The sequence below is a fragment of the Salvia splendens genome, chromosome 15 (genome assembly GCF_004379255.2).
Source record: "Salvia splendens isolate huo1 chromosome 15, SspV2, whole genome shotgun sequence".
NCBI lineage: Eukaryota > Viridiplantae > Streptophyta > Magnoliopsida > Lamiales > Lamiaceae > Salvia > Salvia splendens.
Genome location: NC_056046.1, coordinates 10,486,769 through 10,558,857, shown reverse-complemented (window position 1 = coordinate 10,558,857; position 72,089 = coordinate 10,486,769). Strand labels below are relative to the sequence as shown.

The window sequence follows — 72,089 nt, the reverse complement described above, 5'->3', positions numbered from 1 at the left end:
TTATTATTATTATTATTATTATTATTATTATTATTATTATTATTATTATTATTATTATTATTATTATTATTATTATTATATTTTTCTAGTAAAATGTGTCCAAATGTTACGCTCTTTACGAGGAGGTGTTTTCGGCTATTGAATTAAATTACACTGCAGCAACTTCTTAATACTTTTACTTTCATTTAGGCGTGTTAACTGAATTTTAATTTAATAACTTAGTTTTCCATTAATAAATTCAACAGATTCTAAAATTTATTCTCCACCGTATTTTTTTCCTTTTTCTTTGCAAATAATCCAAGCAAACTCAAAATTCGTTTTCATAGTGACTTTAAACAATAAGTTAATTTTTCTCCTTTTGTTTTTTCTTTTCAATTTAATTATGCAAAAACATTTTTTCTGTATTTTATTATATATTTTTATCACAAAAATTCTCTACCCATTTACAAAAATTTTCTATTTTTTTTGGTATGTCCACTGTCATTTGTATTTATGGAAAAATTTTCATCATTTTTTATCCTTTTCTCTTTTACTTTTCCTATTATTTCTCTTTATCTTTATATCGTTACTAATATGTATTAAAATTTGCTCCGTTCACATATAAGACTATTTCTCGTTGACAGTGCTAATATATATAGTAAAGCCCCTATCAACAAAAAATTCTGCGTCCGCCCCTGGCTGGACACACATGTATATGCGCGTGTCTCCATGTGAAACGGGACCATTTGAAAATATTTCTACGTCAGTGAGGGTGGAGACGAATTTAAAAAATACTTTAGTACTAGTAATTCTTTTGATCCATATAATATAGTTTTAAATATAATGTCAGAGGACCTTAACTTGACTTAAGCAAAGATAGAATAGTAAAATTTTACGTGAAGACAAAACAAAGCAATTAAGTGATTAAAAAATAGAAAAATTAATAGAAAATAAAATAGAACATAGAATCAAATAAAAGGGATTGAATGTGATAATTTTTCTAAAAACACAAAAAAAATTGACTTAACTATAATGGCAAAGTCAAAAGATAAATACAACTCAAGGTAATTACATCCCATATACAAAATGTTTAATTAGTACAAATTTTTTTATTAATATCTTAATCAAACTAATACATTCCGTCCAAATTTCTTACTTCTCATCTGGTCTTTTTTATATTTACTTAAATGACCAAATGGTATATGACAAAGTAGAATGGCTCCAAATTTCAGGATTTAATTGGCAGTTAATTTCGTTCATTTCATTGTCCGAGTTAAAATATTGGCTGATGTAAATATAACGTCTTCCTTTCTTCGTTTCTGCATCAAGATTATTAACACCATCAATTATTTGTGATGTTATTATATTAATTTAAATGCCAAATAATCTTTCACAGCAACGTAAATCAACATTAGTTGGTCAATATTTTAGTTTGGGCTATAAAATAAAGAATGGAGATAAGTGAACGGTACATTTGTAGTTATTATAATTTTGAGTTAAAAAAAGTCAATAAGATTCGAAATTGAAGCTATTTTTAAAGAATAGCACAATTTCTTTTAAAGAATAGCATAATTATAAATTATTGACACTCTCCTAAATTAACTATTGGAATAAGAGTCCAGTGATAGAATTACAACAAATCATGTAGTAGATAATTTACAATTTTTTTATTAATTTGTTAAAAAAAAGAAGATGTTAGTATTAAATATAATAACCACCTTTGTGGAACGACGATTTTTAATCATAATCACGACAGGTTAGAGGATTATCCGGAAAGCTAGAATTGATAAAAAGTATGATCGTGGTGCATTATCTTAGAACAAGTGTTTAAAAAAATTGCATCCTTATATATAGTTCAACAGTTGGAATGTTCATATGAAAATTTGTTAAACGTTATCATTAGGCATGCACACGGGTCGAAACCGCCGGTTGCGGTTCATGAACCAGCGGTTCACGGTTCATCATTCCCATGAACCGGAACCGGCCCGCCAAGGGTCCCGGCAGTTCCGGTTCAAAAAACCACCGGTTTTTGGCCTGAACCGCCAATTCCCGGTTCGGCGGTTTGTAAATTTTTTTTTTTGCATTTCTTCTCGTTTTAGTGTTTATTCCAATGAGACTACAAGTCACAAGTCACAACTTATAAGTTACAATTTACACTTAATGTTGGACTTGAGCTTTTGGGTTGAAAGTGAGTGTATTGGATGATTCTCTTTTATAGCTACATGTTCTTGGATGTGTTGTTCTTTCTTTCAATGTGGGATAAAACTCCTTATTTATAACTACATGATACATCTCTATCATCTTTGTTTATATTAGTTTTTATCTTAATTATCTTATATTATTATAACTTAACAACAAATATAATTACATAAAGTATTATTTTTTAATTCTTTATGATTATCGATTTGTTTGTGTATAAGTTTATGTGTATATTAACTAATAAATACCATTATAATTTATACACATTAAGAGAATAATTATTATACAAATTGTATTAATATAGTGATAACTATAATATGAATAATTATTTATCTATATACAAATCATATTACTCAATAATTGTTTATTCTTATCTATCAAGAATATATTCACAAATAATAATTTTATTATATAAATTATACTACATCTATTAGAATAACAACTATTATACAAAATCATACTATTAGTCTACTACTAATATATAAACTATATTATATCGCTAAACAAATCATTCTTTAGTTATCTATTTTTATCATTATTATACCAATTATATTAATTGTTATTTTTTCACATTTTAATCAATATATTGAGAAAAATTAACAACATACTTACATTTAAATCCAATTATTTGAACACGTCCACATTCTATAAATATACAAATTATTAGCAACATGCAATATTCAAATTTAATTAAACTATTCTATTTGATGCTATTATTATCTATAAATTTGTCTTAGAAAAAGAATCATAACAAAAATAAAGATAAAGTTAGTGAATAATAAAATGTAGTAAAAAATAAAGAAAAGTAGAAAACAATAAAAGTTTTGTATCCCACATTGGAAAAAGATGAATGAATGATCTAAACATGTAGTTATAAAAGAAAACACTTCAACATATTTTGTCCCACATTGAAAGTGAAACAAAAAATATTCAAGGATGTCTCTATAAAAGAGAAACAACCAAGAATGGTTTCTTAGAATTCTTAAAAGTGAGCACATTTAAATCCAATTATTATTATTATTTGAACACATCCACATTCTATAAATATAAAAATTATGAGCAACATGCAACATTCAAATTTAATTGAACTATTCTATTTGATTCTATTATTATCTATAAATCTGTCTTAGAAAATGAATCATAACAAAAATAAAGATAAAGTTAGTGAATAATAAAATGTAGTAAAAAATAAAGAAAAGTAGAAAACAAATGAAAGTTTTGTATCCCACATTGGAAAAAGATGAATGAATGATCTAAACATGTACTTATAAGAGAAAATAATTCAACATAATTTGTCCCACATCGAAAGTGAAACACAAAATATTCAAGGATGTCTCTATAAAAGAGAAACAACCAAGAATGGTTTCTTAGAATCATATGCCCAACAAATAAATATGAGCTATTATGAAATTATTGTATTTATTTATTTGTGAAAATTGATTTTTATATATAAAAATTGATTTTATAAATAATAATTTTTATATTATTTTATCGAACCGGCGGTTCGAATCGGTGAACGCCCGCTTGAACCACCGAACCACCGCCGCCAGTTTCGGTTCCGATTCATGATCCGGCGGTCTGGTTCGATTTGTGCATGCCTAGTTATCATCACACCATTAATATGGATACCGTGTATATATAGCTATAGTATGGATAAAGATCAAGATGAAATTACTCATGATTTACTGCATTATATCTCAATCAATTAAAAAATCAACGAAATTCAAGGTGTGACATTACCATCATAAAAATCCAACCACGCACATGCATAAAATATCGATCATCACTCTTTGCGATAACTACGATCGATCTATATATACATATCCCCATTTATGTTTAATATATATTATTACTATGGTCCTTTTCTTTATTGCCACAAAAAATTATTGGTCCAAATTTCAGTACTTGCTTTGGTGCATGCTATCTTCATACTTCGATTAACAATTAATTATCTTCATGTGGTATGCAATTTTGCGAGGAAGCATTAATGGAATGATTAAAATCCCAAGTCAATGTTTATCCAGGTTAATTTTGGAGAGCTACGTAAATTCAATTATCTTAATAATTAATGAATTGATGTGACTGCATGGACTATGGATAAATGTCTGTACACTATTGTTACACGTCAATTTAATTAATTATGTATGCCTCAGAAAAAACTAAATCATTTCAATGTTGAAAATATGGGTCGGAACTGAAGTGGCGAATTTCGCTTAATTTTCAGACGTTTTGTCACGATACACACACAGCTGTGCCTCTCATCACTTTCCACAATGTATAAATCGCATTTACGACATTACACAAATTAATTCAAGGCCCAATGATTACATGTCGTCGACTTCTCCAAATGTTTGATATCAACAGGAACAAATTTTAGTTCTTAATATGTTTATAGAAATTTAAAATTAATACAATAAGTGTATCAAATTTCAAATCATATGGATTTTGGAAATACGATCACCATTCCGAATGTTATCAACTCGAGTCAATCATTCATTCAATAAAACATCATTGTTACAAAAATCAACATCAAAATTTATCCTAAAATAGAAATATAAAAAGGCTTATTTAGTCTATAAGCTTTATAGCTAATATGGGACATTAAAATCGATCGGTTGTCATGTGTTAATAAGCACCCTATAGGGATACATGGATAGGAGATAGATTTATTGGAAATACCTAATACAAAACGAATGCTAATATTGTGTTTTCAATATTAATTGTTTTTGTTGAAAAGTATGGTTCAAGTAGTTGATAATAATAGAAACATTTAAAATACAAAGTGTACACGAGGTAACATCATGTCACTTCCCATAAATGTGAGGTTATATTATACTAGTATATACTATAAAATATTTCCTGGCTACTCATTTAGACCATCCACAATAGACGCCCAGCGACCGCCCAGCCGAGCGCCGGCGCTGGGCGGTCTATTGCAGCCGCCCAGCGGCTGAGTAGAGAGAGAAACCGCACAGCGCTGGGCGGTTATGTGGCGCTGGGCGGTCGGCTGGGCGGTCCGTTCGGCGCTATTGCAGCGCCCGGATCGCCCAGCGCACCGCCTAGCGCGAAAATTAATTTTTTTTTCCGAAACACTATATATACGCGCTTTGCTCGTCATTTTCATTCGCACCACTTGTTTTAACGAGTACTCTCTCTATCTTAATTTCTGTTCAAGATCAACAACGGGAAATGGATCTCAACAACGAGCCTAGTTCCGGGAGTAGCGGGTCACAAACTCCGACGATCCCTGTGGGAAGTGGATGGGGTCAGGTGCCCGGGTACTACAACATGTACCCGTGGCAGCAGATGATGCCCGGGGCCCCAATGGGGGGGAGTCCGCCGGAGGGGTTTCCCCCAATACCGGGGTGGGTACCCGGGATGCAGATGATGCCCGGGGGAGCACCGGCGACACAGTGGACTCCGGGGGTCGTACCGGCTACACAGGGGACTCCGGGGGTCGTACTGGCTACACAGGGGACTCCTGGGGGGTCCCCGGCGACGGCGGGGGATGTCTATCGCCCCAGTTTTGATTTTTCGACTGGGTCTTCGCACACATCGACCCAAACACCCTTGGGGTTTGATAGTTTCTCCTTAGATGAGTTGGGGTTTGATATTCTCGGAGCTCCGGAGACTCTAGTTCAAGGGGGGGCAGTGCCGGGGCGTGGCGCCCCAAAGAAGAAGGGCAAGAAGAAGGTCGGCGAGTCGTCGCAGCCGGGTGAGGAGGAGGTACGGAGGAGGTGGACGGACGACGAGAACGTCGCGCTCAGCAAGGCGTGGGTGAGTGTTTGCGACGATCCTCTCGTTTCGAACGAGCAAAGGATCGTCAACATGTGGGGCAAGATAGCAGCAGCCTACCAGAGATTTTGCCCGGAGGGGAGGCCCCGCAACGGGGAGGATTGCCGGAAGGGCTGGAACCGAATCAGGGCGGCGGTCTCCCGATTTCGGGTTTGTACACCAACGCACTCCGCATGATGAGCAGTGGCCAAACGGAGGATGACTGCAGGAGAATAGCGGAGAAAGCCTTCCCACTGAAGGGTTTATACAAGGACTTCACCTACTGGAACTGCTATCTTGTACTGAGCGAGTCCGAGAAGTTCCGAGTAGGTGTCGACTCTGGCTGGCCGAAGAAGCAACGACTGAACTACACCGGCGATTACAGCGGCAGCAGCGGAGGTTCCCACGACCTCCCCGAGACGACGCAGGAGTTCCCCACGCCGCGTTCGGTCGGTGGCCAACCTCGCCCGATTGGGCGCAAGCGCGCTCAGCAGGCGGCGAGAGGGAATGCCGGGGCTTCCCAGGAGGTCCAGTCGGCATCCTCCCTTGGCCAATCCACCCAGGAGCTCAAATTCTTCGCTCGCGCCCAAACGCGCGCTCAGTTGATCAAGACGATGTCCGAATGGCGGGTGGCGACGGATCCCGTGGAGAAGAGCGTGCTTCAAACCTTGCTCATGAGCCTGCAAGACGAGTTGGAGGCTATACGGAGGGAGACCGGTGGCGGCGGCAGCGGCGTAGGCGGCGGAGGCGACGGCGATGGTGGCGACGGAGGCGACAGCGTCGGAGGCGACGACGACGGAGACGAGGAGTGAACTGTCACTCTTTTTTATTAATGTATTTTTTAAAAAAATTAATGTACTTTTTTTAAATTATTGTACTTTTTTAAATTTTAATAGTATTATTAAACTTTTCCCGTATATGTCTCGTAAATTAAATTCTGTATATTGTGTGATTGTTAATTATGTCATTTTATATAATTGTTATTAGTGATGTGGCTATTGATGTGGCTGGGCTATTTATGATGTGGCTAGGCTATGGCTGGGCTATTTATGATGTGGCAGGAGGATTTTTAGTGCTGATGATGTGGCAGTGGCTAGGCTATGGCTGGGCTATTGCTGGGCTATTCCTATTGTGGATGGCCTTATACTTCCTCCATCCCTTAAAAATATTTTTCTTTATTGGGATGAGTCTCATTCTCCACTCACAATAGTCCAATCATTTTTTCTTTCTACATCTCTTTACTTTATTAATTGTGCATTAAAATTAATATCATTTTAAATATTGTCTATTTTTCAGGGACGGAGAGATAATATTGTGATAGGTGAAACTGAGATCATCTTATAGCACTCTCTCTCTTCTGCAATATTCTTTTTCCTATTCTATTTTCTTTATTTTAATTATTAAATACTATTATGTTTTATAAAACGAATGTTTAAAGCGAGCATCTCGCTTAAACTGATAGTCTAATACGAAGGGAGTAGTATTAAATACCAGTAGATTTAATTAGGAATTGAACTAGGATTGCTATCCAAGCTGAGCAGCGGTATGAATAATCGTGGGTTTGTAGCTGTAAAAAGGATTATAGATTTATAGTAGTATTAATTAGTGTTTCACATGTCGTAAAGCTCGATCATGCAATCCGAACATTTCGTTCCTCATTTCTATCATATAACATATGATTGATTTTCATAAATAAGTTGATTGTGATGGAAGTTTAATTATTTAAAGTTGAACAATATTTTCAAACTATTATTAATGTTGAAGTGTACCTCAAGATAATGCTAAACCAACATAATGTCTATTCTTTAAAATTTCTTAAGCTTGTGACATCTTTTACTATAATCGGCATCACTCTAATGAGCTCGAGTTTATGTGGTAGAACTAACATATTAAAATATGATTGTAAGATTAAGTTCAGTAAATAAATATAACATTATTTTGCATGCTCTGTAATTAATAAATATTGTAATTTGTACGTTTGGTTATAAAAAAATGTTTATGCAACATCGAAACGAATACCACCATTTCTAAATTGGTGACTAGACTGTCATTTAAACTACTAGTATTAACACCCGTGCTATGCACGGGACATATGATTTTCACTTAATGAATCCTTCTATAAATTATAAATAATTCAACAGAAATAAAAACTTATATCTTATGTACACTTTAAAAAAATGTACTTCTCCCTTCTCACTCTAAGTGAAACATTTCCAATTCGGCATAGTATTTTATATTTTTATTTTGTTAGTTGAGTAGATAAGGAATAAAATAAAACATACTATAAATGTAGAAATAATTATGTTTTCATTTTAGTAAATATGTTAATTAGAATAAGACATATCTCATTTATATACTAACACTTTATTAAAATCCATATTTATTTATTTTTAAATATTAGTTATTTCTGATATACATAAGTGTAATGGTTTAATAATATTTACAATAAAAATTGCAATAAGTAAACATTTTAGCATATGTTTATTATCTGTAGCTTTCAGTTTATACATAAAATTACAACTAATAAAATAATTACTTTTGTTATAAAAAAAGTAAAAAATATCATTGAAATATTCAAGTATGATATACATTAATGTATTAAAAACTAATTGCAAATTGTACATTCTATACTTGTGAGCCATAAAATGATATAAAAATAAAAAATCAAAAAATATTTTCCCAAATGATTTTTTCTATTTTATTACTGCAAATAAAATATTTTTATAGATGAAATAAATTTGATATTTAAATTGAGATAGTTAATCGTGTAAAAGTAATACTTTGTGTGGACTAAAATGTATTTTTGTAGACTTAATTTTAATTAATAGTACTCGTATTGTTTAATCAAAATTTAGTGTAGATTAGTTAGAAATGATAAGTACTTCATGAAATCAAGTAATTTCATTCAAGTAGTGTGGATATATATATTCATATTAAATTTATTGAAAAATAAAGAAATAAAAGAAGTCCACTACCTTCATTTTTCTTCACTAAAATGTCAATATAAAAGATAAAGTACAATTTTTTTTCCTGTACATAAGTAAATTGTCTTTCGTTATTTGGGGTAATTACATGTTTCATACAAATTGTTTTACCTTTGTTTCAATTTAGTATAAAAAGCTATTATGTTTACATATTTCATATAAAAAGTTACATTAGTGTTTTAAATTAATACATTCCGTTAAATATTTTAAACACCATTTGTTAGTTTATAATTTATCCAATTTATCATCATAATAAAAGAATAATTAAAGATTTAATACAATTAATCACTCTAAAAATAATATTCAATATTAATTCTTCCAGCAATTGATCGTGGTTTAAAAAAATCATGTCCCTCAATGTACTCTATTTTTTTTATTTTATTCTTTATAGAACATAGTATAAAATAAGTCTATATTTCATCTTTACAAAATGGCTAATTTGAGCTTCAAACAGTCAATATTTAATTTTTACAAAAAAGATTCAATATCTTTTTAGTTGTATTCTCCATTGTTACATGAGAAAGCTTCGACAATAAAATGCAATTCGCTAATTTGATGGTGAAGAGTGGTGATTTTTTTCTATGTGTTTTTCATTTTTGTGAGTAATAAAAATAACTGTGTTTGAAATAATTAATGGAAAGTTTTAATTTAAAATTTTTTGTACAAATTTGAAACATTGATGAAACTTTTTGTATGTATAATGTAATTGGAAGTAACGGTATTAATAGGGACTTAACGAAATGTATTAATTTAAAACACTAATGTAACTTTTTGTATGAAATATGTAAACTTAATACTTTTTATACTAAATTGAAACAAAGGTATAACATTTTGTATGAAACATGTAATTACCCCTCGTTATTTACTCTTATTTGGGCTTTGTTAGAAACACCAACCAGCCCATGACCGTGGCAAGTATATATACCAAGTTTATTTCTTTCTAGGGTTATGAGGAAAAAGCGCCTCCCAAATCCTCTCCAAAGCTGTATACACACACTCATCGTCATACAATTTGTATATTCAATCGTTCCATTCTATTTCAGTTTTATATATTAAGTTCTTATCAATTTTTACACATTTTTGGTTAAATTTTGCATTCATCTTTTGTAAAACGAATTTGTAACCCTTCAAACTCTACGCCCAAAGTATATAATTTGGCGTATTACAATGCCCAGAAACATAGATCTAAAAATAAATTACTTACTTTTTATATATTGAATTGTTTTTCGTTTAATTAGGATATTATTTTTCATTTCATTGTATTTCATCTATTTGGTATTATACTGTATTTATATATTTGGAATCAATATCTACAAAAGAAAGTGCATTTTTATGGAACTTGGCAACTAATGCAGATTAAAAGTAGATCTATGGAGCCATCTCGATCATAAAATTAATTTTTAAATATACAATTTGAAATGTATATCTATTGATTTTGTTTCATTCAACTCAAATCTTTTATTATTTGGAGTTTCGATCCCTGCACAATAAATTGTGCTGTAATTTGCAGGAATTAGATCCGATTCTTTTTTCATATTTCTCTTAATTTTCATAGTCTTTTTGATAATTTTTATGTTTCTACGGTTTTTTTATCAACAATTTATTTGTATATGTCACTAACTGTATATACCAAGATTTACACTTCATTCGCAGTGGACAAACAAATCTTGTCATTCTCAATAGCTCTGCCCTTTGTTCAAAGTTAAGTTTTTTATTTTATATTGTCATTTAATTTCCATTCAGATATACAGTAGTATAGTTTTTCAATTTGAAAAATTCTTGTTTCATCCTTGTTGAAAAAGTCTTGTTTCATCCTTGTTCTCTTCCAAATAATCTTTTATTCTTGTGGGGTTATTGGTTTTTGAACTTACTTGCATGATGGATGATTTTATTCTAAAACCTGTCATGGTGGTAACTGTTTTAGCCATTCTTCCAGTTGGTAATGAATTTCTTTTCATAGAATTGTAGTGGAAATAAGATTATTATAAATATATAATTTCAATTCTATTTCTTTTAAAATGATCTTTCTTTACCCTTTCAGACTTTATAATGTTTAGTGTATTTTTCTTTGAGATTCTTCTCAACTTTTTGACCTCTTCCGCAAAGATGTTTTACAGTTACCTCTTCCACATCTGAAAATTTTCATCTCGTCTGATCTCCTTTTGATCACTTCTTCATCTTCCTCTTCTTCTTGTTCTCCTTAAATCTGTAAATCTTCTTCTAATTATTTACCTCATTTACATTTACATTAGTGCAAATAAACATCATTGAAAGAAAAAATAACTAAAACAGGTTTATGATTTTCTAAAATATGAACCATTAAATTTTTACAGCAAATTGAGAGAAAAGAAGTTGATTTCTTGTTTCGAAAATATGCACACCCTCGTTTATGAGAGCTGGTATTTATAGGCAAAGTTTTAGTAAGCCTTCAATAAATTTTAGTAATAAATTCATTTCAGCCTTCAATAAATTTCTGATAGGCTTATTTCATATGCAAGCCCCTGAAGTGAAATTGTTCAGGTTGATTGACAGTATATTGATTCAAAGCACATGGCTGATGATTGAAACTAAATATTTCTGTAATACTTATGTAAAATTGGCAGCTTTGTAATAAATGTATTATTATCCAATGTGTTTAGTAGTGTATGGACAATTACTTTGTATCGATTTGACATATATCTTAAATGATAACTCCAAAAGAATGTATTATAATATTTTAGGTATGCTTAAAATTCTAAAATAAGATTTGGGTACCATTTTATTAAGTTTGGCGGCAAAAAGTGAATAGCCAAAACTGTGGCTCTATATATTTATAGATAGATTATAGATTGGGCCTTGTTAAAAGCGAAGAGTTGGGCATATTGAGATTCCTGGTGCCCGGCCCATTAATAATTTACTTGGCGGTCATATAGTATTGGGCCTGGTTGAAAGCTACAAGTTGGGCATATTGGAATTCCTGCCACCCGGCCCATTCAATAATAATATTATATTGAAAAAATAACTAAAACAGGTTTATGATTCTTGGAATTGGAATTGAATTAAATTTGGAATTATCTCATTTCTATAATTAGAATATCCAAAGTGGAGTAGATAATTTCAGAATTTTAGATATTAATAAAATTAAGCACATTCACACTTTATATACATACCACGAAACTGCATATACATAAATATTGCGCGCACACTCACAAAATACCTGCATTTAATTTAATTGCATTTGCTTATAAATGTTGCTTGTATATTCTTTAGGTAAAAAATGTTGATACATCTAACTATTAATTTTCGGAGGACGAGAAATTGGATCCAAGAATCAAAGCTGCAATCATAATGGGATAAGGCGAAAAGAGATAGTACTACAATACAACATCAAAATCAACCAACAAAAGGGGATCTCCTCATCTTCTCAATTTTGTGAGCAAACATAATGGCAATATCTTGTTTCCCATCTTTAACAAGAAACTGCTTCAGCTGCTTAAACATGCGCTCTGGAGGCCGCATGCCCATTTCCAGCATCTCATGAAAATATCTGCAAGCATAATCTATCCTCCTTTCACTACATAAACTATCAATCAATGTTGAAAACATGTGCATCCCCGGGAGCACGCCCCTCGCCTTCATCTGTCCCCACACTTGCATTGCCATATCCGTGCGCCTATCGTTGCAGAACATCCTCACCATTATCTCATACGTGCTCACACCCCACCTCCCCTTTCATCTGGAGTTCTATAAGATGATGAAGGATTATATCATATGTTCGCGTGTTAGGCCCGACTCCACATCTACGCATCTCTTCCACTACCCTATAAGCATCAGGCATCCTACATGACTTGCAATAAGCACCCACCAAAGCATTGTAAGTAGGAGCCTCGACATCATAGCTGCTGCTCTTGCATAGCTCGTAGAAATGGACAGCCTCGTTTAGCCTCTTTACGGACCCCAAACCGTTTATCAAGGTACAATATAGATGAGGCGTTGCCTTGATCTCTTCCCCTCCATTTCATTGTATAATCTAACAGCATCATCATACTTTCCACCTTTGCAGTAGGCATTGATCAGAATCCCGTAAGTCACAACATCAGGCTCAAATCCGTCCTCCTTCATCTCACGAAAAACCTCATCAAGCCGTAGAAAGTTGCGTTCTTGACCCCACCCCTCCAAAATGATTGTGTATGATTTGATGTCGGGCATAAACCTCATGTTTTTCCATTGGTCGAACACCATTTGGGCCCTCTCCACTTGCCTAGATTTGCTTAATGTGTCGACCAATCTGTTGTAATCCTGCAGCTCAGGCTTCAGTCCATACTTGCTCTGCATCTTCTCAAACGCCTCTACCGCCTCTCTTGCCTCTTCGCCCTCACCAGCCTGCGCGAAATGAGGGCAAATGTGTCTGCGCACAGCAGGCCTCTCGGTTTCATATCATCCACCAATAACCACACCATCTTGAACTGTTTAATTTTCCCCAATGACTCGATTAGACAGTTGTAGCACTCCGAACTGTGCTGAAAACCTCTTCTCTTCTCTGCCCACCGGAAAAAGACAGCGCCATGATTCCACCATTGTTTAATTTCTTTAACACTTCAAGAACCACATTTGGAGACAGACAATCAGTCGAAGTAGCGGAATTCATGGCAGCCTCTACATCACGAGAATTTCCAATCGCGGATACTAGCTTGCATATCACTTCTGCTTGTTGGGAGGTTTCAACATCTGCCTGGAGCTTCTCTTGGGCATTTTCACAAACAGTTACCGCCCTCTCTGAAACATTGACGAATTGCACCTTTGCATCCCTCTCTGGAACATTGACGAAATTGCATCTTTGTAATGATGCAAAGATTGGGGATTTTGGCGGGAAATGTACATGGAGTGAATGATTTGAGGGAAATAGGATATTATTTCGGCGATATAGAGGTGATGTGTAGCTTTTTGTGGATTTTAAGGCTGTGTGACATGGTTTTAGGGATTTCGCTGTATTTCTCCGGAAATTTGTGAGGTACATTGAAAATTGAAGTGATTGAGAGATGAAACTAGTTGAATCAAATTTACGATTTGCAGAGTTTAAACAGGAATCTCGATTTTGCTCATCTCAAACCCTAATTTATGGGATAATTTCTTGACAAAATTCCAAGAAGAGACGTTATGGCAAAATGTATCCGCCATTTGGACCCTGAAAAAACAAGATTCTAGCCATGGTATAGACGCGAGAAGCTCTCGCGTGTTTTAATTAAACACGCTTGAAGCTCTCGCGTGGTTTAAAAGTATAGACGCATCACCCTAATGCGTGTTTAAAGTGAAACACGCATATTCCTCTCGCGTGTATTAAAAGAGAGACGCGTCTTCCTCTCGCGTGTTTAAAGTAAACACGCGACACGCTCTCGCGTGTCTCCCTTGCTTCACAAATTCACTCCAGACGGCAGAACATACGCATTACGCGAAGAGGAGACGAAAACCGACGAAAATTCTGCCCAACCAGCGAAATTCGAAGCCTAATCCGATAGTTAGCTCTCCCATTCCAATTTGAAGTGTTGTTAGGTAACTTTCAACCCCTATTTTCATTTTTATTGGTATAATTTAGGTGGGTATAATAGTTAGGGTTCATGGGGTAGAAAGTATTTTGTTGAATTTGGTGTTGAATTATTCAATTTGGTTGATTTTATCTTGAATTTGGTTGTATTTGATGTTGAATTATTCAATTTGGTTGATGTTTTGTTGAATTTGGTGTTATTTTGGTGAATGTGATAGATATTTTGTTGAATTATTGAATATGGTTGAATATGGTGTTAATTTGTTGAATTTGATGTTAATTTGTTGAATTTAGTTGAATTTGGTGTTGAATTATTCAATTTGGTTGATTTTATCTTGAATTTGGTTGTATTTGATGTTGAATTATTCAATTTGGTTGATGTTTTGTTGAATTTGGTGTTATTTTGTTGCATTTGGTGTTAATTTGGTTGAATTTATTAAGTGATTTTTTTTTATAAAATTTGGTTTATAATTAAACATGTTAAATTTTGATTATATTAGGATGTCGCGATATGGACCAGAAGATCCTTCTGTTTTGCATTATCAGCACAATCATATATCACGCAAGGCATGGGCATGCCAGGAAACAACCTCGTTCAATATTCGGCGTTTTGATGGACATTTCTGGCTCCTATATGATAAACAGAGCCCCTAAACATTCTGTTCGACATTATCGTGAACAGTTGTCATTACTCCAAAATAGCCAGGTAAAATGAATAATGTTTAATGTTTAATATATATTTGGGTAATTTTAATGTAAACTTGTTATTGTAGTTTATTTGGATGCCCTACGTGGACCGTCAATTACCAGACTCCTGCCTCGATATGAACAACAGTTGGAGATCTGTGACATACATGGTTTGTACATAATTCTCAACCATCATATCAAGTGTCTCATCGTCTGTAGAATCTTCACATGATTCTGCACTATAATCAAGATCACTTGGTTGAGAACCATCGGAACCATCACAATCAGAGCCATCTGCACCATCAACATTATCTGCTCCATCACAATTATCAGAACCATCTGAACCATCACAATTATCAGAACCATCTGAACCATCATAACCATCACATGTCACATTTGGTACATCTAGTGGTTCATCAACCTCCCTCCCAGATGTGTTGAATTCAAAGCTATGATATTCATCATCCCTCCTAGATGTCCCGACATCAAAACTAGGATAACCATCTCTCCTAGACGTTCCAACATCATGATGAGTGATAGGTGGTTCAAATTGCAACGCAGTGGTAACAAGGGTATATTCAATAAAAAGTTCAATTTGACTTGGATTTTCAGCAAACATATACTCCAACAAATTAGCATCCACTGGTGTAGCTATATAATTCACCACTCCACTAAAAACCACAGGATGCCTTCATGTTAAATCAATCGTAGGTGCATCCAACTCAATTCCAATTTTTTCACATATCATTGAAACAAGTTGATAATAAGATATCTTTTCATTCAATATAATAAATGATTTTGCACGAGGGGGATCATAAGCAACACCCAAACCTGGGAGCTGAATAATTTTCCCATCCCAATATAAACTCACAAACACCATTAAACCTGCAAAATAAGTACGACATAACATCATATACTATAAATTCAGCATACTTAAATAAATATTGAACAAAATTAAAACCGAAAATTCAATACCAAGTTCAATGCCATAAACCCTAAATCTATACCTAACTAACATATAGCAATGATAATTGAAATTAATAGTCAAAAATTACCTAACACCACTTCAAATAGGAATTAGAGCATCAAAATATTGGATTCACTTCGATTTTCGCCGGCTAGAGACGTTAGCCGTCGCTGAGTGCGAGAGAATGAGCGAGCCGGAAGTGAATTCGCGAGTGGAAAGTGAGGTCTCTGCCGTCTGGGCTCGAATTTGTGTCCAACGTAACACGCGAGAGCCTGTCGCGTGTTTAACGTAACACGCGATTTCCTGATGCGTGTTATGTATACACGCAATAGCTTGATGCGTGATTAATTAAAACACGCGAGAGCTTCTCGCGTCTATACCATGGCTAGAATCTTGTTTTTTCAGGGTCCAAATGGCGGATACATTTTGCCATAACGTCTCTTCTTGGAATTTTGCCATAATTTCTTTCAAGCTTGAAACTTTAACGGTTAGAAACTTAGAATCTACTACTACCATTTTTTCCTGTCGTTCACTTTCATATTCCATAAATTTAGAAAAAAAATCTATAACTATTAATGTTGCTTTTTTGTTTGTATACGTAGCATTAGAGCCCACACATTTTAAATCAAAGCTCAAATCATGCAACAATTGAGCCCACACACACTTCAAATCAAACTCAAATCATGTGACAATTGGTGATGGTGACACTTGTCTCCATTTTCATTGTCACTATTGCCGGTGGCTAGTGGAATAGGTGGATGGGAAGAAAAGGAGGATCAGACAATATTAAGATGGCTACAAAACACACAATCAGTGACACTAGTGAAGTCTAAGACATTGGCCACAAAAATCTCAAACTGTAGCAATCACATACATATATAGTTAATAAACATGGAGAAATAAGTTTATCCATTTCTATCAAGGTGATCAAGGTTTTACAACAAATTTCTGAGGATACAAATTAAAATGTCGAAACGAAACAAGAAGCAATTCAAGTAATAAACCGTTGCTGCATTTCAAGAAAAAGGGGGAACGTGTAGAGGGGATTTCGTGGTATTACTTAGAAGACTAATCAATTGAGGGTCTGTACAAAGAATTCTCTTCTGCCACACCAATTGCTTCCAACTTTCAAACCCTTCACCAAAGAATGCATTTCCCAACCTCAAACATCTTCATACCTCCCTCCCCGTAAACTCTCGTTTCGCGCACGTGTCCGAGCTCTCGTTCCAACTGTCGAGAAGTTTGTCGATGGACTGGCCAAACTTGTCGGCTTGCGGGCCCGGCTTCACCACGTTCACATCTCCCCACTGTGAGCACGGATCTGTCCACCAGCTCTTCCGCCCCCTGCACCATGCACCGGGTGTGGCGCGGTTTGAGTCCCGTTTCAGGATGTTCCTGTCGATCATGTCCAGCACTGCCCCGTCTTTCTCAAACTGCCTAGCGAAAGCAGCTCCACTTTCGACCATGTCCTCATAATCCGAGGTGCTGAGGACGTGAGGCTCCATCTTGGGTGGGTCATCCCAAATGAAATATCTCAAGTCAGCATTCACGGTTGTGTTTCTGAACTCTGGTGAATTACAGATAACAGTATGGAAATAGACTTCTTGAGACAGAACAACGTTGGTGAAGTACATTAGAAGAGTTCGTGGAAGATTTTCCCAGCCAAAGATACAAAATTCAAGGAAGGGTCGACTCAAGACAACCCATGGGGAACCTAAAAACACAATAAGGAGTTGTTTGGACTTAGCAACTAATTTAGATCATCAGAATACCCATAATGTACCATAACAGTGAAGTAGATTTACCTGTGAAAACTGTGAAAGCATCAGGCATTGGCCGTTTTTCAGTAGCATGGAAGATCTGTGTTCTCCTGGCTAAGTAAATACCTGGATCGACTACAATGGGCTGAATTCGTTGACCCCTGCAATGTCATGTCAAGAGAAATATAAGTAAAGGCACTAGAGATTTGCCGTCAAAATTGGTGATAAAAAGGGGTACGGATTTGCCTACTCTTTCCATCCCAAGTCACTAGTGTGGTCTATGAAGTTCAGGTCCCTCCTAATTGACGAGAACACATGAGACAAGTCTGAAATTCAAAGAAGCAAAGAAAATAAATCAATTTAGAAGTAAGACAGTATTTCATGAAATTAAACTAGGAGATATTTCATTTTTAGGGAACTGTCGTATTTTTCCAAGCTTAAAAATTCATATTGAATTGAGAAACGTTTCATCATATCTGCCTCCCTTTGCTCAATAAATCGTGCAAAATCATGTGTTTTTCTGTGTATGTTGAAAGTCTTCTCTTTCATATCTTACACAGGAGTTTTCCAAGAAATTGATTTGTCATGTACTTAAGTAGCTTAAAAGGATTCAGCTTCTTATTTTAGGTAGACATGCAACGATGCAAAAATATATGCAACCTTCCCGACTAGCTAACGGGTTCACAGACAGTTTATACAGACAACAAAGCCATAACTTCAATAAGCCCCTGTAGATTATTCCTTTTCCAGTGATTAGCAGATTTCATCAAGTGCAGCCCAAGTAAATGTCAAATCTAACATTAGTCCTAGATGGACAGCTTTCTTGGCCAAGACCAATACTCCCTCCGTCCACGAAAAGGATGCACTTTGCCATGTTGGGTGAACACTAAAGTATGCATCTTTCTTTATCGGCCACGACCTCAGTCTACTTTATACGTCAACCTTACAAACACCTCTGATTTTCCAAAAAAACACTTTTCCCATATAGTGGGACATATAGGTATACCCTTTATCAACTAAAAAACATCCACTGCCATCTACCAACTAGTATTTTCTAAAATCTGTACTGACCAAATAGTAGTACATACTTTCGTGGATGGAGGGAGTACTAGAAATGTTAGTTTCATAACAACTTATGTATATAAAAAAATCAAATCATCACGTGTCTAAGCATAAGGCAAGTTAATGGCAGAAAATCATATCTTCAACTAAAACTATGTAGTGAAGATGAGAAGCCCTTTGGAATTTGGATAAAGCTAGATGAAGCTTGTCACTAAATGAGAAAAAGGTTACCATGGCTGCTCCATACCAAAAGAACAATGTGTGAGAAATGGGAGTGAGACGAGATAAATCTCAAGTAACTAATATGGTGATTTTGCAACTTTGTGAAAAGTGATTCAACTTTCACACAAAAACTAACAGCATCTGGAGCCCAATTTCTATATTCATTACGTATTAGCCATCCAGCAATAACTGCAATTTCAGGACCTATCTAAGAAGTGCAAATTAATTGGACATGTAACACTTGGAGACAATACCAAATTTAGAAATTAACCAATATAGAAAGTTTCAGTGGTAGATCCAAGTTCACTCAATTCAGTAAAAAAATGGCTTAGCACAACAATCTGCCATAAAATAGGAAATATCAACACAAAGAACCTGAGCCAAAGCATCAAAACCCAATCAGATACAGCAATCATCATAAATCAACACTAACCAAGCAAGGATATCTACTCGCAACTGCTAAAAAGTAAAAAGGCACAAATCATAATCCCTATCTGGCACAAACAATTCAATTTCACCTACAGCTAAACAAAGAAGACAGAAATCAGAAACAACCAAATCGAAAAACATACCATCTTGCGTAATAAGGGGATAATCCGAGGCGCTGAGAGTGATAAACCAATCCCAACCTTCATCCACCTTCAGCAAAACCGCAACCGCTCTCAAAATAGCTGCGAGAATGGTGGACCCCATGTAGGTATTCGGATCGGCCTTTCCGATCACATCCACATTCCCGAACGCTCGAACCACGGGCGTGGACTTCACCATTGCCCCGAGCCTAACCCTCTCTTCATCGCTCCCATCCGCCGAAATATGCAGTAAATACCTATTTCTGGGGTGGTACACCGCCAGCAGCAGGCGGTACAATCGCTCCCCATCGCCGCTCTTGCCAGAAATGTAGTACGCGAACGACGGCGGGCGGCCCGGCCCGTGATCGACCGTCGAAGTAAACGGCTTGTTCGGAGGGAAAGCATAGTTATACGAAGAACTAAAGCCCAAAATAAACGATAAGAATATTAAAAATGTGATGAATGCCCCAGAAAAAAGGGTGCATAGCCATTTCTTCTCAGCTCCCATGTAGATTTGAATGCAGTCAGAGAGATGAAAGCGAATGAATTTGTCAAAACAGGCCGAATTCCAAATCAGGATGAACTACAAAGAATGCTAAAATGAGTACAAGATTCAGAATAGTGAAGGGGATTCTATGATTTTTCATTAAAGTGTCAGAAACAGTTGAGCGGGATCAAAATTGGGTCAATGTTTCGGTTCCTGATCCTGAGTTATGGAGTATTTTGGGGGAATTTTGTTTGAATTAGGGTTTTGATGGAAGAGATGCTAGATTTAGAGTCACAGTGAATGAGAACTGAATGAAAGACTTATTTTTCTGAGAAAATTTGATGATATAATTTTGTTGGAATAACGTTTTTTTTTGGGGAAACTACAATAAGATGTCGATTATGTTGGGTAGATGAGTAGATCAATTGATAAAACCGGGTCAGTGGTTGAAACCCGGTTAATTTATGATCATATGATCACGGATTTATGTCATAAATTCAACGTAGGCTGGAGCGGTTGGGGCTTATTCCTGACGCCCTTAATGTTGGAGCGTGATACACGCGTCTGCTTCATAGTGTTTTGTCGGTGGTGCGTCGCTGCTGTTGACTGTGGTTGACTTGATTTGCTCAATTTTATTTTCTCTAATTAAATTTTAAGTTGAGTTGTGCCTTGATTAATTTATACTACTTGTCTCCTCATTCCACAAAAACATGCACAGAATATATAATTAATAAAATATAAAAAATATAAAAAGAAAAAGTAATTAAAGTATTATTAGCGAAGAATGGGTCCCAACTCAATAGAGTATAAAGACTTTTCAAAATTAGAAAGAGCATACTCTTATAGGACGGGAAAGTATAAAATCTACTACTAATTATTTCCTATTTTAAAAAAATAGAGTGAGTAAATTATTAAAAAATTTAAAAAATTCGATACAGATTTTTTAGATTTTCAGTTTGGATCAAATTCATTTAAGAAAAATGAACGTTTGGATTGAATATTTAAAAATCCAAAGTAATCCAAAATTGGAAATATATTTATATAGAGTATTAGTCTAGCATTTTCGGACATTGCATCAAGAGATACAATTCACAATCATAGAGTTAAGACAGATTCGACGAAGAAAGAAGATTTGCGATTCATAGAAGTGGTGATTCCACTATTAATGTTGTTTATAAAGAAAATTTTCAGAACTTGTGAGTTATTAGTTGTTGTTATCTTTATTTATATTTTCATTTATGAAAAAAAAAAATTTGGTGATCAAAATTTATGAAAGTTTTGTATTGAATATGTAATCTTTCTTTTAAAATTTGATAAGAGACCTATATATTTTTTTAATGTGTATATAATTATATTAATTTATAAAGTTTTTTTAGTTATTTATAATTTGTTCTCATTATTTGAAAATCGTAAGACCCGTGCATAGCACGAGTGGTAATACTAATCGATCCAATAAATGAGACAATTATTGTGATGTGTATCTTTGAGAAGAGATTCCGTAATATTTTGCCACATGGTTTTTTTGAGAATTGTTAATATTTCTAGACTAGTGAATATAAACACGTAAATATTATAAATACATAGGATTTAAGTGGTTTTATATATATTGGGATTGGCTACTCATTCTCTAAAACGTGTATGCCTCCAATCTCATGACATATTGAAGTTTTAAAAAGTCAAAAGGTAGCATTTAAATACATACGCAGATCTGTTGAAGAATGTATGTTTGGCAACTCACAATTTATATCCAAATAACGAGATGGAAAATATTATGGATATATATAAAAGAAAGACAATTGGAAAGCTCAAACGAAAACGATTTTTTCGAAAGAAAAAGGTCAAGATTACGGGTGTGACTATTTCTGATCAAATAATTGATCATTTATCCTAGAAATGGAATAATTGATTTGCCTGAGACATCAGCTTAAATATTTCACGAATAACTCCAAAATATTTTCTTTGTTTAGCGAAATGTTAATAAATAGGCGATCTAAATAATGAAAACGTAACTATTAGAATTAGAGTAAAGGCCAAAATTGGTCCTGAACATATTATCATTTTACGTTTTTTGTCCTAAACATTATCTTTTGGATTTTTTGGTCCTGAACATATGAAAATTTGATCATTTTGGTCCTGGATTAACTGTTCCGTTAAAAACTAACGATCAACGTAAAATGACCATATGTTCAGGACCTATTTTGGCCTTTACTCTTAAATCCTAACTGATTAGTTGAAGTATTGTTTGTATTTTGGCATAAATGTGGAGTGGAATCATGATGTAAAAGCTTTATTTGGCATCAATGGATTTAGTAATGTTTGAATTTATTGGCAGTAAGGTATGTATTTTGAATGTGGAGTGAAGTAATGTATGGATTTTTTAACGGAACAATTAGTCTAGGACCAAATTGATCAAATTTTCATATGTTCAGGACCAAAAAATCCAAAAGATAATATTTAGGACAAAAAACGTAAAATGATCATATGTTCAGGACCAATTTTGACCTTTACTCTTAGAAATATTACGCAAGGACTTAGGATACACTCCCAGTTTAATGGCACGTGGCAATAGTAATCAGAGCACCCACAACCGTGCTCTTGCCAACTAGCACGGTTGTGGGCCCGGCCCCACTTTTTCTGTCTGCTCTTAGGCAAGAGCACAACACCCACAGCTGTGCTCTTTCGCAAGGACGAGCACAAGGGTCCCACCATTCTATTATTCAATTTAAATAAAAATATTTCTATAATATTAAAATTCATTAAAAACCCGAAATAATATTACAAATTACAAATAAAATAAAAAAGACATAATTAAAATCCTAAAAAATAAAAATTATATAATTAAAATACTAAAAATTAAAAATTACATAATTAAAGCTAAAAATATCCCCGTAGAAGACTATTCATCCGGCGGCACTACCCCCAATTGTTTTTGGAGGCCCAATATCATTGCCTCGTGCGATCGAAGTTGTGCGGGGGTCATAGTTGACCTATCGGTCATATTGAGTTTGGCCAAAATCCCCCACAACGAGTTGGTGGGGGTGGAGGTGGCACATAGGGCATGGGAACATGAGCGGGTTCAGGAGCATCGCCGGATGGAGTCGCGGCGCGACGACGGTTGGCGTTGGGAACCGCCTTCTTCCTTCCTTACGGTCGGCGTTGGGAACCGCTCGGGCAGGCGTCGGAGCTACCCAAGTTAGCTCCGGCGAGTTGGCTAACCACGTCTTCGGAGCCGGCGTCAGATAGAGATACCGACCTTGACTGTTTGGAGGAGCCGCTAGAGGAGGATGTTACTCCTCCCCTATACTTCGGATGCGACCGCGTCTCCTGCCAAATGTTGAGGTACTTGAACGGCTTGTAGTTCATGGATTGGTAGGTGTTCATCGCGGCAGTGATGACGTCGACCTCGCTCCGGCCGCTCCCCGCTGACCGCTCTTCCTGGAGGTAATACCCCTGGAACTTTTGGATTTCTTCGTTGGCTCGGTAGATGGCGTTGCGCACCATACTCTCGTTGCGCTCGATTGTTCCCTCCGGCCGCTTTTCATTGTACCGGCGACAGATGCGCCACCAATAGTGATCGCCAGATTGGTTCGTGCCAACCTCCGGATCTTCGGAGATTGACAAGAACGCCTTGAACAATTGCCCCATCTCCGTTGGAGTGTACGGTGTGCGGACATCGCGAGTAGGAGGAATCGGAGTTTGGGAGGGGGCGGTCGACCTCGCTCTAGGCTCGGGTGTCCACCCGTATAGCCCTTCGGGGGCATCTTGGTCGTCGATCGGGTAAGGCCGGTAGCCACCCGGAACTCCCGAACTTTGGGTTTGAGGAGGGGCCGAAAATTCCATTTCCGGACTAAGAAACGGTTGTGAACCGAACCAATCGGGGTTCCAACCGTGGGAGCCCGGGGGGTGATCGCCGTCACCGGACATTGTTATGTTGTAGGAGTGGAAGAAAGATTGAGAATGGAAATGAGAGAATGTAGATGAGAATGGTGTAGTGTGGTGTGATTTTTTGGGTGTGAAAGTGGAGGTATTTATAGATGAAAATGTGTTTTTTTGGGGGAAAAAATGAGAAAAAAATGAAAGTGGGTAGAAAACGGATATAATTTTTTTGGGAAGTGGGAAAATATATATATATTTTTTTTAATCGGTTTTTTAATTAAAAACCGATTTTTTTTAAAAAATAAAATATTCAAATGCAACGGATATGCCGTTGCCCAATCAGCGCCGGCCACGTCACCTACTCGCTGGCACGGACGTGCTCGATGCATCGAGCAGCGGCGGACAGCGTCTCCGTGCCGCTGGCATGAACGGACGGACGCCGTCCTGCTCACCGTTGCAGATGCTCTCAAATTTTAGGTAAAAGTTGTTGACGATGCCTATGACCACGAGACTTGTGTCCTCTAATAATCTATAGTCTATTAAACTAATCTTTTATACCCAATATTCAAATATATTAATGCATTTGAATAATAATGCATTTATACTGATTGGATATGCAGATTGAAGGTTCTGTATAGTTTATTGATTTATTTACAACTACTAGTATTTAGCATCTTTATGTATATAAAAGAGAAGTTTTAGAGATATTTATAATAATATTATTTTAAATAAAAAATAATTAAAATTGTTTTAATTAATGTATTTGGTCATATTTAACAGCCGGCTGTTTCATACAATAAATTTGATTGTATTAAAAAAAATTAATTCTTATTTCTCATTATTATTTGCATTAGTTAGTTCCACTCGAGCAATTTTAGAGAAGACTGAAACGACATGAAGATCAAAAAGGAGGTCCAATTTTCTTTTCTCAAAGATGCACATTTAAATTAGTAGACCTTATTTCATCTCCTAAGTCTCCAGTCATGGGTTAAGTATTGTGGCTATCTCTACTTTTGTCTTTCTTGCTCTCTTTCTCCACCATTTCTTTTATGTAATGACTGTTTTACTTATGAGTTCTATATGTGCAAAACTCTGTGTTATTATAAATCACTTCTTCAGGACTAGATGCCTTCCAGGCTGAGAAAGTGATGGAAACACTACGTCAACTTGCACAGGACGGTCATACAGTAATCTGTTCTATACACCAGCCTAGAGGATCGGTGTATGCAAAATTTGACGACATTGTGTTGCTCACAGAAGGTTCATTTGTCTATGCGGGTCCTGCAAGCGATGAAGCTCTGGCTTACTTCTCAAAGTTTGGGTTTGTTGTCTGTTTCTCTTCACTTAAAAAATGAGATTTCTAACTGCTATCATATCCGTATGCTAGGAGCAGGTGATTGGATGCCTGCTCGTTCATCTATATTGGTGTGAAAAAATCATTGTTTTATGGAGGATGATGGGGTACGGACTAAACAAGCCCAATAGCAGTGATGGCCCATCAACCCAAAGACCAAGGAAGAGTATCAGTTCAGCATTACCAAAGAGTTCGGCCCTAGCCTACAGCTCGGTAAAAGCCGACCAATCAGTTCGGCATTACCAAAGAGTTCGGCCCCAGCCTACAGCTCGGTAAAAGCTGACCAATCAAGCTCTACTCTCAGATCGGCAAAAGCTGCTCGGCAATAGTTCAGCAGTTCGGTCTCAGTATTCGACCGAACTGGGAGATAGTGGACTCATGCAGAACCTCCACGACCTCCACTACACGATCTATTCAGTGGTGGACCCATGCAAGATCTCATGACCTCCACGACATCCACTACACGATCTAATTAGTGATGATGTAAGCCACGACCTAATTAGTGATGATGTAAGCCACGACCTAGTTAGTGGTGATGCAAGCCACGATCTTAGTTCAATGTATAAATAGAACTTAGATCAGATAGGAAAAAGTTCTCTAGAGATCAAATATCAAATAGCAAGTCTGTATTGTAAGCTGTAGAAAACAGATCAAGCAATACAACTCTGCCCTCTTTTCTTCCCGTGGACGTAGATTTACCTCAGTAAATCGAACCACGTAAATCTCTATGTCGTGATCTGCATTTTCCTGCATTCATCACCATCAAAAATTCGCCAAACCATCACTGGCGTAGATTTACCTCAGTAAATCGAACCACGTAAATCTCTATGTCGTGATCTGCATTTTCCTGCATTCATCACCATCAAAAATTCGCCAAACCATCACTGGCGCCGTCTGTGGGAAACAGAGAACCAAATTTGTGATAAAGCGAATTTTTGACCCTTTTTCCACCCCAAAAAAATGCATACCAGATCACATACTACCCGTAATACCGTTCGTGAAAACCATGAGGAAGCTAGTCCAGCCCGCAGGTCCGGAAAACAGCCTCGGGAGACATCTACTTCCAGTTTTCACGATGAAGGAACAAGCCGCTCAAAAGGTCCATGATGGGGTACGTACTAAACAAGCCCAATAGCAGTGACGGCCCATCAGCCCAAAGACCAAGGAAGAGTATCAGTTCGGCATTACCAAAGAGTTCGGCCCTAGCCTACAGCTCGGTAAAAGCCGACCAATCAGTTCGGCATTACCAAAGAGTTCGGCCCAGCCTACAGCTCGGTAAAAGCCGACCAATCAAGCTCTACTCTCAGATCGGCAAAAGCTGCTCGGCAATAGTTCAGCAGTTCGGTCTCAGTATTCGACCGAACTGGGAGATAGTGGACTCATGCAGAACCTCCACGACCTCCACTACACGATCTATTTAGTAGTGGACCCATGCAGGATCTCATGACCTCCACGACATCCACGATCTAATTAGTGATGATGTAGGCCACGACCTAATTAGAGATGATGTAAGCCACGACCTAGTTAGTGGTGATGCAAGCCACGATCTTAGTTCAATGTATAAATAGAACTTAGATCAGATAGGAGAAGTTCTCGAGAGATCAAATATCAAATAGCAAGTCTGTATTGTAAGCTGTAGAAAACAGATCAAGCAATACAACTCTGCCCTCTTTTCTTCCCGTGGACGTAGATTTACCTCAGTAAATCGAACCACGTAAATCTCTATGTCGTGATCTGCATTTTCCTGCATTCATCACCATCAAAAATTCGCCAAACCATCACTGGCGTAGATTTACCTCAGTAAATCGAACCACGTAAATCTCTATGTCGTGATCTGCATTTTCCTGCATTCATCACCATCAAAAATTCGCCAAAGAAGTTTATTTCATAAGACCGAGGACTAAGCCCGGTCAAAGAAGTTTACTTCATAAGACCAAAGACGAGTCCGGTCAAAGAAGCTTACTTCATAAGACCGAGGACGAGTCCGGTCAAAGAAGTTTACTTCATAAGACCGAGGACGAGCACGATGAAATTTTTTTCGCTGAGCTGTAAATACGCAGTGATAGAAGCGAAATGAAGATTTCATTTATTAAAACTTGTTCGGCATACAATTCTGCTGCCCTACGAGAAGGCGTTACGCCATTACAAAGGACTATTCTACTGTCCCTGGTTGCTAAAGTTGAGCCATCTATTCACAAAATCCTCGTGAAGCCGAGTTCGGGCGTTCTCGGCAGCTGAAGAATAAGCAGGTCGACGAGATGCTCTAATCGACCTACCGCCTCTTCCCTGAGCCCGGGAAGCTCTAGCACCTCGGCGGCGAAGAGTCTCTTCACGAAGCATTTGTTGATCTTGCTCACTCATAATCACAGCTCCTCTACGAACTTCAGTCCGTCCTTGTCTTGACGTTTCCGGTTGCTCCTGAGTCCGTTCTCGTCTTGACGTTTCCGGCTGTTCCTGAGTTCGTTGCTGACTTGGAGTAAGGTTTTGAGCAAGTGAATCAGGGGTTTGAGCTGGAGTGTGACCATCTGTTGACGGGAAATGCCTAAGGAATCTCTCGATTGAGGGACGCCGGGAAAGAATGATGTCGTACCGAAAAGCCCAGCGCCGCAATGATTTCACGACTTGTTGGCAAGCCGAGCTCTCCAGCGCATTGTTCCTCCGGAGTACATGATATTCCTCCCACAGTTCGTCAACTCGTTCCTGAACTTCAGAGATGGTCATTCCCCCGCGCCTGCAGATGAAATCCTCATACGCAGTCCTCTCAGCGACGGCGGTATTCAGCTCGGCCTCCAGATCTTTCTTTTCGGACTCTAAGTCCTTATTGTCGGCCTCCAGCTTCACTGAACGAGCCAAGAGTTCGTCATTCTTCACCTGGTCAGCTATGGCTCTTTTCTCAGCTTCGTCTAAAGCCGAAGAGTACAGCCGCTTCCAGTGAAGTACCTCCAGCTCCTTAAGAGTTCAGAATATAGGGCAGCTATGTCAGTTCGGCATTTCAGATTACTGAGCAGGTAGTAAACCACAACAGGAGTAAAAGAGAGTACGAAAGGCTATACGAAGACACAAGAGCAGAAAGAAGAATTTTTTTCATTCATAAGAAAAAAATTTTTCTACACAAGGGCTTCAAGGCCGTTTTACAAGAAGGAAGAAACTAAACTAAGAGAAGGGAGACGAAATCATACTCCGCCAGCTTCGTCTCCGCCTTCTCGGTGAGGTTCAGCTTCCTTCTCCTTGTCTGCTTCAGCTTCAGCCTCGGCCTCCCTGCTCTCCCCAGCCTGCTCGGCGCCACCGTAGCCGATCTGCTGCGCCTCCTGCTCGGCCTGCTCATCGCCGGTCTGCCGCTCATGCTGCTCGGTCTCACCCTCTCCATGGAAAATTGGAGCGGGTGAAACTGACCCTATGGAGGCAAAGATAGCCTCCATGTTCTCATCGCGGTCAGCTCGGCAACTACGAACTTGGTCTGCAGAAAGCAGGACCGAGGACGAAGCAAGCTCCTCAAGCACCGGCAAACTCTGAAGCCGAGCTGCTATCTCTCGGCCGTACAGCGGCAGGATGACTTCGGGACCCTGCTCGGCTTTATCGGTCATCAGTTTCAGCAGATCACCGACAAAGGCCGAAAATTGGTTGCTCAGAAAGAGTTTCTCCGCGAAAGCACGGAGAGCCTCTCCTTGGGCAACCACGGCAGCAGCATCCCTCCGTTTCGTCTGCTCTCGCTGGATGACGAGCTGGTTTTTGGCAAACTGAGCTTCATCCTGGGCCGAAATCCTAGCAGCTCTGGCTTTCTCAAAGTTTGCCTCAGCCTGCTCGGCCCGGTGACAAGCAGCCGCCAACTTCCTCTGCATCTCAGCATAGTCGTTGGACGCTTTGGAGAGTTCGACGGCGACGAGCTTGGAGAGCATATCGTTCCTATGAAAATGGAAAAAGCAAAAAGTCAACAGAGGGGCCACAAAAAATACAGGAAAAAAGCAAGGCCAGAAAATCAAGAAGAGAATTCACCTCGGCGAAGTCCGTGGGCCATAAAAAGGGCTCACAGATATGTTCCGAAGGAGGCGCCAAGACCACGTCTTTCTCTGGCGCTCTCGGGGGCTTCTGGGTCTTCCCCTTCCTACTTGCCGAAGTCGACTCCGGCTTCTTTGGATCCGAAGAGGTCTTCTGCCTCTTCGGATTCTTCTCGGCATCAGGCGCCGAGCTGGTAGCCTTCTCTTTCTCCGGCTCCTTAAGCTCGGAGGATTTGCGGCTAATCTTATTCAGCATGTACACTGCCAAAAAGCAAGAAAGCAAAGTTAGTTTTCGCCACAAAAGCAGTAAGGCACAAAAAAGAATTCCTCACCCTCGGTCTCTTCATCCGAAGACGAGGAGTCGAACACGAAGTCGCCCTTGACGAGCTCAGACTCCAGGTACTGCTTCCTAATCATAGGAATCTTATTGAGCTCGCCCTCGAGCTCGTCCAACGGTTCTAACCGAGGATGAGGAATCACGGACTTCGGCCCTCTCCAAGGAAAGCCCGGAGCCGCTGTCCTATTATAAAAAAAGAAGCGATGTTGCCACTTTGGCCACTTGGTTTTGCAAAAGGCCCTAAAAGGCTGTAAAGGGATCAGGTAAAACCAAGATCCCTTCCTCTTAAACTGGAAGAAATTAAGGATTGCCCTCAGAGACAGATCCTTATCTAGCCTACGCAGTTCGGCAGCAAAGGCCGATAAGTGCCTCCAAGAGTTCGGAGTCACCTGACCTAAAGGGAGTTGAAAAAAATCTAGCAGCTCTACAAAGGCAGGGGGAAGAGGGAAACGAAGCCCGCATTCCAAGCCGGCTTCATAAACGGTGGCGTAACCCTCCGGCGGCGAGTCAGCCCTATGAAGGTCGTCGGGAATCGCAACCTTCCCCCCAGGAAAAAAATATTTTTCGTGTAAGGATATCACAGTATCCTTACTCAAGATACTGTGAAAATACTCTACGGTCTTCTCCCCGGATTCTTTCCGGCTAGAAGACCCCTTATCCCCTTTCCTACCGCTACCTGACTCAGAAGAAGAAGAAGACATGGTTCTTACTCTTTGAAAGTCTGAAGAAATTCTTGAAAGCGGAAGAAAATTTTTTCGCAAAAGAGAGAGAATGCAGAAGAAGCAATAGCAAAGGTGTTCAACTGATGAAGAAAGGACGTATTTATCAGATTCGGAGAAGATTTCAAAATCATCGCACCGTTTCGAATCCCACCTTTTCAGGATTCAACTGCCGGATTTTACTGTCGCATTTAATGCAGTCACGCGCAAGGCACGTCCCCTAACGTCAGCCTCCCCCGCACCTTTATCCAGAATGCCGAAGTGACTCGCTTCGCCGAAGTGATTCACTTCGCTTTTCGGGGGGGTAGTGATGGGGTACGTACTAAACAAGCCCAATAGCAGTGACGGCCCATCAGCCCAAAGACCAAGGAAGAGTATCAGTTCGGCATTACCAAAGAGTTCGGCCCTAGCCTACAGCTCGGTAAAAGCCGACCAATCAGTTCGGCATTACCAAAGAGTTCGGCCCAGCCTACAGCTCGGTAAAAGCCGACCAATCAAGCTCTACTCTCAGATCGGCAAAAGCTGCTCGGCAATAGTTCAGCAGTTCGGTCTCAGTATTCGACCGAACTGGGAGATAGTGGACTCATGCAGAACCTCCACGACCTCCACTACACGATCTATTTAGTAGTGGACCCATGCAGGATCTCATGACCTCCACGACATCCACGATCTAATTAGTGATGATGTAGGCCACGACCTAATTAGAGATGATGTAAGCCACGACCTAGTTAGTGGTGATGCAAGCCACGATCTTAGTTCAATGTATAAATAGAACTTAGATCAGATAGGAGAAGTTCTCTAGAGATCAAATATCAAATAGCAAGTCTGTATTGTAAGCTGTAGAAAACAGATCAAGCAATACAACTCTGCCCTCTTTTCTTCCCGTGGACGTAGATTTACCTCAGTAAATCGAACCACGTAAATCTCTATGTCATGATCTGCATTTTCCTGCATTCATCACCATCAAAAATTCGCCAAACCATCACTGGCGTAGATTTACCTCAGTAAATCGAACCACGTAAATCTCTATGTCGTGATCTGCATTTTCCTGCATTCATCACCATCAAAAATTCGCCAAACCATCAGTCCACACACCGAGTCTTCCCAGCAGCCTGATTTGAATGAGGCTGTCAAGCTGTTTTTGGCTGAGAAGCAGGATGAGTTCTTAGCCTTCCTGCAAAAGAGCCAAGAACCGAAGACGAAAACGGTGGATTCTCCTTCCTCATCCAGACATGAAAGTCACTACCGCAGTAGTGCCGTGCCTTCCAGGAAGAAGAATCCTCAACCCCGACATGTTCCTGTTCCTCCTCGGTACCGGAATCACAGGAGATCTCCATCTCCTCCATACCGAAGAGATGTCGGGTTCGCCATGTACGGAGCATTGAAGACTCCGTTCTCGGACGATATCACCCGAACTCCCCTTCCACAGAACTACCGAACTCCGTCGATGACTTATGATGGGTTAGTGGATCCTCATGACTTTCTGGGACGCTATCAGTATAACATGGCAAACCAAGGTCTCAATGAGGTCCATATGTGCAAGCTGTTTCCCGAGCTGCTTATCGGGAACGCAAGAAGGTGGTTCGATAGCCTCCCCCAAGGCAGCATTAGATCTTACCGAGATCTAATGGATGCTTTCCACAGGAGGTTCTTTCAGAAAGCGGAAGCCCGAATCACTTCGGCTCAGCTGCTTTCTATACGTCAAGGTCGCGACGAAAAGATCAGCGACTTTATGACGAGATTCCACAAGGAATGCCTACAAGTAGATGATCTCAATGATCTACTTGTCATTTCGGCATTCCAAAATGGAATCCTGCCCGGAGCTCTCTACAGAAAGCTCGTGGAATGCAGTCCGCAAACAGCTCAAGAGATGTGGGACATTGCGGACCAGTTTTCTCGTGCCGATGAGGCAGACCGTCGAAAACGGTCTTTAGACAGCTCATCTAGAGAAGACAAAAAGAAGCCCGATCATGGCGATCAGAGGCTTCCTCGCCGAACTCCTTCCCCACTAAAGGAGGGATAGCGGTCATCCGAGGTGATCAAAAAAGAGCAAGTGTTTGCAGATTGCGCCTAAAAGTGCCGAGCAATCAGATCGGCACCATCAAGCATAGCAATCACTGCTGCCGGAGTCAAAGGCAGGCGAAATGACCGAAGTCACATCGGAGCCGAACTCGATGGTGTACGGCACTGACAAACTCATAGTTTAGGATGTTTAGATGGGTGATTAACACATGTTGTTGAATCTTTTGAGGTATAAAGTATATGTTTCACCCACTTTTCAGCTATTTTTTAGAGTTAACAAGTTTGTCGGAGTTTTGATGCAAGAACAGGTCTAAAACGGGCAAAACGGAGCGAACGGGCTGACCACAGAATGTTCGCCCGACCGGGCGAATTTCATATAAAAAACGCCCGGTCGGGCGAAGAAAACAGAAAGTTCGCCCGACCGGGCGTTTTTCATCCAACAAAACGCCCGACCGGGCGTTTGAAGCCTCATCGCGATTTACCCAGATCGCCCGACCGGGCATATTCCGACTTACAGATCGCCCGACCGGGCGATTTGTCGCTGTTGCCAACTTTGCCTCTTTCTTACTCCGGATATAAAAGGGTTCTCACTCATTTCCAAACCCTAACTCCCACACCACGAATCTTAGCAAGAAAGTAAGGTTTTGAGAGGATTTGAAGTCAAGGAGCTTCCCATTTCCAAGAGATTGGAGGAAGGAGACCCCCCACCATCAATTCCACCATAGGGAGTTCTAGTATCATTTCTATTATGTGTAGCTTTGTTTTCCTTGTTTTTGCTTTTATGTTAGCTTTGACAATGAGTAGCTAAGCTTTTAGTAGGGATTTGGTGAAGTTTGAATGGATTGTATGGATTGAATCTATGGTTGAATGCGTATCTATCTCTTTTGTTGGTTTTGTTGAACCTTGGTCTTTTAATATCTAATTGCTTAGCTACCAATTAGATAAATCTTGTACCTAATTGATGTTATTGAGAAATACAAGATTAGGATAGATGTGTAATCAACAACTCCGTGCATTATATGTAATCGAGAGATGCATAAGCTAGAGAGAGGGCTTGGGTCCGTTGTGCTTTGGAGTCAATCTCGAATTGTATGGACGAGACTCCTACACTAGAGATTGACCCACGTGTTAGATGCACCCGAGAGGGGGTCTAACCGATTATCCCGACTTTCCTAACCGCATTTGAGGCCCAATAGATGAGCATGACCCATAGATGAAATCCTTGATCCATTCTAACGGATCCATTTCCCTATACTTTCCCAATTTGTGTGAAAACCTATCTTTGTTTGTTTGTTTTTCTTAGTTAATTGTCTTACTAGCTTATTTGTTCTTTGATCTTAGTTAAGAAAACCAAAAACCCATTTTATTAGTCTAGATAGTGTTCAAAGTTACATCATAGTATTCAAACCGGCTTTTAGTCTCCGTGGATCGATAATTTAGCTTACCACGTGCTACTTAACTCGTACACTTGCGGGTGACGCTTTTGAATACTAAATTAGCACGAGTCAAGTTTTTGGCGCCGTTGCCGGGGACTATATTTGCTTTTGTGTTTGATATTGTGAAAAGATAGAGAATACTAGTTTAGACATTTTACTTGCTTTAATTATCTAGTTTAGTTTTCTAGTTTAGCTCTATTTTGACTTTGTTTCCTCTCTTGTGTTGTGTAGGTTTTTATGCTCACGCGCTCAAGTCGTTTACCCCTTGAGCCGATTAATTTAGAGATAGAAGCCGCCAATAGAAGAAGAGGAGGACGAAGGAGAAGAGCAAGAGCTCAACATCAAGTTGAGCCAATGGAAAATCCACATGGGAACAATGAGGGAATTCCCCCTCCACCTCCACCTCCATTAAATCAAGACCAAATCATTCTCCAACTACAACAAGAAATGGCGGAGATGAGAAGGGAAAGAGAGGAGGAAAGGAGGCGAGAGGCTCCGGTTAGAGATGCATTTGGGAACGTCAATATCCCACATCCACCCTATGATACAAGGGTGAATGCCAACAATTTTGAGTTGAAGACAGGATTGATTCAATTTGTGGAGCAACGTGTTTTCTCGGGAAGGCCCACGGAGGATCCTAATAGGCACTTATCTAAATTCTTAGAGATTGCCAATACAACTAAGCTTAATGGGGTTCCCGACGATACAATCAAACTTAGGCTATTTCCATTCTCATTGTCGGGATATGCTAGAGATTGGTTTGATAACCTTGAGCCGGGCTCGGTTACAAGTTGGGACGACTTAGCCCAAAAGTTTTTGGATCGATTCTTCCCTCTAAGCTCCACTCTCAACCTCCAAGCAGAGATCTCCCACTTTAAAATGAAGGGCCAAGAGTCTATGTTCGAGGCTTGGGAGAGATTCAACGCCTTGCTAAAGAAATGCCCCAACCATGGGTTATCTCCGGGCCATCAAGTGAGCCTCTTCTACAATGGATGCTCGGAGTTTATCAAGAGTCAATTAGACTTTGGTTCGGGGGGTTCATTCTTGGACAAGGGGGTCGAGGAGTGCAAGAAGATGCTTCAAAGGCTTGCCTATACTAGCAAGGGTTGGAGCTCGGGCCGAGATAGTTCAATGCCGGTGGCTTCGGTTGTGGATTCGGATGCATTCAATCTTCTCAACCAACAAATGATGTTGTTGAATCAAAAGGTGGATGGCCTTAGTTTGGGAGTGGCACCTATGGGAGAGCCTTTACATACCGTGGAAGATGTCAATTATGTGCATCAAGGAGGGAATCAAAGGAACTTCTACAACTATCGCCCTAACAATGGGGGTGGTAATTACCAAGGCTATCGCTCACCCTTCAATGCACATCCAAACCTTTCTTATGGCAATCCAAACAATGCTATCCAACCACCTCCACCACCTCATTTCCCTACACCTAGTGGGTCGACAAGTGGGGCCGCTAATGTGCCCACCAATTCTAAACCTTCAAGTGATGATGTCACCCATGAGCTTCTAAAAGCTCTAATGGAGAAGACCGATGGAATCATGACACAATCTACTAAGAGAATTGATAAGGTTGAGACGGCGGTAGTGGAGGTCACCACGAGAATGGGGGCTTTGGAGCATCAAATGAGTCAAATTGCCCAAGCCGTGGGCCAACTTCATCAACCGGGGCAATTCCCAAGCAACACCATTCCTAACCCAAAGGATTGCAAGGCTATCAATTTGAGGAGTGGAACAAGCTATAAGAGCCCCCCTATGCCCGAAAAGGAAGCTATTGTGCAACCCGAAGAAGAAGAGACAATAGAAGTGGAGGCATCAACGAAGAGCCCACCAAAAGATCAAGCCGAGACAATAGTTCCTCCTAAGCCCACGGAAGTTAAACTTCCTTTCCCTCAAATGATGCAAAAGAAAAAGAAGGATGAACAATTTTCAAGATTTTTGGATATCTTTAGGAAAGTTCAAATTAACATCCCTCTTGTTGAAGCACTTCAACAAATGCCAAGTTATGCAAAGTTCCTCAAGGATGTGGTATCACAAAAAAGGAAATGGGGGCACTATGAGACGGTCAACTTGACGGAGAGTTGCAGTGCAATTATTCAAAGGAAGTTGCCGGCCAAAATGCAAGATCCGGGAAGCTTCACTATTGAGTGCACTATTGGAAATTGCTTTGTGGGGAATGCCTTGTGCGATCTAGGGGCTAGCATTAATCTTATGCCATTGTCCTTCTTCAACAAGTTGAATATTGGTAAATTGAGATCGACTAGCATTACTTTGCAAATGGCGGATAGATCGGTGGCATATCCCTCGGGCATAGCAGAAGATATATTGGTGAGGGTGAATGAGTTCATATTCCCCGTTGACTTCGTGGTGTTGGACATGGAAGAGGATAGAATTGTACCTCTTATTTTGGGAAGACCGTTCCTTGCCACCGGGAAGGCCATGATCGATGTTTCAAAAGGGGAACTTACACTTCGCCTCAATGATGAGAGCGTGACATTTTCGATATATGAGGCCTTAAAGAGGCATGATGCGGAACCGGGAGGAAGCCTACAACATTGCAATGTTGTGACCGTGATGGATGAGTGTGTTGGAGGAGTGGCACCGACCTCTTACTTGGATGATCAATTAGAGAGATGCATTTCTCATTCCATGTATTCTTCTCATTCTTTTGATGTTTTGGATGCTAACCCCGAGTTGTTGGAATTTGTAGGTGCTTTGGACTCGGCTAAAGAAATCCCTAGATCACTTCGTCCACAATTTCTACCTCTTAGGAGTGGAAGTGAAGATAGCAATAAAGATGGGGAAAACAAGAAGCTTGAGTTGAAGCCACTTCCACTACACTTGCGATATGCCTTTCTTGGAGGGAATGACACTTTTCCGGTAATTGTATCATCTTCTCTCTCTAGTTTCGAGTTGGATAAATTGTTGAGAGTTCTTAGGAAGCATAAGAGAGCCATTGGGTGGTCCATATCGGATATTAAGGGAATAAGCCCAACCGTTTGCATGCATAGAATTCATTTAGACGAGGGGTATAAGCCTAAGGTACAAAACCAAAGGCGACTAAACCCTATTATGCAAGATGTGGTTAGAAAAGAAGTGTTGAAATGGTTAGATGCCGGTATGATATATGCTATATCCGACAGTGAGTGGGTGAGTCCTACTCAAGTGGTGTCTAAAAAGGGGGGCACCACTGTGGTGAAAGGGAAAAATGATGAGTTGATAGCTACTAGAGTGGTGTCCGGGTGGAGAGTTTGCATTGATTATCGCGCTTTAAATTTGGCCACTAGGAAAGATCACTTCCCCCTTCCATTTATTGATCAAATGTTGGATAGGTTAGCCGGACATGAGTATTATTGTTTTCTCGATGGTTATTCGGGATATAACCAAATTTTGATAGCTCCCGAGGATCAACATAAGACGGCTTTTGTGTGTCCTTATGGTGTCTATGCATTTAGGAGAATGTCTTTTGGGCTTTGTAATGCCCCGGCTACTTTTCAGAGATGTATGATGTCCATTTTTCATGATATGGTTGAGAATATTATGGAGGTTTTCATGGATGACTTCTCTGTTTTTGGTATGACATTTGATAGTTGCTTGGATAATCTAACCAAAGTTTTGCAGAGATGTGAGGAGACCAATCTAGTACTCAATTGGGAGAAATGTCATTTTATGGTCCGTGATGGGATCGTGTTGGGACACAAAATTTCAGCCGGAGGACTTGAAGTGGATAGAGCCAAGATAGTTGCCATTGAGCAATTGCCACATCCTTGTAGTGAGAAGGCCGTGAGGAGCTTCCTAGGCCATGCGGGGTTCTATAGGCGTTTCATCAAAGATTTTTCACATATTGCTAGACCCCTTTGCCATTTACTAGCTAAAGATGTAAAATTTGATTTCACTCTTGAATGTGCGCAGGCATTTGAGAAGCTCAAGGCGGCGTTGGTGAGTGCCCCAATCTTGATCTCCCCCGATTGGTCTCAACCTTTCGAGATCATGTGTGATGCAAGTGATGTGGCGGTAGGCTCGGCTTTGGGACAAAAGAGAGACAAGATATTCCGGGTGATATATTATGCTAGTAGGACATTGGATTCGGCTCAAGCTAACTACACCACTACCGAGAAGGAAATGCTTGCGGTGGTCTACTCTTTTGACAAGTTCCGCCCTTACCTTATTGGGGCCAAAACTATTGTCTTTACTGACCATGCCGCCATCCGCCATCTATTTGTTAAGCAAGATGCAAAACCAAGGCTTATAAGGTGGATCTTGCTCCTTCAAGAATTTGATTTGGAGATCCGAGATAGAAAAGGGTGTGAGAATGTGGTGGCGGATCATCTTTCAAGATTGGAGCATGCTAGTGAAGAGGAAAAATTGAAGTTGGTCATCAATGAAGAATTCCCGGATGAGCATTTGTTTTATGTGGCCAAGGGTCAAGTGGCATGGTATGCCAATATTGTGAACTATCTTGTTGCTAAGGTGATTCCCGAAGGACTTGAGGACTATCAAAAGAAGAAGTTCTTCCACGACGTGAAGTTCTATTTTTGGGACGAGCCTTGTCTTTTTAGAAGATGTGCCGACATGGTGATTAGAAGATGTGTCCCTCAAGAGGAGTGGGAGTCCGTTATTATGCATTGCCACACCGCACCTAGTGGGGGGCATTTTGGAGCTAACCGGACTGCTATGAAAGTGCTCCAAAGTGGTCTATTTTGGCCAACCATCACCAAAGACTGCCAGGACTACGTGAGAAGATGCAACGAGTGCCAGAGAATGGGGGGTGTTTCTAAGAAGAAGGAGATGCCATTGACGACAATTGTTGAAGTCGAGTTGTTTGATGTGTGGGGCATTGACTTCATGGGGCCCTTTCCTCCATCTAGTGGGTTCCAATACATTCTACTAGCCGTTGACTATGTATCAAGGTGGGTGGAAGCCATTCCTACCCAAACTAATGATTCAAAGGTGGTGATTAAATTCGTTCAAAAGAACATATTCACGCGATTCGGCGCACCTCGGGCTATCATAAGTGATGGAGGGTCTCATTTTCGCAATAGGTGGCTAGAGGCGGTCTTAGCAAGGCATGGAGTGAAGCATCGGGTGACAACTCCTTATCATCCACAAGCTAATGGTCAAACCGAGTTGGCCAATAGAGAGATCAAACAAATATTGCAAAAGAGTGTCAATGCTAACCGTAGAGATTGGGCTCTCAAGCTTGACGATGCTCTATGGGCGTATAGGACGGCTTACAAGACGCCAATCGGGATGTCACCTTATCAATTGGTCTTTGGGAAATCATGCCATCTCCCGGTTGAATTGAAGCACTCATCATATTGGGCGGTGAGGCAAATGAACATGGACTTCACCAAGGCCGGCAAGGAAAGGAAGCTTCACCTCAATTTACTTGATGAATTTAGGAATGAAGCTTATGCTAATTCCTCAATCTACAAGGAGAGAATGAAAACGTATCACGACAAGATGATTGAGAGGCGTGAATTCCACAAGGGGGATGCCGTGTTGCTTTTCAACCACAAGTTGAGACTCTTTCCGGGCAAGCTAAAATCTAAGTGGTCGGGACCCTTCACTATCAAGGAGGTCATGAGCAATGGCACAATGGAGCTCAAAGGACCCGATGGAAGCACGTTCAAGGCAAATGGTCAAAATCTCAAGAGGTTCTTTACCAAGGAGCAACAAGACGAGGTCTTTGTGGTTGCCTTGATTGAGTAGTGGAGCTTGCAAAGCGTCGGGCAAATGACGTTAAACAATTGCGCTATGGGGGAGGCAACCCCTAGTAGGTAAAATTTATAGCTTTTGTGTTTTTGGTGTGTTTTTATTTTGTTCTTGTTTTTGGTGTGTTTTGTGTGTTTTAAGTGGAACAGGAGATAGGCTTTGATGGGTGAAAAGCGGACAAAAAAACTGGAGAAATGGCGAAATGGCGAAATGGCGAAATGGACTTGGAATCCAGAAAGTTCGCCCGACCGGGCGTTTTGCAAAGTGCAAATCGCCCGACCGGGCGTTTGATGAAATCGGGATTGTCCAGAAAGTTCGCCCGACCGGGCGATTTTCAAAGTGCAAATCGCCCGACCGGGCGATTTCTTCGCGCGATTTAAAGACGCAAACCAGGTCAGTTTTTACACTTTCAAAACCCTACCCCCATTTCTCTCTCGTTCCTCTCTACTCTCTCTCGCCCCTCCACCTTCAAATCTTCCACTTACACTGATTTCACACACATACCATCCTCCCAATCCATCTAATTCAAGGGTTGAACCGATTAATCGGTTGATTTACTCAAGAACAAGCAAAAAGGAGAGAAATCCGTTTTCTATCACTCTAAGCCCGAAAGGTAGTGAACGATGGCGCCCAACCACTCTGGAGTTAATTTGAATGCCGAAGAGAAGAAGAAATGGGCCGAACTCTCACAACTACCCTACCGGGTAGCTAGATATCCATGCCCTATCACAATCCGACGGTTGGGCATTGAGCAGTGCTTCAATGAGCTATGTGAAGAGGGGCAACTAAATGGGCTCTTCATGGCACAGAGGAACCCCTCCTATCAGAGGCTTACACTGGAGTTCTTGTCTACCCTTGAGGTAATCATGAACAGGAGGGAGATAGTTGCCATCAAGTTTCGTATGAGGAATGCTGAGTACACAGTGACGATGGCACAATTCAAGGAGATCTTTGGATTTTCAGGGGAGGTGTATAGAGAGCCGTTTAACTTCAGTCACAATGCGAATGACTTCTGGAAGGCCATCACTACCGTTGATGACAACTTCGCCGCCAACAGGGCAAAGGGTTCTCTCATTAGGAACCCAGCCTTGCGCTTACTCCAGAAGGCGTGTGTATGTTACCCCTTCGCTCGTCATGAGCATGGGAGTGTGCAGAGAGACGAGCTCTTCCTGTTATGGACTATTTTGCACAAGGAGGCTCCCTTGAATTTGGGCCACTTCATGATCAAACATCTTGAGAGGGCTTCGAAGAAGAAAACCGGCACACTCTGTGTCGGTGCGGTTGTGTCAGCTATTGCACTCCATCTGGGAGTGTCGACGAGGGGCTTGGTCGCCGACATTGGTGACAACTTGATGGACTTCGGCTTTCTGAGAAGAACAAGGCTGGTCGGAGTGGACCAACGAGGGCAGATATATTTGATACAGAGGGCAGCAGATCATTACCCCCTCCCGGACACCGTCAACACCTATGTGAACGGTCCTTTCCACAAGGAAAACTGGAAGATGAAGGCTGCGGTCCACGAACAAGTCACGGCGGTGAATCCGCGGAACTTGCAATTTAGGGATGTGAGCCCGAGCTCGAGTGTTGATGAAGCGCCCCACATGGGCTTTCCCGAGATCGAGATGGGGAACGAGCAGAATGAAGAAGAAAATGAGGAGGAAGGTGAGGATCAACCGACCTACCAAGGGGGAGATGAAGCCGGGACAAGCACGCAGAGGACACGAAGCCGACAAGAGCGACAAGAGGAGGACTACGGCTCGATCAATGAGAGGTTGACACGGATGGAGTTGCGTCAGCAGGAATATTGGGTCCAGAATGAAGCGCGATGGGACCAGTTCGAAACCAACTGGACCCAATTCACTGATTTCAACAATGCACAATGGGCCAACATCAGTGCCCGATTCGATGAATTCCGTGGCCAGTGGCAGCATCCGCCTCCTCCTCCGCAGTGAAGGTCCATGGGAGATCCACTCTCTTTCAAACTTATCCTAGCTTTGCTTGGAATAAGTTTGGGGGGTGTCTAGTGGATTCCCTCTTTTACCTCTCTCCCTCTTTATTTGATGATGATACCCCGGCCTGTACCCCTATTCTTTTGATGATATTTGATGATGATATGTGGGCATGTAAACTTATGTGGTTTTGTTTCCTTGTTCCACTTGTGTTTGTGTCTTTGTTTTTCTTTTTAGGTTTGTTTTTCTTGTTTCCTTTTGTGTTGAATTATCTCCCTTGGCTAGGATGATAGTAGGGTTGAGAAAAATTGAAATTTGAACGAGTGTGAGACATGATGGAGGAGTTGCCAATGATGATTTTGTGCAAAAACTTTCGAAAACCTTGTTGATATGGCTGAAGAACATGTGATTTTTCATTTCAAATTGCCTAAAGTGAATTACATGGTGCCTTGTCTTTTGCCAAAATGACCTTGTGAGAATTGAGCCTATATTGTTCCTAAATGTGTGATTTATCTCAAACATGTCGTATGTTTCTAGAACTTGCTCGCGATTTCTTTGAGTCTACATAGTGATCATAGAGATAAGGGAGGACGTTAGGCCATCCTTGTTAGCCAAATTCTACTTTTACCCGTTATCATGTTAATAATCTTTGTTAGCCCACTTTGAGCCAATAACCTTTCCTTTGACAAACCATGGGGTTGGATTTCTTGTGTTCTATTTTTGAAAAATCAAAAGGAAATGAAAGTTTGAAAGGGGGAATTAGCAAATGAAATAGAAGCTTATTGAGGTAGAAAAACAAAAGAAAAAGAAAGAAAGAATAGTGATGTTACCATGCAAAGCATGGAGAAAAAGAAAGAAAAGAAATAGAAAAAAAAAAGAGAGAGAAAAGAAAAGAAAATTGAAAGTGAGAAATAGTTAATAATTGGCATTTATTGGAAAGGGTGTGTGAAGGTTGAAAAAGAGGTGAAGAACAAAAGTGGAATGTTGGTAGATGAGAAGAGTCTAGGGAAGCCTAGAACTAGCTAGATTGGGGAAGAAAGTTGGTGAAGTTGAGCAAGATATTGGGAATTAAAGTCACTTTAGCCGAAAATTGCCTCACCTATCCAAAGAGCCTACATTACAACCTTTTGAAAAGACCTTTCGGACCTTATATCTTTAATCACACCATAGTAGAGGAGAGTGTAAATTTCGAGCAAGCCTATGGTAAACTATGCATGTTTTGATGATTTGAGAGTTATGTCAAGAGTTTATATACTTTGAGAGTGAGTGAAATTTCTAAAATGCACATTGCATTTTCTCCTTGAGAGGGCAAATTGGCAAGGTTGAGTACATGATAGTAACTTGAAGCTATATTTCATAATACTTTACATGCATCCGAGGCCATTGATACTTGTCGTATTTTATTTCTATTGAGGCAATGATGACACTCCACATCCTTGCATGAGTTTGTATGTCTTGTTTCTTTCTTCTTGTTCGAGGACTAACAAATGTTTAAGTTTGGGGGAGTTGACAAACTCATAGTTTAGGATGTTTAGATGGGTGATTAACACATGTTGTTGAATCTTTTGAGGTATAAAGTATATGTTTCACCCACTTTTCAGCTATTTTTTAGAGTTAACAAGTTTGTCGGAGTTTTGATGCAAGAACAGGTCTAAAACGGGCAAAACGGAGCGAACGGGCTGACCACAGAATGTTCGCCCGACCGGGCGAATTTCATATAAAAAACGCCCGGTCGGGCGAAGAAAACAGAAAGTTCGCCCGACCGGGCGTTTTTCATCCAACAAAACGCCCGACCGGGGGTTTGAAGCCTCATCGCGATTTACCCAGATCGCCCGACCGGGCATATTCCGACTTACAGATCGCCCGACCGGGCGATTTGTCGCTGTTGCCAACTTTGCCTCTTTCTTACTCCGGATATAAAAGGGTTCTCACTCATTTCCAAACCCTAACTCCCACACCACGAATCTTAGCAAGAAAGTAAGGTTTTGAGAGGATTTGAAGTCAAGGAGCTTCCCATTTCCAAGAGATTGGAGGAAGGAGACCCCCCACCATCAATTCCACCATAGGGAGTTCTAGTATCATTTCTATTATGTGTAGCTTTGTTTTCCTTGTTTTTGCTTTTATGTTAGCTTTGACAATGAGTAGCTAAGCTTTTAGTAGGGATTTGGTGAAGTTTGAATGGATTGTATGGATTGAATCTATGGTTGAATGCGTATCTATCTCTTTTGTTGGTTTTGTTGAACCTTGGTCTTTTAATATCTAATTGCTTAGCTACCAATTAGATAAATCTTGTACCTAATTGATGTTATTGAGAAATACAAGATTAGGATAGATGTGTAATCAACAACTCCGTGCATTATATGTAATCGAGAGATGCATAAGCTAGAGAGAGGGCTTGGGTCCGTTGTGCTTTGGAGTCAATCTCGAATTGTATGGACGAGACTCCTACACTAGAGATTGACCCACGTGTTAGATGCACCCGAGAGGGGGTCTAACCGATTATCCCGACTTTCCTAACCGCATTTGAGGCCCAATAGATGAGCATGACCCATAGATGAAATCCTTGATCCATTCTAACGGATCCATTTCCCTATACTTTCCCAATTTGTGTGAAAACCTATCTTTGTTTGTTTGTTTTTCTTAGTTAATTGTCTTACTAGCTTATTTGTTCTTTGATCTTAGTTAAGAAAACCAAAAACCCATTTTATTAGTCTAGATAGTGTTCAAAGTTACATCATAGTATTCAAACCGGCTTTTAGTCTCCGTGGATCGATAATTTAGCTTACCACGTGCTACTTAACTCGTACACTTGCGGGTGACGCTTTTGAATACTAAATTAGCACGAGTCAGGCACCGAAGCCGTGATTCCGGTTGAGATCGGCATACCCAGTCCCCGAACTCTTAATTTCTCAGCAGAACTGAATGAGGACGGACTGAGAGCCGAACTAGATCTGGCCGAAGAAAGAAGAGAATTGGCCTGCATAAAAGCAGCCAAGTACAAGGAGCAAGTAGCCCGGTATTATAACCAAAGGGTGAAAAAGCTGCAATTTCAAGTGGGAGATCTCGTCTTGAGAAACAACGAAGTAAGCCGAGCAGAAAAGCTGGGCAAACTCGAACCCACATGGGAAGGTCCATATCGGGTGCCAGAAGTCCTCGGCAAAGGGTCTTATAAATTGACTCACATGTCAGGAGAACAAGCACCCCGAACATGGTACGTTTCCAACCTCAAGAAGTTCCATTTGTAAGAGACAGTCCGGTCAGTCAGTCTTGTGTCTAGTTCGGTCCTAGGGGTATGTGCTTTCTTTGTTTTTTACTTGCGTTTTGTTTGTCTATATGCGTTGTGTCTGTCTATGTGCGTGTCGTCTCTTACAAATGTTACTGAGGTATCTTGTTCTTCAAAGGCTGATCCCCTTTTTAGAACATATATAAGCCAACGATTGTGAGTCCAAGCTTCTAAGGAGGATACAAGACCACAATTCAGCTTAAAAAACAAGCAGTTCGTCTGAAACGAACTGCAACAATAAGCCAACGATTGTGAGTCCAAGCTTCTAAGGAGGATACAAGACCACAATTCAGCTTAAAAAACAAGCAGTTCGTCTGAAACGAACTGCAACAATAAGCCAACGATTGTGAGTCCAAGCTTCTAAGGAGGATACAAGACCACAATTCGGCTTAAGAAACAAGCAGTTCGTCTGAAACGAACTGCAACAAAGGGAAAGTCCGATCCACGCGATAAAACTCGCCGAATTAGGACAAGGGAAAGTCCGATCCAAGCGATAAAACTCGCCAAATTAGGACACAAGCTTAGTCCGGTCAAAGAAGTTTACTTCATAAGACCAAAGACGAGTCCGGTCAAAGAAGTTTATTTCATAAGACCGAGGACTAAGTCCGGTCAAAGAAGTTTACTTCATAAGACCAAAGACGAGTCCGGTCAAAGAAGCTTACTTCATAAGACCGAGGACGAGTCCGGTTAAAGAAGTTTACTTCATAAGACCGAGGACGAGCACGATGAAATTTTTTCGCTGAGCTGTAAATACGCAGTGATAGAAGCGAAATGAAGATTTCATTTATTAAAACTTGTTCGGCATACAACTCCGCTGCCCTACGAGAAGGCGTTACGCTATTACAAAGGACTATTCTACTGTCCCTGGTTGCTAAAGTTGAGCCATCTATTCACAAAATCCTCGTGAAGCCGAGTTCGGGCGTTCTCGGCAGCTGAAGAATAAGCAGGTCGACGAGATGCTCTAATCGACCTACCGCCTCTTCCCTGAGCCCGGGAAGCTCTAGCACCTCGGCGGCGAAGAGTCTCTTCACGAAGCATTTGTTGATCTTGCTCACTCATAATCACAGCTCCTCTACGAACTTCAGTCCGTCCTTGTCTTGACGTTTCCGGTTGCTCCTGAGTCCGTTCTCGTCTTGACGTTTCCGGCTGTTCCTGAGTTCGTTGCTGACTTGGAGTAAGGTTTTGAGCAAGTGAATCAGGGGTTTGAGCTGGAGTGTGACCATCTGTTGACGGGAAATGCCTAAGGAATCTCTCGATTGAGGGACGCCGGGAAAGAATGATGTCGTACCGAAAAGCCCAGCGCCGCAATGATTTCACGACTTGTTGGCAAGCCGAGCTCTCCAGCGCATTGTTCCTCCGGAGTACATGATATTCCTCCCACAGTTCGTCAACTCGTTCCTGAACTTCAGAGATGGTCATTCCCCCGCGCCTGCAGATGAAATCCTCATACGCAGTCCTCTCAGCGACGGCGGTATTCAGCTCGGCCTCCAGATCTTTCTTTTCGGACTCTAAGTCCTTATTGTCGGCCTCCAGCTTCACTGAACGAGCCAAGAGTTCGTCATTCTTCACCTGGTCAGCTATGGCTCTTTTCTCAGCTTCGTCTAAAGCCGAAGAGTACAGCCGCTTCCAGTGAAGTACCTCCAGCTCCTTAAGAGTTCAGAATATAGAGCAGCTATGTCAGTTCGGCATTTCAGATTACGGAGCAGGTAGTAAACCACAACAGGAGTAAAAGAGAGTACGAAAGGCTATACGAAGACACAAGAGCAGAAAGAAGAATTTTTTCATTCATAAGAAAAAATTTTTTCTACACAAGGGCTTCAATGCCGTTTTACAAGAAGGAAGAAACTAAACTAAGAGAAGGGAGACGAAATCATACTCCGCCAGCTTCGTCTCCGCCTTCTCGGTGAGGTTCAGCTTCCTTCTCCTTGTCTGCTTCAGCTTCAGCCTCGGCCTCCCTGCTCTCCCCAGCCTGCTCGGCGCCACCGTAGCCGATCTGCTGCGCCTCCTGCTCGGCCTGCTCATCGCCGGTCTGCCGCTCATGCTGCTCGGTCTCATCCTCTCCATGGAAAATTGGAGCGGGTGAAACTGACCCTATGGAGGCAAAGATAGCCTCCATGTTCTCATCGCGGTCAGCTCGGCAACTACGAACTTGGTCTGCAGAAAGCAGGACCGAGGACGAAGCAAGCTCCTCAAGCACCGGCAGACTCTGAAGCCGAGCTGCTATCTCTCGGCCGTACAGCGGCAGGATGACTTCGGGACCCTGCTCGGCTTTATCGGTCATCAATTTCAGCAGATCACCGACAAAGGCCGAAAATTGGTTGCTCAGAAAGAGTTTCTCCGCGAAAGCACGGAGAGCCTCTCCTTGGGCAACCACGGCGGCAGCATCCCTCCGTTTCGTCTGCTCTCGCTGGATGACGAGCTGGTTTTTGGCAAATTGAGCTTCATCCTGGGCCGAAATCCTAGCAGCTCTGGCTTTCTCAAAGTTTGCCTCAGCCTGCTCGGCCCGGTGACAAGCAGCCGCCAACTTCCTCTGCATCTCAGCATAGTCGTTGGACGCTTTGGAGAGTTCGACGGTGACGAGCTTGGAGAGCATATCGTTCCTATGAAAATGGAAAAAGCAAAAAGTCAACAGAGGGGCAACAAAAAATACAGGAAAAAAGCAAGGCCAGAAAATCAAGAAGAGAATTCACCTCGGCGAAGTCCGTGGGCCATAAAAAGGGCTCACAGATATGTTCCGAAGGAGGCGCCAAGACCACGTCTTTCTCTGGCGCTCTCGGGGGCTTCTGGGTCTTCCCCTTCCTACTTGCCGAAGTCGACTCCAGTTTCTTTGGATCCGAAGAGGTCTTCTGCCTCTTCGGATTCTTCTCGGCATCAGACGCCGAGCTGGTGGTTTTCGGCCTCTCCGGCTCCTTGGACTCAGAGGATTGGCGACTGAGCTTATTTAGCATGTTCACTGCCGAAAAGCAAGGAAACAAGGTTAGTTTTCGCCGCTAAAGCAGTAAAGCATAAAAAAGAAATCCTCACCCTCAGTTTCTTCGTCCGAAGACGAGATATTGAACACGAGGTCGCCCTTGACGAGCTCAGTTTCCGAGTACTGTTTCCTAATCATAGGAATCTTATTGAGCTCGCCCTCGAGCTCGGCCAACGGTTCTAACCGAGGATGAGGAATCACGGACTTCGGCCCTCTCCAGGGAAAGCCCGGAGCCGCTGTCCTATTATAAAAAAAGAAGCGGTTTTGCCATTTCGGCCATTTGGTTTTGCAGAAGGCCCTAAAAGGCTGTAAAGGGATCAAGTAAAACCAAGATCCCTTCCTCTTAAACTGGAAAAAATTAAGGATTGCCCTCAGAGACAGATCCTTATCTAGCCTACGCAGTTCGGCAGCAAAGGCCGATAAGTGCCTCCAAGAATTCGGAGTCACCTGACCTAAAGGGAGTTGAAAGAAATCAAGAAGCTCTACAAAAGGTGGGGGAAGAGGGAAACGAAGCCCGCATTCTAAGCAGGCTTCGTAAACGGTGGCATAACCCTCCGGCGGCTCGTTAGCCCTATGATCGTCGTCGGGAACCACCGCCTTCCCCCTGGGAAGAAGATATTTTTCGTATATGGATATCACAGTATCCTTACTCAAGACGCTGTGAAAATACTCTACGGTCTTCTCCCCAGATTCTTTCCGGCTAGAAGACCCCTTACCCCTTTTCCTACCGCTACCTGACTCAGAAGAAGAAGAAGAAGACATAGTTCTTACTCTTCGAAAGTCTGAAGAAGTTCTGAAAAAATTCTTGAAAGCGGAAGAAAATTTTTACGCGAAGAAGATAGAGTGCAGAAGAAGCTATAGCAAAAGTATTCAAATGATGAGGAAGGGACATATTTATCAGATTCGGAGAAAATTTCAAAATCATCGCACCGTTTCGAATCCCACCTTTTCAGGATTCAACGGCCAGATTTTACTGTCGCATTTAATGCAGTCACGCGCAAGGCACGTCCCCTGACGTCAGCCTCCCCCGTACCTTTATCAAAATGCCGAAGTGACTCGCTTCGCCGAAGTGATTCACTTCGCTTTTCGGGGGGGGTAGTGATGGGGTACGGACTAAACAAGCCCAATAGCAGTGATGGCCCATCAGCCCAAAGACCAAGGAAGAGTATCAGTTCAGCATTACCAAAGAGTTCGGCCCTAGCCTACAGCTCGGTAAAAGCCGACCAATCAGTTCGGCATTACCAAAGAGTTCGGCCCCAGCCTACAGCTCGGTAAAAGCTGACCAATCAAGCTCTACTCTCAGATCGGCAAAAGCTGCTCGGCAATAGTTCAGCAGTTCGGTCTCAGTATTCGACCGAACTGGGAGATAGTGGACTCATGCAGAACCTCCACGACCTCCACTACACGATCTATTCAGTGGTGGACCCATGCAAGATCTCATGACCTCCACGACATCCACTACACGATCTAATTAGTGATGATGTAAGCCACGACCTAATTAGTGATGATGTAAGCCACGACCTAGTTAGTGGTGATGCAAGCCACGATCTTAGTTCAATGTATAAATAGAACTTAGATCAGATAGGAAAAAGTTCTCTAGAGATCAAATATCAAATAGCAAGTCTGTATTGTAAGCTGTAGAAAACAGATCAAGCAATACAACTCTGCCCTCTTTTCTTCCCGTGGACGTAGATTTACCTCAGTAAATCGAACCACGTAAATCTCTATGTCGTGATCTGCATTTTCCTGCATTCATCACCATCAAAAATTCGCCAAACCATCAGAGGACTTACATCTATTTTGTTCTTTCAAGTTCTACTGTTGTAGTGAAAATCTCAACTCATCCTAAGAGCATTTTGAGCGTTAAATTTTTTTTTTAAAACACAATTATCTATGCACACAGGCATGATTTGCTGAATCGTCTACTTCCAATAACGTATGATTCTTGATATTGCATATACACAGGCATAATTTGATGAATCATCTACTTCCAATAACGTGTGATTCTTGATATTGCATATGTAATATTAATTTCATAATATCCTCGAACCTTGTCTTCATATATAAAATGCATTCCTGGCTAAAGAAAAAACCCTGGTTTTACATCAGTTCCAAGCTAAGGAACCAATTTATACTTTAAACACTCGATCGTGTGTTTTGAACTTTGCACAGAACATTAATAGAGATGGTGGTCGGTTTGATGCTCCTTGTTGAGCAGACTTGTGAACATGGTTAATACCTGAGACTTGGTCAAATTATGCTGCTGAGGCTTTGTATACACCATTATTTAGAAATGGCAATGAAAACTAACTTGTTATCTCGCCATTCATATAGAATGCATTAAGGAGGAGAATGAATCTCAATAGTTATCATATAATTATACTTACAGAAAAGTTATTTTGTATTTAATTTCATTTATCGTGGTAAAATAAAATGGAAGTATCATTATTTGGCTATTTTTCAGAATTATGTCGCTAAAATGAGATTTGTTGAGTTGGGCTCATGTGAAATTGCATCTAGTTCAAATCTTATAGATATAACAAGAAGCTATTCTTATTGTGAAGTTATCAGTTGACCGTGTAAGTAAATGACAGGTTCATCTGCCCTGATCATGTCAATCCGGCTGAATTTTTGGCTGATCTCATTTCAGTAGACTACAGTTCTGCTGAGAGTGTTGACACTTCTCAGAAAAGAATAGATGGTCTTATTGAGTCATTTTCTGAGCAGATTCCATCAACTCTATATGGAATTTCACTTACAGAGCTAGATCTTAAGGGCACCACAATCTTGAGGAAGAAAGCTATTACAAAAGGTAAAGGTGGTTGGTGGAGGCAATTCCGTTTGCTCCTCAGACGTGCATGGATGCAGGTAAATAAACACAAATAATCTGTCATTAAACTTAGTAAATGAGTATTACATAAATAGGTTTACATATCCTCTTATACAAAGAGTTGTATTCATATTTGTGCAGATGAGTTGCCATGATGGCAATAAGAAGCTGACTTTCATCTTTTTGCTAAGTGGAATGACATGAATAAGGCATATCAGTTCCCTAATATGACAATGTAGAAATCAATTTCTATGTTTTGACTACATTAATGTGATAAGGTTGCCAAGTGAGCACCAATAAACAGGAATGTGCTGGCCAACAAACTTTGTATATTTACTCTATGTTATCTGTATTTTCTAGTGAGACAATCTTGTTTGTTCAAGGTGGTGAATGTTTGTTGGTTTCATCATTACCCATGCATTATAGTATTATCCTAGTCATGTGGACTCGGGCCACTTCCAAAATTTGGATATTATGGGCGTTATATATCTGCCTAGTTTTAGTTCTTATTTGTTATTTGCAGCATTTTGTTAAAACATCAAATTCATACTTGAAGATGTTTATCTGTCTCTTGTATGTTTGGTCAATTTTTATGGATATCTAGGCTTCTCGTGATGGCCCAACAAATAAAGTTCGATCAAGGATGTCAATAGCATCAGCTATCATATTTGGTTCTGTCTTTTGGAGAATGGGAAGGTCACAGACATCGATACAAGATAGAATGGGATTGCTTCAGGTGTGTTAAGGCTTTGACTTCTTTACTGCCAGTGCTGTCTTACAGATATGTTGCAGAAAGACTGAAAGATTGGATTAATTCCGTGTCCCGCTTGCTTGCTTGATCTTTATTTCCACACACAAGTAGGCACATGCATGCATTAAGTACTCTTGTTAGTGATATTATCTTATGATGGATAGTCCAAACTGCCTTTGTTCTGCTTTGGTATCGCTAAATGTTCATTTTTTCATTAATTCTTATCATTTGCTAATGTATCAACTTGTCATACTTCTTTTGATACCGCACCACAAAAAAATATGAGAACTCATCTGAAGTTTGGCCTTCGTATATTTGCACTGGCCATATATAGCTTTGGTTAGAATTCTGGCCCTGTACTAGTTATTTGGCTAAAATAAGTTTTATATATACCACGGCACTGACCAGGTCTTGATATTTGAACCGCAGAATCTGTTTCTTCGCCAGTTTGATCATGTTAAGCAGTAGTTGACAGCTTTGTTCGCATTCATAGTTTGCTTAGAGTTTTAACAGAAATCGTGTGTGGTTGGGTTTAGCAGTGGTCTTACATGTATGTGCAATTTTATCCTTGCACAACATATATATTTTGTTGATGTTTTTTAATGAACCAGTAGTAGAATGTCATTTTATATTCTAGAATACTCGTTTGACATAGATTTCCAACCAGGATCCATTTAATTCTGAGTAAATTACTAGTACTTCAGATGTTTGGCCATACTAAACACCTACGCAATAAACCTTAATGTCATACCTGTACTTCTTGGGATGTCTTATTCAGGTTGCGGCTATAAACACTGCAATGGCTGCACTATCAAAGACAGTCGGCGTATTTCCTAAGGAACGTGTGATTGTCGATAGAGAAAGAGCGAAAGGGTCCTATTTGTTAGGGCCATATTTACTGTCAAAATTATTAGCTGAGATCCCTGTTGGAGCAGCATTCCCGCTGCTCTTTGGTACCGTTTTATACCCCATGACCCGTCTTCATCCTACATTGTCAAGGTGAGTTATTTTTACTGATACCCTCAGTTGGTAGTTACTCATCTTTAGGATAATGGTATGTGTCAATTAAAGATTTCTGTACATCCTGATCCAACACTTCTATCTCAGGACCTTTTCACTAGAAGTAGAATAGTTGCCGAATATGATGTACCCTTAGATATTGCATACCCACATTGGAAATTTTTACAAGCATCATTATGCACATCAAGTGAAGTTATAGAAAAATTTCTGAATTCAAGCATTTTCTATTCGTTTCTGGGCAAGCCTTGTGCTAAAAAATGTTGTTCTCTAGATTTGGGAAGTTCTGTGGAATAGTAACCACTGAATCCTTTGCTGCATCTGCGATGTGGCCTAACTGTTGGTGCTATGGTTCCGACCACTGAAGCAGCTCTGGCAGTAGGACCATCTTTTATGACTTTATTCATTGTATTTGGAGGCTACTACGTCAATGCAGGGAACACACCAATCATCTTCCGCTGGATTCCTCGTGTTTCTCTCATCAGATGGTAGCTTCATTCGTGATTTACACCTTACTTTATAGTATTTGCTTGAGGTTAACTACGCCATTCCTGAATAATGATAACTATATTTAAGCGTGGTTATTTTATGTTCAGGGCATTTCAAGGGCTTTGCATTAATGAATTCAGCGGGCTTCAGTTTGATCATCAGAACTCCTTTGACATTCAGACTGGCGACCAAGTGAGTGATGCATTCTAATTAACACTCTATTCTTGCCTTATGCTGATGAAAAAAAATACTTGATGTTATGTTTGTTTCTACCATTACCTGTTCAATCAATCTGGAATTTCCGTCTTCTGCAGGCACTTGATCGACTTTCCTTTGGAGGCAGTAGGATCAGAGACACAGTGGTCTCTCAAAGTAGAATACTACTCTTTTGGTATTACACCACTTACCTTATGCTGGAGAAAAATAAACCCAAATACCAACAACTTGAGCCGCCTCCTCGCGATCAATTACAAACACCACCAAAGCCTGCTGAGCCTCTTGAAAGTGAAACTGAGGAACCATAACCCGAACCCCCCCTTCCGGACGACCAAGGTAAACCCGACCAGCCACTTCCATCGCCTACCTCTGAGCCACTTAATCTATTCGGCATAGACGGTTTGTAATTACTTCGACTGCGATCATCTTTATGTGATATATGCAACAGATTCCTAAGCGATGGCTGCAAAATAAAGAAGGTAGCTCTATTTTAGAAGATAATGATAGTGAAAATGCATGGTATATTTTGTACTCAGAAGCTCATCAAAGCTTGAGTACTAGTACATCTGCCATGTCAAGCCTTGATTTTGAAGTATTAGAAATATTGGTAAAATATAGGAGTATATTTTTTTTCCGTTTCTATTGGTAATTCTCACCCAAACATTTTCTCTATCTATATTGACGTGAATTTTTATACTTTCGGAGGTCTTTATTCCAGGATATTTTTCCTCTATCAATTAAATTCAGCAATCAGCCATCGAATTTGTTTGAACAACATTTAGTACCTACTCCATCCCAAGAAATAACCCTATTATTCAAACCGTGGGTAAACCTTAATTTTACTATGTTACAAATTTAATCCAGACTCAAGACTCCCTCTGTTTTTTTTTGTTTAAATTTTGGTCCATTTTCTAAAATAGAAACTTTCCATTTTAGAAAACTTCTTTCACTTGAGATGATACTTATTTTCAGCTAACACACTTTTTTTTTCTCTTTTACCTTACCAATTTTGTATTAAACTCATATCATTTCAGAAGTTGCTAAGGGAGTACTAATAGTTTTACATAAAATATAATCAAGGATATCTTGGACTTTATATGTAACCATTTATTCAAAACACGTTTTGTATATGTTCAACGTTAACTCGATTTCCTACTTACTTTATATTGTTAACAGTGGTCTAACAACCTTAACAATTGAGTTTTGCATTGCTTTTCCTGAATAATGCTAATACTAATTTAATATAGTTAAATATATATGTGACATGCATTAATAATTGAGAATTCCGAGATATGTAGACTAATTTAATGGGAGGTGGAAAATCCCAAAATCACTAATTTAATAAAGTGTTAGCAACCTTCAATGGTGCCCAAATAAAAAAGCAGTTTTAATGTGAGGATGTTTTACATAGGGACGCTACACCCAATTTTAATTTATTAATATTCAGTTAGAACTTATTTATTTACTTAATCATATATATTTGATATGAAGCCATGTGTGACACATGACATGAGGATGTTCTCATAAGAGACCACCGGAATAAAAACTTAAATATGCATGGATGTACGATGCATCTTAATTAAAACCGCAATATATGTTGGTTTTTCTTTCATTTTCTTTTTTCTTTAAGCTATTTCAAAGCATATATTCATGATATCTCTATAGAACTATACATAATAATGGCTGCGTGAAAAGAAAGTAATTTAGTCATAGATTTCACATAGATTTTGGTCAGCTCAGCAGTAACAAATTAAAGGTGTACATACCCACACTAAATCACGCATTTACAAAGTTGTTTTCAATAATTGATGCATATTAATAATAAAGATCAAATCAAGACACGTCAATTTACGAATCATAATGATCGTGACATAAGTTAGAAAACGCGAATTTGAGCTGGAATTTCACTCAAACACATATAATTAAGCTTAATTATAATAATCAACAAACGTGTTCTTCCTTTTCGATCTCTTAAATTCTCTTTGTTCCCTAACGCTCATATATATATATATATATATATATATATATATATATATATATATATATATATATATGGATGTATTTATATCCTTTTCCTAATTATTGTTCAATCTTCTCCTTAAATCTCAGCCCCACGATTTTGTGATCTGATGGGCGAGATACATGCTCCTTTTATTAATAAAATTATTATTTTAATTAAAAAAATGGCAGATTTGGTATGAGAAATTAAGTAAGTTTCCTTCCATGATTTACGTTATATACTGTTCCTAAATTCATGGCTCCCATGATTTGATTTCCTTAATTAATTATTTTAATCTAAACTACATCTTTTTACAATTAAATTTTTATAGCATATTATAATTAAATAGCACGTAAATCGCTGAAATTGAAAGCGTAACAAATATTAATTTTTGAGATATACTACATACTTTCTTTAATCTAGCAATCCATCATCAAAATTCGTTTAGATATCATCTCAGTTAGGGAGTAGTTTTAACTGATAAACATAATGTATATATATTACTTTGTAAGGGTTTTTTTTTGACTCAGTGATGGACGATTTATGATCTGTAAGCTGAGCCGTTTTTTTTGTGATTGACCATGTTTGATTGTTCGGCGCACGTTTCATGTATTCCCCAAGGGTTTAGCAATCCTTGGAGCTAGGGTGTAGTATGTAGTAAGTAACAAAACTGTCGCCAATGTCCACGAGTTTCAGTCATTCATCTAGGGTTTAGATATCATCTTGGCTAGGGAGTAGTTTTAATTGATAAACATAATGTACATATATTACTCTGTAATGGTTTTTTTTTACTCAGTAATGGACGATTTATGATCTGTAATGTATATGTTTGCTGAGCCGTTTTTTTGTGTTTGGCCGTGTTTGATTGTTCGGCGCACGTTTCATGTATTCCCCAAAGGTTTAGCAATCCTTGGGGCTAGGGTGTAGTATGTAGTAAGTAATAAAACCGTCGTCAATGTCCACGAGTTTCAGTCATTCATCTAGGGTTTAGATATCATCTCGGCTAGGGAGTAGTTTTAATTGATAAACATAATGTACATATATTACTCTGTAATGGTTTTTATTGACTCAGTAATGAATGATTTATGATCTGTAATGTATATGTTTGCTGAGCCATTTTTTTGTGTTTGGCCATGTTTGATTGTTCGGCGCACGTTTCATGTATTCCCTAAGGGTTTAGCAATCCTTGGGGCTAGGGTGTAGTATGTAGTAAGTAACAAAACCGTCACCAATGTCCACGAGTTTCAGTCATTCATCTAGGGTTTAGATATCATTTCGGCTAGGGAGTAGTTTTAATTGATAAACATAATGTACATATATTACTTTGTAATGATTTTTTTGACTCAGTAATGGACGATTTAATTATTATTCACAAGCACTTAACTTACTGTACATTATTATTCCAGTTCCATTCATTAATCAGCACATTCTGTACACTATTCGGTTAATTACATCCATTATGTTTTTTAGAGTCTATGATCTCATAACTCTATATACAATATCTATTCAGTTTGTTGTACATTATTATTAAAATCTAGTTAACTTGTTCTACATTATTTTCTACCTATTTTACATTATTAAGGAGTGACGTGGCATTATTCGATAATTTACATCAATTATAGATTTTGCGTTGATGAAATCATACACTAATACGAAAATATGATTCTATTTGCAAGAAGCACACTACATATTGTTCAAAACATACCAAGCCACAAATCGGCTAGATTAAATGTGTTTAGAACTCAGTAGGCTAGGTATCCCGGATTTTTCTTTATATTGAAATGCAGGATAGCTCCGAAACCCAGTTCTCGAACGGCGTCCTTCTGCCGTGGAGTTACGCTTTTTAAACAATTAAGGAACTCGGATGGGGTCCGTTGACAATAGAGATGGTCGACTTTCTTCCCCCTCGGTATCCTCTGCTCTGCCTCTTCATGAGCGGTACTCGTCTCGGCCCTTTGCTTAGCCAATCTCTCTCGGAATTTGTGCGCAATCACAATTGGAATAACATCATCGACCGCTTCGTCAATGTCCAATCTAGGTTGCTTCGCTGCTGTCCAACATACGACATCAGAACATGATTATAATCAAAGGTATCAATATTGTATCGCATTTATATAGACAATGCATAATAATTGATAAATAATGTACACAAGCAACCAAATAATGCACAACGGAATATTACATTCACCCATTTACAACCTCTCTATTAAACCAGCAAGCCACTGCTTACAATAATTCAAAAATACACGCTACTACTCCGGGAATTCTAAATGCAAATGCAATAGATTGCTCACCTGCAGCCTGGGTTGGTTGGCTTTTTAAAGGTCGGCCTCTCTTCGTCATACTGGATCTGTGAGACGAACCAAAAATCAAAACCCGATAACATTTCCTCTACATAATCGTCCAATACACAATTGTAAACCAGTAAATAACTACAAATTCAATAATAGACAGAACCCTAATAAAAATGAACTCAATTTTATGATTAAAGAAAATATCGAACAAAACGAGTTTGAAGACCGTGATTTTTTGGGAGAAATGATTGAATCGACGAGTAGGTGATGTGTAGGCAGTGAAAATCGGCGATTAACAGTGAGTATTACCAAATAATTAACCATTTAAACCCTACCTTGTCGTCGCCTTCAACTGGATGGTCGCGCGCGAAGGGAGTGAGGTTTCGACTGTGAAACGGCGCTGGAGGTTGATTTAGGGCGAAAATCGACGGTGTTGTTGATTTCCAGTGGCTTGTAGTTGCGGCTAGGGTTTGGAAATTGGGGTGAATTGGGGGAGACGAATTTCAGCCGTGGATTGAGGGGTGAGACGGTTGGAGTAAGAGAAAGAGTGAGTAGATGGAAGGTCTATTGAAAATTTTGCTTAATTTGCGCTCCTTCCGTTTTGAAACGTCTATGATTCAATGTTGTTTTACAATTATACCCATATAATGTACAGATTATGCCTAATAATGCAACACAGATTCATTTATCAAAGTTTCATCTAGTTCATCCATCCACCATCGAGTCAAATATGGACAATAATTCACGGACGGATGAAATATAGAAGAAAGTGAGTAGAAAATGTTAGTGGAATGTTGAGTCCTCCCATTATATATTAGTTTTAAAATAAAATACGAGTGAAGTTAGTCAGTATAAGTATAATTTATAGCCAATTGTTCCACCCTTTAAAGTGGCTACGAATCAGCATGAAAATAGTCATCATGTCCACTAATGGATATCCTTGGTCTAATAAAAAAAATATGGGGTTTATTAGTAATTAATATGGAATGTTCTAAAATGGAAAACTGAGACACATAATAAAGGATGATAGATGAAAGTAGTATTTATTAGTAATAAGTTCGACCCCACGATAATGGCTTTCTGGATCCGCCATTGACTCCTACACTGGATTATATCTCTCTCCCCATACATCTTTCATTTATTATTTATAAAATTTAAATATATAACAATAGAACTGTGATCAATACCAAACCACTCTTAAACCTTAAACGCCGAACAACATCATTATATGATAACTTAGAGTTCATTATAATGAACTAATAACAAACTTTCAGATTTCTAAATTATGCATGATGATGTCATTGTTTTTAAATCTCAGAATTCCCTATAATAAACTACAAATAAAGTTGTAATGAACTCCGCGTTATCATATAATGATGTGTTTGACGTTTAGAGTTTAAAACTAGTTTGACATATCATACAACCCTATAACAATATAAATAACTAAATTACTTCATTAAAAAGTATTAAAATTACAAGTTCTGAAAATTTAAAATTATAAGCCCCCCCCCAAAAAAAAAAAAAATTAAAATTATATTTCTTAAAACTTAAAACTATTATATCAACTTATTGTGCACCTCCAAAGCCAATTCGGATATCGATTAGTGGCTCCAACTGCCGGAGTTGGAGATTTTTGCTCATCCTGTTCATAGCACTACAACGTATTGAGAGTCGAGGCAGGTCTTGGTGGGGTGGTTCAGTGCTCATTGTCGGACCCTTCCCCTGGGACGACAAGCCCTAGTTGGCGGCTTCAATCCCACAAGATGCTACTTACGTTTTTTTTAACAAAACTTATCACCATTTCTACAAATTGTCGCAGTATTCCCTAAAAACATTCTAGCCACCAACACTACAATTGGTGCATGATGGGAAGGAAATATTAATGCGACCACATTGCACAAATTTAGTGTTTTTGTTGCAACATTAGTGTTTTATTTTGACAAACAGATAGTAAAAAATATGATTGTTGCGTACACACTTCTAATTAGACAAGAGAAACAAGAGAAATGTACACAAGATATTTAATTTTATAGAGAAGGAGACTAGAGAGAAAAACAAGAGATAAAAGATACACAAGTTATATTAAAAATGGCAGTAATATAGACAATCAATTAATCTGAAAGAACCATATGTTCCTAAGGAATTTGAGAATACTTATTTACTACTGAGTAGCTTAGATCCAAACTTGTCAAAGAATTGTATTTTACAAATAAGTAAAAATAGTTAAAGTGACTATAAAAACAATCTAAGTCAACATACACAACAACTTAAACAGCTAGGTTTCTATCCTCTTTTATACTAACATTATTTGTAATCATTCACAAAACCTACTGATAATTAAACTACTCCCGTCTCCTTGTCATTTCCCCTTCATAGTTGTCTCTTGATTGTAAATCTGCATGCAAATTAAAAACATAAGTGGAGTTAGCAGTAGGTTCATATATATAACAAGCCCTTGGAATCCCAGACCGAAAAAATTATCCCTAGCATGAATTCCTAATAGAAATAGACAGCAACCCTAAGAAAAATCAAAGCCAAATTAAATTACTACTCCCTTCAGTACTAATAATTAATGATCAAAAGCAAGGCATAAAAGAATTGAAAAAAGGGAGCTCCCTTCAGTCCAAGACGTGACAGAAGAAACTGAACATAGCTCCTGCATCATTGGATCAAGAACCCATCAATCACGACCCGGAGAGTTGGATGAGTTCACGAACCAACGAGCCAGCAGCTGTGTCTTCAGCTCTAGAACTGACTCGGACTGGACTGAACGAAGCTCCCTTTACTGACAACCCTAAGACACACACACTCCAAATGAACCCGTTTAATAACATGGGAGAAAAGTTAAGTAGATAAGAGATGAATGAAATTTGTGGAATGATGGGGTATATAAATAGGACACATAATCGATTGTGAGATTCAGAGGGAGACATGAAAATCTAATAAGGGCTGAGAAATGGATTTAGCGCAGAATGCATATCAAAGATGAAAATAGTTGGATGTTGCTTGGCTATATTATTATAGCAGTAAATGATACTCCATCATAGTTGTAGTGATTGATGGTTTTTCTATTGGACAACACAATTTTGTAACTTCGTACACTTGTTATACATCAAATCGAACAGCTGTAGGCTCACCATACACAGGGCTAAACTTGGCTACTGTGCTGACATTTGCAATTTCTTGTAAATCATAGTAGCATTCTACAATTGTGATAATTCATAGTCTTTGGTAAATTTGGAGTATTATATTGTTCACATGCACCCAAACTAAGAATATGACCACTTACTTACTCTGTATAACTATATACTCCCTCCGTCCTATTAAATATGCAACATTTGAGAATCAGTACGGGTTTTTATGTAGTGTTGTTTTGTGAGTTAACGAAGAGAGAGATGAAAAAGTAGAGATAGAGATATTTTCATTTTAGGAAACGTTTCATTTTTAATGGGACAATCAAAAAAGGAAAACGTTCATTTTTAATGGGACAGAGAGTATATTACTCCCTCCGTCTTACTACAAGTGAGGCATTCCAACTAGAATTAGTAATTAATTACGTTAATTAGTACTAAGATAATTTGTCTTCAACTTAGGTACACTTTCTTTTGTATTTTAAATTGTGGTTATTTTCAAATTTTTTCCAACGCAAAAAATTGCGTCTCTAATTATGTGCCCCTAAAATATACTCCCTCCTTCCCCCTCAAAATGTCCATATTTCCTTTTTAGTTTGTTTCACTTAAGATGTCAATTTTTCATATTTGGAAAAAAATTCCTCCCTCCTATCTTCTCTTTAAAATATTCAATCACCCCTTTTACTTTATTTTATCATAACTACTTACCTAAAATTTCGTGTCATTCAAGAAGGTGGACATCTTGAATGAGACGGATGGAGTAGAAATTTTTTTTAGTGTTAATCGTCTATTCAAGATATTTGTACATCTATCAATTTCGATCAACACTCGAGTCTTCCCACATGAAGATGGTGACATTTATCAGATGGTGATTGTTCTCTGGACTTATTATTATTATTATTTTTTTCTCCGTCTTATAAGAATGTCCACAATAGAGGAGTCGTGGCTCCCGGGCAGGGGTGGCTCGGCCACGGCTCCCTATTGCTAGAGCCACGAAGGGCCGCAGCGGGGGGGGCATGGGAGAGGCACGACGGCGGCTCGGCCGCGGCTCCCTATTGTGGCGGTCGAGAGGCGCGGCTCAGCCCAACTTTCTATTTTTTTAAATTTATTTTCTTAATTCTATAAATATACCCATTTTTCTCCATTTTTTTACCCCATTCCAATCTCCACTCTTTTCAATTTATCTCAATTCTACTTTCAAAAAATGAGTTCCGACGAAGAGTTTCAACAATTGATCGATCTGGTTGAAGAGGTGCAACGTGAAGCTGACGAAAAATTATGCATTTTTTAGTAAATTATGCATTTTTTTATAATTTTTATTCTAGTTAAATTAAAATATACAAAAAATGAAAAAAATAATTAGTTTGTGGCTTGGGCTTGTCCACTATTAGGGTGGACAAGTTTTTGGTGGCCTGTCCAAGTTTCGTGGCCTGGGCCAAGTTTTTGTGGCTTGGGCATGCCACGGGCTCTCCTATTGTGGACACCCTAAAAATATGGGCATTTGAAATGACATGAGAATTAATGCAAAATTGGTAAAGTAAGAGAGATGTGAAAAATGGTAGTTAAATAGTTAGTGGATAGTGGGACCCATATTATTATTAGTGTTTAATGAGTTGTAATGGAGGGTCATAATGGTATAAGTTGTAAATAAATTAACGTATATGTGTAATGAGTTGAGAACAACTTTCCATAAATAAAACTGCTCATATCTTTATGGGACAGACGAAAATGGAAAGTATACATATTTTTATGGAACGGAGAGAGCACTAAATATGACTAGATTACATAAGATAATGAAAATTTATGTGGAAAATACAGAAAACCTTATTACCTGCTCTATTCTGTTTTTTTCCCTTTATTGAAACTGCATAAATTTTTTTCACAGATCTGATGGAAATTCACTATAGCAGTTGATGTATAAATGTAAAATAATTAATACTACATTATCTGCTGTGTTATATTTACAATCATATAATAATCTGATCAATGGACGAGTCATTTCTTTTGAGTCTTGCAAATTCAAATCACAATCTTAATTGTGCAAATCCAATTAAGGTGATCAAAAATTCAAATCTGTATAAAAGGCATAAGAATTCGGACAAAAAATTCATGTTGTCATGACATATGGGCAGGGATTTTATTTGAAAAGCATGTATCTCAGAAAATATATTTACGAACAAGAAAATAGACAAGTTAGTATGAGTGGAATAAAACATGATATTCGCTTGTTATATGCTCATAAGTCATACCATACCATTTTTAGGGCAGTGGATTACTTAATAATCCTGTATGATTAATTCATTAATTTTCGGTCACCTAAATAAAAGGGTTGCAATATGACTATATAAATATATGTGATGAGACACCAAATAGGTTAAAGGAGATTAAAAGGAATGGTACCTTAATGTTTGCAATATGAGAAAATAATTACTATATAAACATATGTGATGAGACACCAAATAGGTTGAAGGAGACTAAAAGGAATGGTACCTTAAGGGTATCCACAATAGGGGCGGCGCCGCCCGCCCCGGAGACGCTGCCGCCATGGCTATCTATAGTGCGGAAAGCGTCCGCCCCGGCGTGGACGGATGGGAGGGCGCTCGGCGAGGACACGAGGGGTGGGGAGCGGCGCGGCGATAGGCGCGGCTGTCTACTGCGCGGCCATTCGGAGCAGCAGTCCGCCGGGTTTTTTTTATTTTAATTTCAAAATTCTAATAATTTTTATTATAAATATCCCTCCTCCACACACATCTTCACACCCATTTCACTCTCTATCCACTTTTCATTCTCTAATTTTTCTATCTCTAAAAATGCACGGTGGAGACGAAGAATCACCCGGCACCGACGAATCGGGATATGTCAACTATCCTCCTTCCCAGCCGTGGAGATCGAGTCCAACTCCCCCTCCATCTCAACCGTGGAGATCGAGTCCAACTCCCCCTCTATTGAATTATAGTCCGATAATTTTAATTATAATTGAATTAAAATATACAAAAAATAAAATAAAGTGAAACGTGGCCACAAAAAGTGTCCACTATTGCTGTGGAAATTTTTTTTTGTGGCCGCGGACAAATCAAAAGTTGCTGAGGACAAAAAAAAAGTGGTTTGTCCCGGGGAAGTGTCCTCCCTATTGTGGATACTCTAATGTTGGCAAGAAAATATTATTCACGCTGTGGAGAAGGTACTCATTTTGGCAGATGAAATGCAGATATAATTACCCTGTTTGGATGAGGCTTTGGTTTCTTTGTAATAGGCATTGATGGTTGGGATGACTCGTGTCATCGCCCCTGTGACTAGTCTTGTCATCTGTTAACTCATTTAACACTTTCTTGTTGCCATTTACTCTTCTTCAACATTCAGCCTTTCTAGGGTTTAGCTGTTCCTTCACCCAGATGGACCGAGCTATAAATTACTCTCTCTTTCCCAATAATACTGTATACTCCCCCTCCACAGTGGTGGGGCGTTTCTTTTCGGCACGCGATTTAAAAAAAATTATGTTAGTGGGTTAAGAGCATCCACAACGGTGGCGTCCGTCGCCACGGCCGTCCGCGCCCTGGCACGGACGCTACCCGCCGCCGCTGCGCTCGTGCCAGCGAGCAGCTGACGTGGCGCGCTGGGATTCGTCAACGGCATAGCCGTTGTGTTAAAAAAAATTTAATTAAAAAATCGGTTTTTAATTAAAAAAACCGATAAAAAAAAATTTTCACTTCCCAAAAAAAATATATCCGTTTATAACCGTTTTTTCACTTTTTAATTTTTTTTATTTTTTTACCCCAAAAATACACACTTTCATCTATAAATACCTTCAATTTCACTCCCAAAAATTCACATCAAACAGTTGGGGTTGGTGCCGTCGGAAGCGTAGTCTTCCTCGGGTAATATTAGCCAATAATCATGTAATTTTTAATTTTTAGGAGTTTAATTATGTAATTTTTAATTTTTAGTTTTTTATTTTTTAGTTTTTTAATTATGTAATTTTTAATTTTTATGACTTTAATTATGTAATTTTTAATTTTTAGGATTTTAATTATGTCTTTTTTATTTTATTTATAATTTATAATATTTATTGTGGTTTTTTAATGAATTTTAGTATTATGGAAATGTGCAAGTTAGTTATTATAAGTCAACTTGATAACGATCTATCCTTTTAAGATCTAACTCGAATCTGACTTGTTAAGTAAATTCTCAACGTGAGCCTGAACTGACTTGCTAATATCAAACCTGAACCTGACATGTACTTGACATGAACTCGTTAACGACATGATATAACATGAGTTGACATGACACGATAACAATCCAATTACTATGGAACCTGATTTTTATATGATAAAAGTCTAATATCACACGATAAAAACTGAATATACATGACTAAAACATGATATTACCTGATTAAATCTGGTTTTTAAACATGATTACAAGATAAAAACATAATTTATACGATAAAAAATTTGATTTACACGAATCTAGAGAATAAAATAAATACTAGTAGTATTTTTTTAAAAGAACAAAAATTAAATAATTAAAATAATAATACTAATATATATTTTTAATGGGCCACTAGAACTCATAAGTCACGCCAACCTAAAATTATCGAGTCTCTGACTGGTCAACCCAATAAGTGCACAGACACAATAAGACTTGCCCAAATCCATTAATTAGTATTAGCCAATTTGTTCGCACTCATGGTGCTCGATAGTCAGAAATTTTTTTAAGTGAATATTGATTTTGATCGCAGATGCTGATGGGAGAGTTCCACCAAACCGGATTCGCATAAGAGTGATGAAGCTCTTACACGTTTGGGCTTAATTGTATGAAAATTAGCTTCTACTTCGGGTTTATCACGTATAAGGTTGGAATGATGCTTTAGAAAAACTACTAATTTCATACTAGTATATATGGTTATTGGTATGGTGCTTCTATGTATTCAGTAATTTGAAATTTATTTGTTAGAATTATTTAACTACTACACAATTGTATAATAAATCAATTAGTACATATTTTTGTCTTGATCAGATCATCAGAAAAGGTTTACAACGGTTTACAAATTTGAATTCGGACCGAATTATATGTACAATAAATGGGCTCGGATCCTCAGTCTCTGACACTACTATGATAATGATTTATGTGTCTTCATCGCAACCCACATCAAATTCAATACTTTGGTAAATTTTATTATACAAAATGAGTTCTATATTGTCTATTAGGCCATCTCCAACCATTTACATCAAACTCAAATCCATTTTTCCAATTCTGTCACATTAAACAGTAATTCTACTCCAACCATTTACATCAAACTCAAAACCCAGAAGAATATTCCATATTCACCTACTTTTTTTACTTTTTCAATCTTAACTACATATTTATTTAAATTAAACATTCACTCACAACACTTTATCAATAATTTTTTAAATATAATTAAATAATTTGATACAATTATTTATAATAATATTTATATATATATATAGGAGAGTGTTATTCTCCTATTCATCCCTTAGATCCTTTATTCTTCTTAATATGAGCCGTTAGATCTCATTCATCAACGGTCCAGATGATCTGCATTATTACACTATAATGGTGCATTATTAGTGGGTGTGCATTATTCAACTGAAAATCTGCATTATTACACTATAATGGTGCATTATTAGTCGATGTGCATTATTCAACGAAAATTATGCATTATTAAATGACACGTGGCACTAATCTAACCGTCGGATGACAAAATCGTGGGGCTGAGATCAAGAAGGAAAAATGAGAAAATATGCAAAAAGGAAATGAATACATCCCTATATATATATATATAGGAAAATGATCAATACAAAACTTGATCTCAATACAATATATATATATATATATATATATATATATATATATATATATATGCATTCAATAAAAAAATAAATACTATGCATTATTACATTTATACATATAATAATTAATTAGCCTATCTCCAATTCTCAAATCCAAAAACAAATACTCCACATAATATTTAATTGGAGGTGGTTTAATTAGCCCATGCCATTAAATATATTATAAGCCTAATTTCTCTCTCTCTTCCTTCACAACTTCTTCAACCATCTACAACTCTCCATAGTCGTTGCTTCCATTCGAAATTACAAAGGACGAGGGAGCCAAGTGCAATTTTCAGGAACTTCAAAAAGTGAAATGCAGTAGCTACAGTGCTACTGCATCTTTGGCGTATCACTGTTCAAAAAACGAAAAAAAGGCCGATTTGGGATGCGATTTGCAGTATGGTTGGAAGTGTTTTCAACTACAAATTTGAGTTTTTGGGGATGGTTGGAGATGGCCTTACTAGATAATAGAGATTATAAGCTTAAATAAGTGATATACCCTAATTACGAAACGATAAATCCTAATAATCAATTTTCAGCCAAATCATTAAAAAATTAAATGCAAAAAGTGATTAACTGGGATATAATAAATCAAAATTAGTAATTATAAAGTGATTCGCGTAATGAAACAACAGAAAATGAGACAGATGATCCAAAGTGCTGAATTGGATGAATTAATGCACATGTCTTGCTAGTAGCTACTATAGATGGGATTTGGAATTAAAAAGTACAAAATTAATGGGCCTTGTTGCTTAAAAATTTTAACAAAGGCCCAGTAAAAGCCCTTTGCATAGTACTTAATTCATTATAAAAAAAAATAATGTAGTAGATTTAAATCTTGTTGATATAGACGAGAAGGACAGAACAAGAGAAGCAAAAGCTTTTAGGTCTCTTTCTGAATGCCATGGGCATGCGGGGAATACCTGAAAGTATACTAGTATGGATGGGTCTAATCGGAGATTCCGAAAATAGATAAGAAACAGGGCAGCCATAGACCAAATAATTATGCCCTAAATCTATATAAAACATCAAAAGCATAACCGGAAAAAGAAGTCATCAACTGTCTTTGTAATTGCATGCATGGCATCCTTCCCGGAACCAACTCCCCCATAAATCACCACTTCACATTAATCTCTTCAATACTACTACTACTTACTAATTTACTACTACTATCATTTCATACTAGTAATATATATATGGCCTCATTATATTACTTAATTAATCTTGTCAACTTAATTTGACATAGTAGTAGTACTTCATAATCTTCAACTTTTTTTGTTTTTCCTCTAATTAACAATGTTTATGCATAGCCAAACACTTACTCCACACATAGTATATGATAGACTAAAGTCCCAAAATGGTCCTTAACATATTGCGTTTTTTTTATTTTGGTCCAAAACATTATCTTTTGAATTATTCGGTCCCTCACATTTGAAATCGGATCACATTTGGTCCATTTTGGACGGATCCGTCAAAATTTTGACGGTGTTAATTACCGGGTCACAAATCCGTCACTAACTGGGAGAAACTGATCTGTCACTAACTGGGAGAAACTGATTTGTCACTAATCCGTCACAAGGCCTCGCCTCAACACTTACGCCCTCGCCTGCACCCTCTTGGCCTCCACCAACTCCATCCTCTTAGGCTACGGTAAGTCGGTAACCAAATTTTTTCCCCAATTCTTCTTCATCACATGTAGCATTCAGTAATTTCTGCGATTGCAGACATCGGAGTAATGAGCGGCGCAGCTCTCTTCATCAAACAAGACCTCAAAATCTCATCAATTCAGCATGAGATTCTCGTCGGCTCTCTAGCCTCCGGCAAGACCTCCGATTGCATTGGCCGCCGCTATATGATCGTCTTAGTCGCCGCCGCTTTTTTAGCCGGAGCGCTGCTGATGGGACTGGCGCCGTCCTACCCTTTCCTCATCGCCGGAAGGGCGGTGGCGGGGATTGGGGTCGGGTACACCCTCATGATCGCGCCGCTTTACACGGCGGAGGTCTCCCCCGCCACCACCCGCGGCTTCCTCACCTCGCTGCCCGAGGTCTTCATCAACGTCGGCATCCTCGTCTAGTGACGGATTAGTGACGGGTTAGTGACGGATTTGTGACGGATCAGTTTCTCCCAGTTAATGGCGGATTTGTGACCCGGTAATTAACACCATTAAAAATTTGACGTAATCGTCCAAAATGGACCAAATGTGATCCGATTTCAAATGTGAGGGATCGAATAATTCAAAAGATAATGTTTTGGACCAAAATAAAAAAAAACGCAATATGTTAAGGACCATTTTGGGACTTTAGTCTATATGATATGAAACGTGGTAAAAAAAAGTACTATTGGAGAGAGGGGAAATCGGTTTACACGAGCAGAGATATATGGAAAAATAAGTTGAGAATTGGCTGAAACTTGCGTTTTTGGCAATGAAAAGATAAGTCCCATCAAGCAAATGACACTAACACCCTCCTCCACTTTGAAATTATCATCACGATTGTGACATATGATCTTGGCTTGTGTCAATTTCATCTTTCTCCTTTTGTGCTCGCACCAACTATTTCACTTTGCTTTACATGGAATCACTCAATCCAGGTCAAATGCATCTCCTTTCCACTTGATTTTAGTTGCAAATGGAATAAACAATGTAGATGGTCTTGTTAAATGGTATAGACAACATATTTAGAGAAGAAAGCAATGGGAGAAGATTATTGTATTTTGATTGAATGATGAAATGGTACTCAACACCCATATATTTATAGGGATGTTGGTGACTTTTGAGATCCTACAATAAATGTATATTCATGGAACTACACTACTATTGGAACAATGCATGCACATCTTCAATGCTTCTTGGAACTCCATTCTTGGAACTATATTCTTCTTTAATGCTTATTGATACTTCCCCTTTTCTCAACACTCCCCCTCAAATTGAGTGGTGGGATCTCCAAAACGCAATTTGGAAAGCACATCTTCAAAGCTCCTTGAGTTGACTGCTTTAGTTAGGATGTCGGCAAGTTGATCCTCAGAGCGAACAAAAGGGAGTTCGACAATCCCATTCTCAATGTTTTCTTTGATAAAGTGTCTGTCAACCTCCACATGCTTCGTTCGATCATGTTGTACTGGATTTTGTGAGATGCTTATAGCGGCTTTGTTATCACAATACAACTGGCACTTGCTTGGAGGGAGATTAATCTCTTTCATCAATCTCCTTAACCATAAAATCTCGGTCAACCCACTTTTAATCCCACGAAATTCTGCTTCGGCACTCGAAAGAGCCACCACCTTCTGCTTCTTACTTCTCCATGTTACCAAATTACCTCCAACAAAGGTAAAGTAGCCTGCTGTAGACTTCCTATCGTTTGGGTTCCCTGCCCAGTCAGCATCTGTATAACCATGAATCTCAAGATGCCCATTTTTAGCGAACAACACTCCATGCCCTGGAGTTCCCTTCAAATACCGACAAATCCTAAGTGCTGCCTCCATGTGATCTGTCTGCGGCTTATGCATGAACTGACTTACGACCCCAACTGCATAGGCAATATCTGGCCTAGTGTGTGAGAGATATATGAGTTTTCCGACTAGTCGCTGATATCGACTACGGTCAGCCAACTTGGCTCCTTCTCTGATTTGTAATCCGTGATTAACTGCCAGAGGAGTGTCTGCTGGTTTACATTCCAGTAGGCCGGTCTCTGCTAGGATGTCCAAGATATACTTCCTTTGTCGCAGAAAAATTCCTTTGATTGACCTTAGCACTTCAATCCCAAGAAAGTACTTGAGATTCCCCAAGTCCTTCATCTCAAATTCCTGAAAAAGATTTTTCTTTAATTCCTCAATCTCTTCTAGGTCGTCACCTGTAATAATCATGTCATCAACATATATGATTAAACATGTGATCTTATCACCCTGCTTCTTAAAAAATAGCGTATGGTCTGAATTGCTCTGTGTATATCCATAGCTAATCATTGCCCCAGCAAACTTCCCAAACCATACTCTTGGAGATTGCTTCAATCCATACAAGGTCTTCCTCAATCGGCACCCTTCACCTGCTTTAAAATCTGTTGCAAAACCTGGGGGTGCCTCCATGTAAACTTCTTCTTCCTTCTTCAACTCTCCATGTAGGAAGGCATTCGTCACATCAAACTGGTGTAATGGCCAGTCCCTATTAGCAGCAATGGATAACAACACCCGAATTGTGTTCATCTTAGCTACTGGAGAGAAGGTCTCAGAATAGTCAACTCCATATGTCTGAGTATAGCCTTTTGCGACAAGTCGTGCCTTGTACCTTTCTATCGAGCCATCAGGTCTTCTTTTGATAGTGAAAACCCATCGACAACCCACTGGTCGCTTCCCTTCTGGTAGAGCACATTTCTCCCATGTGTGGTTTCGAATCAGTGCATCAATCTCTTTCTTCATTGCTTCCCTCCAATGCTTGTATTTCATAGCTTCTTCCCATGTCTGTGGTATTTCTTCTTCCTCATATAGTGCATTCTCGAAAGCCCGAGCCATCTCTGATAAATGGCCTTTGGCTAGGTTCACAACAGAGTACCGCTTTTTCTTGTCAATCCTCTCTGGCGTATACCTTTTGGGTGGAACTCCTCTGTTTGACCTTGGTGGAAGTATGTACCTCCCAGTGTCAGGGTCAACTCCTTCGACCTCGACTTCCTCAATTTCCCTTTCTTCGGCCTCAATTGAATTTTCTTCTGCACTTACAGTGTTAGCCAAACAATTATCTGTATCCACAGGATTACTTACAGTGGATAACCTTAACGGAGAAATATTTGAGGCGATGCCACTTTCTACGATGGACTCTACCACATCAGAGACTTGCTCAGCGGAATTGCTTACTGTTTTCTCAGATAGATCCGCATCAGGATTGCTTGGCGTTGGCAGTGGCATTGAGATCCAACTTAGCGGGTCCGTATCATTGTTATCCCTAACATTACTCTCCCCCTGACCGCTAAGATGGGTAAAGAAGTACTCAGTTTCAAGAAAGTTGCAGTTCATTGTAACAAACATCCGGTTGGACTTTGGATCGAAACACCTATACCCCTTTTGATTTACCCCATATCCTACAAAAACGCATTTGATAGCGCAAGGGGATAGTTTAGTTCTTTCATGTTTAGGAATGTGGACAAAAACGGAGCATCCGAAGACGCGAGGTTCAAGAGTCAAGGGCGGAGGAATTTTTGTGAAGGTGGACAAGACTTGTAGAGGAGTTTTATGTTTGAGAATACTTGTGGGCAATCGGTTTAAGAGATAGGCTGAGGTGGCAATGGCTTCTGGCCAGAAGTGTTTCGGGGCTTTTGACCCTATAAGCATAGAACGAGTCATTTCGAGGAGAGATCGATTTTTCCTTTCAGCCACACCGTTTTGTTCGGGAGTATGAGCACATGTGGTTTGGTGTATAAGGCCTTTGTTTTGGAAGAGTTGTTTCATGGTAGAATTAACGAACTCCCCCCCATTATCTGACCGAAGGACCTGAATGGTTTTGTGAAACTGAGTTTGGATAAGGTTATAGAAATGGGTAAAGTGTGACAAAACTTCAGATTTTTGTTTCATGAAATATATCCAGGTCATGCGAGTGCAATCATCCACAAAAACTAAGAAATATCGAAAACCTTGCCCCCCAATAACTGGTGCGG

The 72,089-nt window shown here is 39.2% G+C and overlaps 3 protein-coding genes, 1 non-coding gene and 1 pseudogene across 8 annotated transcripts; 2 read left to right on the top strand and 3 right to left on the bottom strand.

Annotated features, from left to right (window-relative positions):
- Positions 1-12,246: 12,246 nt before the first annotated feature.
- LOC121767420 lies at positions 12,247-14,052 on the bottom strand (annotated as a pseudogene).
- Positions 14,053-16,993: 2,941 nt separating this feature from the next.
- Positions 16,994-20,652, bottom strand: LOC121767302 (beta-glucuronosyltransferase GlcAT14A-like). Its single transcript, XM_042163545.1, has 4 exons — positions 19,728-20,652; positions 18,122-18,197; positions 17,917-18,032; positions 16,994-17,825 (listed from the first exon to the last, which is right to left on the bottom strand). The coding sequence occupies exons 1-4, from the start codon at positions 20,230-20,232 to the stop codon at positions 17,284-17,286; spliced, it is 1,239 nt and encodes a 412-aa protein (XP_042019479.1). The 5' UTR covers positions 20,233-20,652; the 3' UTR covers positions 16,994-17,283.
- A 4,418-nt stretch (positions 20,653-25,070) lies between these two features.
- Positions 25,071-53,768, top strand: LOC121766687 (ABC transporter G family member 7-like). Its single transcript, XM_042162955.1, is given in 9 exon segments — positions 25,071-25,074; positions 25,207-25,408; positions 50,469-50,742; positions 51,309-51,440; positions 52,234-52,454; positions 52,747-52,801; positions 52,803-52,960; positions 53,069-53,153; positions 53,276-53,768. Coding segments are annotated over 9 exon segments (1,341 nt in total). The 3' UTR covers positions 53,486-53,768.
- Positions 32,956-41,826, top strand: LOC121768798. 5 transcript variants are annotated; one of them, XR_006043418.1, is made up of 3 exons: positions 32,956-33,248; positions 34,182-40,064; positions 40,285-41,826. XR_006043418.1 is itself a non-coding variant. In XM_042165351.1 (3 exons), the coding sequence occupies exons 2-3, from the start codon at positions 34,188-34,190 to the stop codon at positions 39,666-39,668; spliced, it is 4,740 nt and encodes a 1,579-aa protein (XP_042021285.1). In that variant the 5' UTR covers positions 32,957-33,248; positions 34,182-34,187; the 3' UTR covers positions 39,669-41,826. The 5 variants fall into 5 exon arrangements, 3 of the variants coding, with proteins under 3 accessions (XP_042021284.1, XP_042021285.1, XP_042021286.1); XR_006043417.1 differs by having other exon boundaries at positions 40,202-41,826; XM_042165351.1 differs by having other exon boundaries at positions 32,957-33,248; positions 34,182-36,836; positions 37,578-41,826.
- Positions 34,800-34,906, bottom strand: LOC121769635. The gene has a single exon (XR_006043655.1). It is a non-coding gene; the product is annotated as a small nucleolar RNA R71 (small nucleolar RNA).
- Positions 53,769-72,089: the final 18,321 nt, after the last annotated feature.

What these genes read in the sequence shown, in the direction of transcription:
- LOC121767302 (XM_042163545.1), bottom strand. Translation starts at nt 20,232, where the DNA reads ATGGGAGCTGAGAAGAAATGGCTATGCACCCTTTTTTCTGGGGCATTC. An exon ending in TCCCCTTATTACGCAAGATG is followed by an intron (nt 18,198 to 19,727) that starts GTATGTTTTTCG and finishes TTTGAATTTCAG; the next exon opens with ACTTGTCTCATGTGTTCTCG. An exon ending in TGCTTTCACAGTTTTCACAG is followed by an intron (nt 17,826 to 17,916) that starts GTAAATCTACTT and finishes TTGTGTTTTTAG; the next exon opens with GTTCCCCATGGGTTGTCTTG.
- LOC121768798 (XM_042165350.1), top strand. Translation starts at nt 34,188, where the DNA reads ATGCTCACGCGCTCAAGTCGTTTACCCCTTGAGCCGATTAATTTAGAG.